This window comes from Trichomycterus rosablanca, chromosome 2, assembly GCF_030014385.1.
Source record: "Trichomycterus rosablanca isolate fTriRos1 chromosome 2, fTriRos1.hap1, whole genome shotgun sequence".
Classification (NCBI taxonomy): domain Eukaryota; kingdom Metazoa; phylum Chordata; class Actinopteri; order Siluriformes; family Trichomycteridae; genus Trichomycterus; species Trichomycterus rosablanca.
This window is the reverse complement of record NC_085989.1, coordinates 42,773,789-42,845,877: the sequence shown is the minus strand read 5'-3', so window position 1 is coordinate 42,845,877 and position 72,089 is coordinate 42,773,789. Positions and strand designations below refer to the sequence as shown.

Below are 72,089 nucleotides of genomic sequence, written 5' to 3'. Positions count from 1 at the left end.
TAGCTTCGTTCTCCTCAATCAGAGCAGGGATCGGCATTGGTGGTGAGGAAGCATGACGCAATCGGGCAATTATACACGCTAAAAGGGAGAAAAAGAGAAAAAAAAACAAGTGACTAGCGAGCGATCAAAGTTTGTGTAAAATGAAGGAGAAAAAATAAATGAATCTGAGTGGATTTGGCTACACGAGCAGCAGAGATTGTTTGTTCTATAGTGAGTTGGATGTTAATAAATATTTTTATTTATATACAGTGTATCACAAAAGTGAGTACACCCCTCACATTTCTGCAGATATTTAAGTATATCTTTTCATGGGACAACACTGACAAAATGACACTTTGACACAATGAAAAGTAGTCTGTGTGCAGCTTATATAACAGTGTAAATTTATTCTTCCCTCAAAATAACTCAATATACAGCCATTAATGTCTAATCCACTGGCAACAAAAGTGAGTACACCCCTGAGAGACTACACCCCTAAATGTCCAAATTGAGCACTGCTTGTCATTTTCCCTCCAAAATGTCATGTGATTTGTTAGTGTTACTAGGTCTCAGGTGTGCATAGGGAGCAGGTGTGTTCAATTTAGTAGTACAGCTCTCACACTCTCTCATACTGGTCACTGAAAGTTCCAACATGGCACCTCATGGCAAAGAACTCTCTGAGGATCTTAAAAGACGAATTGTTGCGCTACATGAAGATGGCCAAGGCTACAAGAAGATTGCCAACACCCTGAAACTGAGCTGCAGCACAGTGGCCAAGATCATCCAGCGTTTTAAAAGAGCAGGGTCCACTCAGAAAAGACCTCGCGTTGGTCGTCCAAAGAAGCTGAGTGCACGTGCTCAGCGTCACATCCAACTGCTGTCTTTGAAAAATAGGCGCAGGAGTGCTGTCAGCATTGCTGCAGAGATTGAAAAGGTGGGGGGTCAGCCTGTCAGTGCTCAGACCATACGCCGCACACTACATCAAATTGGTCTGCATGGCTGTCACCCCAGAAGGAAGCCTCTTCTGAAGTCTCTACACAAGAAAGCCCACAAACAGTTTGCTGAAGACATGTCAACAAAGGACATGGATTACTGGAACCATGTCCTATGGTCTGATGAGACCAAGATTAATTTGTTTGGTTCAGATGGTCTCAAGCATGTGTTGCGGCAATCAGGTGAGGAGTACAAAGATAAGTGTGTCATGCCTACAGTCAAGCATGGTGGTGGGAATGCCATGGTCTGGGGCTGCATGAGTGCAGCAGGTGTTGGGGAGTTACATTTCATTGAGGGACACATGAACTCCAATATGTACTGTGAAATACTGAAGCAGAGCATGATCCCCTCCCTCCGGAAACTGGGTCGCAGGGCAGTGTTCCAGCATGATAATGACCCCAAACACACCTCTAAGACGACCACTGCTTTATTGAAGAGGCTGAGGGTAAAGGTGATGGACTGGCCAAGCATGTCTCCAGACCTAAACCCAATAGAACATCTTTGGGGCATCCTCAAGCGGAAGGTGGAGGAGCGCAAAGTCTCGAATATCCGCCAGCTCCGTGATGTCGTCATGGAGGAGTGGAAAAGCATTCCAGTGGCAACCTGTGAAGCTCTGGTAAACTCCATGCCCAGGAGAGTTAAGGCAGTTCTGGGAAATAATGTTGGCCACACAAAATATTGACACTTCAGGAACTTTCACTAAAGGGTGTACTCACTTTTGTTGCCAGTGGTTTAGACATTAATGGCTGTATATTGAGTTATTTTGAGGGAAGAATAAATTTACACTGTTATATAAGCTGCACACAGACTACTTTTCATTGTGTCAAAGTGTCATTTTGTCAGTGTTGTCCCATGAAAAGATATACTTAAATATCTGCAGAAATGTGAGGGGTGTACTCACTTTTGTGATACACTGTATATACGTTGGTGTTTTGTAGAGAACGATCAGGTCAGAAATATTGTAAAATGTGTGTGTGCCAATGTATTCTGATATAAACTATATTACACCCCTGTCCCACCTTTTTACAACTCCTCCCCTGCGTTTCCCCTCGCCCTGTATCTTGTGTTCTCATTGGCTGCTCGACATAGCACTCAATGCCAGTCAGCCAACTCATATCCAGATATTTGACATGCTCGGTGAGCACTCAGCGAGCCGCTCGGATCGAGTTGTTGAGTAGTTCTTATAAGTAATTGAAGGTTAAGGGTCTTGCTCAAGGGCACAACAGTGGACAGTGGTGGGGCTTGAACCAGCAACCTTCTGGTTACTAGTCCAGTACCTGAGCCACTAGGCTATAACTCTCCCAAAATTTGATGATAAACTTAAATGTGATTATGAAAGTAAAGCCGACTTAACTATTAAAAGTTATAACAATATTTAGACAATATTTATTTTTGTGATATTCCGTCTAGATTTGATGGGATGAGGCTTGCTTTAGGGCCCAAATGGACTTTACGTCTAGTCCCGTACCTTAACCCCCAAACCACCACTGCCCACCTAGTTCCACCTTTTCTATAATGGTCTTTATATCAATATAGTTTCATCTTTTATATCATTAGTTCAATGCAACATCTAAAAACGTTATTTCAAATACTGTTCAACCTATAAACTGAATGTCTGCCCATCCTTGTCCATCCAAATGCCTCTTGACAGGTCGATCTGTGCTATAGTAAACCCTGATTGTCATCCTATCGTAGCTTTATGTTTATTTTAATTTGCCATATTCTCCCTTTCTCTCTCTCTTTCTGAATTCTGTTTTTCTCACTCTCTCGTTCTTTGAAGCACGGTGCCTTATTGTCGCTAGGTTGCCTGATCAAATATTTATGGCTGCTGAGGCTGGCGGCACAGCCATTAGATCCCCTCGGCACCGCTGCCTACTAAATTCTGACATTTCTGCTCCACACGTGCTGACAGACTCGCCTCACACGCCCCATTTCACTGGAGAAATGCCAAGCCCATAAAGCTGCACAGAGAGCGCCGGTGCGAGGGGGCCACATGTGTTAATATGTGTTAGGTGGGGCGGTGGTAGCCTGGTGTTTAAGTACTGAACTAGTAACTGTAAGGTTGCTGATTCAAGCCCTACAACCTTCATGTTTCCACTGTTAGACCCATGAGTGAGGCCCTTAACCCCTAATTGTTTGCATTTTTCATTATTCAGTCACAATGGTAAATGTGTCTTTCTGCTGCTTGTGTAGTAACACACTATATTATCAAAAGTATCTGGTCACCTGACTGTTAGCTTGTTGGGCTTCCCATTTCAAAAGCAAACGGTATTAAAATACAGTGACCTTTGTTTGATTTTCCTTTTTCAAAGCCAGTTTGGACTGATTTGCTGCTGCAATAAAGCATTTTTATAATTCTAAATATTTTATGCAATGCAACAGTTTCACTAGCCGCTTCAGAGCTTAATACTACCACCATGCTTTGTAGTAGGTTCAGTGTAGTTGGGTTTAAATTTGCACCTTTTCTTCTCCAAACATACTTATGGTCACTGTGGCTAAGTAACACCACTGGAGCGCCCACATCGCACAACAGGATATTTCGCTAGCACACCAGCGCTGGGATAATTGCTCTGCTACTTGTCAGCTGGGTGCCCTCTCTGCTGTGTGGGAAAAGACTAGACTGGAAAGGAGACTTGGTCTTTGACGCTGTGTAAGGACCCTGGTTAGTAGGAGCCACCTGTACAGAATCTCCAGCAGCAGAAGACAAATTGTCTATGCTAAATTGAAAGAAAAGGGGAGAAAATTCATAAATAAAATAGCAAAATAAAATAAATAACACCACTAGGGGTAACATCTGAGCGTTTAGACAAATTCCCTCCTTGCATGCGTTGAGAGTTTGGATAGTGATCTATCTTGCCTGTGAAGTGGATGCCCAGCGTTTTAAAAATTCTGTGTTTGTGGTGTGTAGGTGGTGGCGTATCACTACTGCCAGGCGGACAATGCCTACACATGCCTGGTCCCGGAGTTTGTGCACAACATCGCTGCGTTACTATGTCGAGCTCCTCAGCTGCAGGCATACAGAGAGCTGCTGCTGCGCCAGCCTCATCTACAGAGCCTCCTCAGCCTGCGCTCCTGTGTTCAGGAACCGATCACAGCCCTCAACCGGGGCATTCTTGAACCCCTTTACCAACTGCAAAGAGGTACGTGTGTATGTATACTGTATCTTGATGCATGCTGAATAATCCAGGTTCACAATCCCTCAGTTGAATCAGTTCATCTGGACACAAAGTCTGGTGTGGAGATCACTCGTTTCGTTACTCATCCAAGTGACTTCTTCAGTCTGAGCTGGTGGTAAATACCCAGACCCTATATGCAGCCAATTTGCATAAAGTCTGAAATCGGCACTATGGCATAACAATGGAACAGATGATCAGGTCCATATGCAAAACACAATGACCATTAACTACAATTACCACGTTTGCCTTTCACATATGATTGGGGTAAAGCTGCAATCACGGCATTGTAAGATGGTAAAAGATGTACTCTCTGCCACCCCCCATCCCTCAGTTTAGAGTTGGCCGTTCCTTTTTCACAAAGATGGCCTGTTTGACTCCCTAATCCATAGTCCTGGTCAGAAGGGGTCAATTAAAGCAGTCTAAGTGCAGCTGCATTTACTTACAGTCACACTTATTACTTATGGAGTGTTTCCATTCATTTGTCCACTACTTGTACCACTACACACACAGCTGCTCTGTCATGCCCGTGTTCTCATTCAGAGTGGGGGCAGCACCGTGGTTTATGGGGTAGCACTGTCGCCTAACAGCAAGAAGGTCCTGGGTTCGATTCCCAGGTGGAGCGGTCCAGGTCCAATCTGTGTGAACGGTTTCCTCCCACAGTCCAAAGACGTGCAAGTGAGGTGAATTGGAGGTCCAAAATTGTCCATGACTGTGTTTGATATTAAAGACTTGAACTAATGAATTTCATGTAATCAGTGATTACCTACAGTAAATGTGTAAAACATGATGTTAAAATCCAAATAAATGTATAATCTTTCAGAGCGGAAGGTAGCATGTGATGAGGATCTGATCATCCTGATTGATGGCCTGAACGAGGCAGAGTTCCACAAGCCTGATTACGGCGACACCATCGTCTCATTCCTGTGTAGGACCATCGAGCGTTTCCCTCCCTGGCTCAAACTGGTGGTCACGGTCAGGACCTCCCTACAGGTACGTCTTACATACATAAACACACACACACACACACAGATATACACACACAGTCCTTCTATAGTCATGTATCCGTCTCTCCTAGGATGTCACTCTTCCACTGCCGTTCCACCGAATCTCTCTGGACCGTTTGGAGGAGAGTGATGCCATTGACTCAGACCTGCAGGGTTACATCCTACACCGGCTTCACTCCAGCCAGGAAATCCAGAACAACGTGGCGCTAAACGGCAAACTGGACAACGCAGCCTTCGCTAAGCTCAGTGCCCACCTGAAGGGCTTGAGTCGGGGCTCCTACCTCTATCTAAAACTCACTCTTGACCTCATTGAGAAGGGCTACCTGGTGCTCAAGAGTTCAAGCTACAAGGTTTGCTTACGTTATTAGATCTTAAAGGGTGTACAGTGTATCACATAAGTGAGTACACCCCTCACATTTCTGCAGATATTTAAGTATATCTTTTCATGGGACAACACTGACAAAATGACACTTTGACACAATGAAAAGTAGTCTGTGTGCAGCTTATATAACAGTGTAAATTTATTCTTCCCTCAAAATAACTCAATATACAGCCATTAATGTCTAAACCACCGGCAACAAAAGTGAGTACACCCCTTAGTGAAAGTTCCTGAAGTGTCAATATTTTGTGTGGCCACCATTATTTCCCAGAACTGCCTTAACTCTCCTGGGCATGGAGTTTACCAGAGCTTCACAGGTTGCCACTGGAATGCTTTTCCACTCCTCCATGACGACATCACGGAGCTGGCGGATATTCGAGACTTTGCGCTCCTCCACCTTCCGCTTGAGGATGCCCCAAAGATGTTCTATTGGGTTTAGGTCTGGAGACATGCTTGGCCAGTCCATCACCTTTACCCTCAGCCTCTTCAATAAAGCAGTGGTCGTCTTAGAGGTGTGTTTGGGGTCATTATCATGCTGGAACACTGCCCTGCGACCCAGTTTCCGGAGGGAGGGGATCATGCTCTGCTTCAGTATTTCACAGTACATATTGGAGTTCATGTGTCCCTCAATGAAATGTAACTCCCCAACACCTGCTGCACTCATGCAGCCCCAGACCATGGCATTCCCACCACCATGCTTGACTGTAGGCATGACACACTTATCTTTGTACTCCTCACCTGATTGCCGCCACACATGCTTGAGACCATCTGAACCAAACTAATTAATCTTGGTCTCATCAGACCATAGGACATGGTTCCAGTAATCCATGTCCTTTGTTGACATGTCTTCAGCAAACTGTTTGTGGGCTTTCTTGTGTAGAGACTTCAGAAGAGGCTTCCTTCTGGGGTGACAGCCATGCAGACCAATTTGATGTAGTGTGCGGCGTATGGTCTGAGCACTGACAGGCTGACCCCCCACCTTTTCAATCTCTGCAGCAATGCTGACAGCACTCCTGCGCCTATCTTTCAAAGACAGCAGTTGGATGTGACGCTGAGCACGTGCACTCAGCTTCTTTGGACGACCAACGCGAGGTCTGTTCTGAGTGGACCCTGTTCTTTTAAAACACTGGATGATCTTGGCCACTGTGCTGCAGCTCAGTTTCAGGGTGTTGGCAATCTTCTTGTAGCCTTGGCCATCTTCATGTAGCGCAACAATTCGTCTTTTAAGATCCTCAGAGAGTTCTTTGCCATGAGGTTCCATGTTGGAACTTTCAGTGACCAGTATGAGAGAGTGTGAGAGCTGTACTACTAATTTGAACACATCTGCTCCCTATGCACACCTGAGACCTAGTAACACTAACAAGTCACATGACATTTTGGAGGGAAAATGACAAGCAGTGCTCAATTTGGACATTTAGGAGTGTAGTCTCTTAGGGGTGTACTCACTTTTGTTGCCGGTGGTTTAGACATTAATGGCTGTATATTGAGTTATTTTGAGGGAAGAATAAATTTACACTGTTATATAAGCTGCACACAGACTACTTTTCATTGTGTCAAAGTGTCATTTTGTCAGTGTTGTCCCATGAAAAGATATACTTAAATATTTGCAGAAATGTGAGGGGTGTACTCACTTTTGTGATACACTGTAAGTTTAGTTGCTTGTAGATGTTCATGTGCCATTAATATGACCTGGAGGGAGGTCAGCAAGATGTAGGGTCTGTCCGAAAACCTAGTGATCTCTCTACAAGGATGCATTTTATGTCATCCTATGGGCTCACGAGAAGAAGGCTGTGCGAATTCTTTGATACCTTAAAATGCCGCCTACTGAGGTGCCTTATTTCGAAGTGTTGTTACTGTCATGGAAAAATAAGGTCAGATGATAAATGAAAACAAAGATTACAGTTGACTGAATTGGGGAATTTATTGGCACAATCTTGGGTTCTTACAGCAGTGGAACAGCTGAAGAACAAGGAACAGAACTCTGGTCCTCCCTTAATACTGCTTTAGTCAAATCACATTGGGTGTTGGACTTTGAAACTTCCATTCTGTGCTAACTGTTCTTATCTGCGTACAACAGACATGTTGCTTATCTCTGTATTTTAGACTCCCAGCCACATCTCAAGCACAATATAACTAAAGATTTAGACAAAATGGCATAAAACTAATATTCAAGTAGCCGTAGCCTAGTGGTTAAGGTACTGGACTAGTAATCAGAAGGATACTGGTTCAAGCCCCACTACTGCCAGGTTGCTGCTGTTGGGCCCTTGAGCAAGGCCCTTAACCCTCAATTGCTCAGACTGTATACTGTAACTGTAATGTAAGTCGCTTTGGATAAAAGCGTCTGAAAAATGTAAATGTAATATCAAAGATAATATCTTATTTTTCCATAAAATACAATCATCTTTACTTAAGCAGCTGCCTAGGTAGGCAGCAGACAGCAAGGCAGCTCACTAGATTTTCAACCAGACCCGTTGTGTGAGGTTAATACAGCCAGGCTTGAGGTTGGACGGCCAATGCATGTTATAAAGCTAGTGTAGTAGTGCAGGGATGTTAGGGCATAGGGCAGTTGTAGCCTAGCAGTTAAGGTACTGGACTAGTAATCAAAAGGTTGCTGGTTCAAGGCCCACCACTGTCAAGCTGCCACTGTTGGGCCCTTGAGCAATAATATATTGTCATAGCTCTATAAGTCGCATTTGGATTATGATTGACAGAATGTCAGCATAGTGTAAATCATTTTTACAAACGGCACAAAGTTTAACATGTTATTATTTTTGTTTGATTTTGTCTGTATCAGGTGGTGCCAGTGAGCCTAGCCGAGGTTTACCTGCTGCAGCTGAATATGCGTTTCCCCACGCAGTCATCATTTGAGCGCGTGCTGCCCTTGCTCAACGTGGCCGTAGCTTCTCTGCACCCGCTGTCGGACGAGCAGTTGTTCGGGGCGGTGAACGCCGGGGCCATCAGGGGGGCTGTGCTACACTGGGACGATTTCCTGCAGCGTGCCGAGCTCCTCACACCCTTCCTGATAAAGAGGAGGGACGGCACTCGCACGTTCGTACACTCCTCCTTTAGAGAATGGCTCATCTGGAGAGAGGACGGAGAGACCCGATTTCTCTGTGATCCCAGGTAGGGCAGCGAGGTCACTGGGGGACGATTACAGTTGTATAGTCTCACCAGCGCTCTTCACCTTTCCATTGTTTGTTGACTTTCAGTTGTCCCATACACACAATTACAGACAATTACACACAATGATCAGGACAGATTAAAAAGCTAGCAAACATTCTCTGTGTCCACTCTAGTGTGCGAAAACCATAGAAGACTATTTAAATTTACATCTACATTTTCTGCATTTAGCAGATGCTCTTATCCAGAGCGACTTACAGAAGTGCTTCCATAGTAGACTGTTAGAACCAAAGTGTTTTTTTCCTTGCAATAAATGAATAAGAGCGTTAGTAAGTACATGTCAGCTTAAGTGCTTAGTAAAGAGGTGATGATGGTTTTTAATTGTCTTTTGAAGACAGCGAGAGACTCAGATGTTCGGACAGAAAAGGGAAGCTTGAGTGCAAGTAGAAAAGAGCCTTGGTGCTGGTCTTCCTGGAGTTCTGGGTGGAGGAGGGTGCGTGGTACAGAGCGGGGTTTTATTAGACCTCACATGTAGTTTGGAGCTGGTCCATTGCATGGGTCCACCTCTGCCTCAGCTTCAGCTTTTGGACAGATGGTCTTACATTTTCCTCAAGCACACTTTGATACAGTAAAAAATTCATAGTGAATTTTATTATGTAGCATAGCAGCCCCAGATCTAAAGCAGCATTTCAACATAGGTATGGGACACTATGGCCTGTAGGTCATAGCTGGTCTTTTCTTCCCCCAGCATCTTCATAGATCACAAAGGCCGGGTACTTTCTGTGTGGAGTTTGTATGTTCTCCCCGTGGCTGTGTGGGTTTTCTCCAGGAGTTCCGGTTTCCTCCCACAGTCAAAGGACATGCAGTCAGGTTAATTGGAGATACAAAATTGTCCATGACTGAGTTTGACATTAACCTTGTGAACAACTTGTGAGCAACTACTGTTTCTGTCATAAATGTAACCAAAGTGTAAAACATGACGTTAAAATCTTAATAAATTAATAAATTCTTCCTCCCAGCATCTTCTTAGATTGGTAACAATCACTACTCAACAGTGATTGATTGCGTAATATGCATTACCTTGTAATCATAATAAAATTAATTGCAAGCGGTTTAGCTGTGTAGTATGCACGGTACAGTGCAATAAGCATTAAGTGTAAGTGTTTTTGTTGTGTTTGATTTCAGGAGTGGCCACACACTTCTGGCCTTTTGGTTCTCCAGACAGGAGGGCAAACTCAACCGGCAGCAAACCATCGAACTCGGCCACCACATTCTCAAAGCACACATCTTCAAGGTACACGTACACACACCATTATAAACTGAAGCACAGGTGATCATTCCCAGCGCTGGAAACCAACATTTTCACACCTTGCTGTTTTTCTTTAACAGGGGCTGAGTAAGAAGGTCAGGGTTTCCTCGTCTGTGCTGCAGGGACTGTGGGTGTCTTACAGTACAGAGGGTCTGTCTGCTGCCCTAGCATCTTTGAGAAACCTCTACACTCCTAACATCAAGGTAACACTTTACCTGTCCCATCAAATGGACACTTTTACAGTTTTTTTATATTAACACATTATATACACACATACATGCAGCTGGAGAAAATTGTGCTAGCCTACAGCCACTGGTATCCAGGGTTTGATTTTACAGCAGTGCTATCAGCTGGTCGGGCATCTACATACAGACATGATTACTGCATTCAGCCCAGTGATTTCTGGACTATACATATATATATATCGATCACGGAGTCTGACACCTCTCTATCAGAACCAGCACTAACCACTTCAGCAATTTGAGCTACAGTAGCTCGTCTGTTGGATCGGACCACACGGGCCAGCCTTCGCTCCCCATGTGCATTAATGAGCCTTGGCCGACCATGACCCTGTCACCGGTTTACCACTGTTCCTTTCTTAGACCACGTTTGATAGATACTGACCACTGCAGACCGGGAACACCACACAAGAGCTGCAATTTTGGAGATGCTCTGACCCAGTCGTCTAGCCATCACAATTTGGCCTTTGTCAAACACGCTCAAATCCTTACGCAGCAGTGAAACACGCTCTGAACACCAGAGCTGGGATCTCGAATACATCGTATCGAATCTCAGCTCTGCCTGACGGCTGGGCTGAGTGGCCACATGAACAGCGATTGGCCTGTTGTTCAGATAGGGGTGGTATATTAAAGCCGGATGGGGTCTTTTTCATAATTAATGCGATTACGACCTCTGCTGGCTGATTGATGGCGCCTGCACAGAGATGGGAAAAGAGTGCTGTCAGGGTGTGTCTCTCCATACACAGCGCTGATCTGCACTGCACTCATCAAAGTGTAGGTGACAAGGTGCATACGGCTGCTGCTCACATGTCGGAGGGGTCGTGGGTTAGCTTTGTTCTCCTCAATCAGAGTGGGGATCAGCATTGGTGGAGAGAAAGCATGACGCAATCAGGCAATTGGACGCGCTAAAAAGGGAGACAAAGGGGAGAAAATGCATAAATAAAATATAATAAAAATCCCCCACCCACTAACAGGTGCCGTGATGAAGAGATAATCAGTGTTAATCACTTCACCTGTCAGTGGTCATTATGTTATGCCTGATCGGTGTATATATTTATATATATGGCTGTTCAAACAGACAGGGGAAGTTCCAGAGTCTTGAGCCTTGATCAGAATGCCATTGTGTTCACCAGTACACCAGGATTAGTTCCAATATAAATGTGGCTTGTTTGTGGCTGGTTAATTAAACCCAGTCTACAGATATGTGGTTTACTGGGGCTAAAAGGCAGCGGTGTACGTGTTCATTTTTAAAATCATGTCTCTGTCCTGTGCAGGTGTCTCGCCTGCTGATTCTAGGTGGTGCTAATGTGAACTACCGTACGGAGGTCTTAAACAACGCCCCGGTGCTGTGTGTGTATGCTCACATGGGTTACATGGAGACGGTGAACCTGCTGCTGGAGTTCGGTGCGGACGTGAACGGGGCCTCTGAGAGTGGCCTCAGTCCTTTGGGCTACGCCGCTGCTGCTGGCCACCTGACCATCATTACCGCCCTCTGTGCCAAGAAAGCAAAGGTCAGCACTTCCGTTAGCCAATCGCTCTGAGCTGTCTATTTTAAATGCACTATAATGCTGGTATCAGACTAAAAATGTGCTTTATTTTCTTTTGGTCTTTGTGTGGCAGGTGGATCATGTGGACAGGAACGGGCAGTGTGCGCTGGTGCATGCAGCACTGCGGGGCCACCTGGAGGTGGTGCAGTACCTGGTACAGTGTGACTGGAGCTCAGAGGAGATGCAGCAGTCCAGCCTCAGCAAGGGTCACGCCATCCAGCAGGCTCTGGTTGCAGCTTCCAGCATGGGTTTTACTGAGGTATACACACACTCTTTCTCTCTCACACACAGCTCGACTAAAGGGTTTACCATTATTTAATTAGCTTTTCAGTATTTAACTTTTATTCATCTGTTAAAAGCTGCCATGTTTAATTGCTAAGTAATTCTCTGTAGTGTAACATACCAGAGTCATCGTTTAAACTATGGATTTAAGCTGAACATTAATTGCTCAATTTACACCAAACCTAGATTATAGAATACACCTGCTGATAATGTTTTTTTCTCCACATTTACAGCACGTTTTAACATTTACATTTTCAGCATTTAGCAGACGCTTTTATCCAAAGCGACTTACACAATGAGCAATTGAGGGTTAAGGGCCTTGCTCAGGGACCCAACAGTGGCAACTTGGTGGTGGCGGGGCTTAAATCGGCAACCTTCTGTTTACTAGTCCAGTACCTTAACCACTGAGCTATCACTGGCCCGTTTTTAAACACAACCCATCTCATATAACCACAATCTGATTAGCTAGCAAATATGATGGGTTCTGTTAAAGTACTGTGAAAACAACTGGGCAAGTTTAATCATGTTTTAACCTGAACTGACTGATTCTGCAACTCTAAACGCTGCTCTCTAGTGGTGTGCGCCAATACCGATACGATACATTTTAAAAATTAGGGTAGATGCATTGTCAAATTGCTCAATCTGAATAAATTTTCATTACATTTAAGTGTATTATCGTAATACATACATTTTTTAGCTGCAGCTGCTCTCAGTAGGGTTATAAATAAATTCAGTTGTTTAAAGCGGTCGATTTCTTGTTTCTGGGTGCTCTACTTTCTCACAACGTTACCATCATGGTGTATCACCACAAATCGGCTAACTCATACCACATAGTTGTGTTTGCTGGGTGAATACATTTGTACATTTCTTTTTTTTTTTCTTTTTTTTTTATGATTTATCTCACTTTTTCCCCCCAATTTTCTCCCCTAATCTAGTCGTGTCCAATTACCCTGAATGCGTCCTCTATACTGATTCGACCCTTCACCGCTGACCGAGGACACCTCTCAACTAACATACGCCCCCTCCGGCACGTACAGTCAGTACAGACTGCATTTTTCACCTGCACGAGTCGAGTTCATACACCGACGGGCACTGTGTACGGAGGGCCACACCCCCATCAGCATTATTCCTCAGCCCTGTGCAGGCGCCATCAGTCAGCCAGCAGGGGCCGCAGTCGCACCAGCTATGAGAACCTATGATCTGACATTTTACCCCTAACCCTGAACAACAGCCAATCGTTGTTCATGCTGCCACCCAGCCCAGTCGGAAGGCAGAGCTGAGATTCGATACGATGTATTCGAAAGCGCGGCAATTTGTACATTTTTAATAGTGAACGAATATATGTGTCCTTGTTCATTTAAAATAAAAAATCGATTCTGTTCTGTTTACATTTATAAGCACAAAGTCAAAAGAAAAGAACTCACATTCACCAAAACACAAACACGGAATAAGAGCCTCACTACATGCTCCGATTCATTTGCATAGGGTGCACAAAGTGTGTAAGGTGCGTCCGTACTTTACGTACGTATAGTTTACACTATTATTTCCATAAAATTGACCCTATTTCTGCATCTGCAAAGCAAAGTATTCAAAAACTTCTTTCAATACCTACCAAACTACTGATGTCTGTTAGGATTTTACAAAACGAAACACAGCAGAGCAGGAGGGGAGGAGCGAGGTGTGCATGTAAGATGTGAGAGGAGCGGCGTCTGTACAGACATGGTCTTTACTTTCTGATGAAACGGGAGAAACGTGCTGAATGTAGCGGAGAAAAAGTAAAACTAAAGTATCGATCCCATCACACTAGTATCAATCCGATATCAATACCAACGTTGGTATTAATAATATCGATATTTGGATCAATCCGCCCACCACTACTGCTCACTAAAAGAGATTCGGGTGGCCCATTGGTCTAATTCGCTAGCCCTCCGCCTCTGACATCTCAGACTCTCGGGTAGGAATCTTAACTGTGCTTTCGACCAGCCAGACGCCCACACAGACACGATTGGCTGTCCAAAGGAGAGATGGTCGAATGGGTTCCTCATTGACGCTGCAGTTGCAGTTGCTGGCTGATAAGTTTGTGAGAGAGCTCCCAGCTAAACGTTCAAGCAATGAATTATATTACACAGTAACAATGTAAGATACATAATGCATGTCACTTATAATGATTCAACTGTAAAGGTTAATTATCACTTTATTTTGCTTTGTTCAAAAAGTACTTGCAGTTTTGTATAAACTACAATGTTTAAAATAAATTCTAGTGCAGTTTGGAAGCAAAATACACCGATCAGCCATAACATTAAAACCACCTCCTTGTTTGTACACTCACTGTTCATTTTATCAGCTCCACTAACCATATTGAAGCACTTTGTAGTTCTACAATTACTGACTGTAGTCCATCTGTTTCTCTGCATGCTTTGTTAGCCACCTTTCATGCTGTTCTTCAATGGTCAGGACTCTCCCAGGACCACCACAGAGCAGGTATTATTTAGGTGGTGGATCATTCTCAGCACTGCAGTGACACTGACATGGTGGTGGTGTGTTAGTGTGTGTTGTGCTGGTATGAGTGGATCAGACACAGCAGCACTGATGGAGTTTTTAAACACCTCACTGTCACTGCTGGACTGAGAATAGTCCACCAACCAAAAATATCCAGCCAACAGCACCCCATGGGCAGCGTCCTGTGACCACTAATGAAGGTCTAGAAGATGACCAACTAAAACAGCAGCAATAGATGAGCAATCGACTTTAAATCTACAAGGTGGACCAACTAGGCAGGAGTGTCTAATAGAGTGGACAGTGAGTGGACACGGTATTTAAAAACTCCATTAGTGCTGCTGTGTCTGATCCACTCATACCAGCACAACACACACTAACACACCACCACCATGTGAGTGTCACTACAGTGCTGAGAATAATACTTAATACCCAAATAATACTTGCTATGTGGTGGTCCTGTGGGGTCCTGACCATTGAAGAACAGAATGAAAGGGGGCTAACAAAGCATGCAGAGAAACAGATGGACTACAGTCAGTAATTGTAGAACTACAAAGTGCTTCTATGTGGTAAGTGAAGCTGATAAAATGGACAGTGAGTGTAGAAACAAGGAGGTGGTTTTAATGTTATGGCTGATCGGTGTACATGTACATGTGTCGAGGGGGACTTTAAATTATTCTTATCTGCAAATGTGAGGCGCTGGAGAAAAAGTTCGGGAGCCAACTAGCATTAGACTTAAGCAATAACCCTTTAGCTTTCATCGTTTTGGATAGAAGCATCATGTTCATGTTAATGTTCTCAGTCTGTAACAGACATTTGGGGACAGTAATAGCCTAGTGGGTAGAGGTTTTGGCTATTCACTGAAAAAAGTTAAAAGTTTGAATCCCAGCTCTACCATTCAGCGACTGTAGGCCCTTAAACCTCTCAACTCCAGAGGTGCCGTACGATGGCTGCATTCTGTCCCTAGCTTCTAAACAAGGGGGAAAAGCAGGACAAAAAAAATAATTGCACTGTACACGTGTATCTGTATATAAGACAAATAAACACATTTTATTTATTCTGTTAACGTTTTGTGTACTCATGCAGATTGCTGCATACCTGCTGGACCTTCCCGAGAAAGATGAGGACGACGAGGAGCGTGCTCACGTTAACAGTTTTGACACCCTGTGGGGTGAAACAGGTGAGTGTGGATTGAGGGTGGCATGCAGTCTGTGGTTTAGAACAGACCTGTGATATAACAGTGTTTATAACCGGCTTTGTGTTTCTCTCAGCTCTGACTGCAGCAGCTGGTAGAGGGAAGCTGGATGTGTGTGAGTTGTTGTTGGAGCAGGGAGCTGAGGTGTCACAGCCCAACCGGCGTGGCATCGTGCCACTCTTCAGCGCTGTACGCCAGGGCCACTGGCAGGTGAGGCAATAATCTTATTTGCATGGAAATGACCTGGTCTTAGTCCAATATGAACGTTTTATGTTCTTTATGTAAAATATGGATGGCATTAAGACTGCAGTGCAGAACACAATCAAAAGATAATGTAAATGTGCAGGTGAAGGTGTTCTGTTGTGAGTCCTGATTGGAAAAGCCAGCCATAAGATTTTATAATTGAAAGACAGTTGTAGCCTAGCGGTTTCCTCCAACAGTCCAAAGACATTCAGGTGAGGTGAATTGGAGAGACAAAACTGTCCATGACTGTGTTTGATATTGCAGACTTGAACTGATGAATCTTATGTAACCAGTAATTACCTGTTCTTTCATGAATGTAATCAAAGTGTGTAAAACATGGTTAAAATCCTAATAAATAAATAAATAAAACATCTTGGCCAGAGCGGTCGCCACTTTAAACAAACCTTAAACTATAAAGTCAAACCAGAAAATCTTAGTCTACTACCTCACCTTTGTATGTGTTATTTTGTATAATTATAGATCGTAGAGCTGCTGCAGAACCACAGTGCAGATGTAAACATGGTGGATAAGCAGGGCCGGACTCCTCTGATGGTGGCTTCATCCGAGGGCCATTTAGCCACAGCCGAGTTTCTGCTAGAACAAGGTGAGCGCATCCTAACGAGCACTGAGTCGCTGCCTATAGTAACCGGCATTATGGCCGCCCTCTTTCCTATATCTTTGCACATTGACTTTGCCCACAGGTGCATCCTTGGCTCTGACGGATAAAGAGGGGCTCACTGCTTTGAGCTGGGCATGTCTCAAAGGTCACCTCCCGATCGTCCATCTGCTGGTGGAGAGAGGAGCGACTACAGCTCACGCCGACAAGAGCGGCCGCACACCGCTGGACCTTGCATCTTTCTACGGAGACTCAGAGATTGTATGTATATTCTCAATGCTGTTTTTACCAAGCATAACAATGTATGAGGGTTCTTTAAAAAGTTTCTGCACTTTTTTAAACCTGTTTATTAAGAATTTAAAAAACAAATGACATCACTTTTCTACGTAGTCACTTTCCGATGCATTTTTCCCAGCGTCGTACCAACTTTTTAATGCCATCAGCAAAAAATATTTTGGTTGAGCGTGTAGCCACTGATGCAGCTCTGCTTTCACATCATGATCACATGAAAATCTTCCTCCCCTTAAAGCTTCTTTCTCTCTCTTAGTCTCTCAGACACGACCAATTACTACTCCTCCCACTCTCACCGTTTCCAACCAAAATATAAAAGTGCGGAGACTTTTTGAAGATCCCTCATATTAGATGCTTTTTCACATGGTTGGTGGATTCATTGGTTGACCTGATAATCAAAAATTTTCCACATAAGTAGTCATCTGTACTAACTCGAAATATGATGCTAAGCAAAAAATCTAAGCCTTCAGGCGCTCATGTAGCGCAGCGGTAAAACACGCCAGCACACCAGAGCTGACATTTCGAACTTGTCAGTTTGAAAATCAACTCTGCCATCCGTCAGGCTGGGTGCCTACACGAACAACGATTGGCTCGTTGTTCAAGGGGGGTGCCGGACGGGACCTCATAACTGATGTAATTCCGACCTCTGCTGGCTGATTGATGGCGCCTGCACAGAGACAAAGAGTAATGAGGATCGGGGTGTGGCTCTCCGTACACAAGGCTGATCCACACATGAACTCGCCTTGTGCAGGTGAAATGATGCAGTCGGCTACTGCACACGTGTCGGAGGGGGCGTGTGTCAGTCATGACCCTCCTTAACCAGGGTGGAGATCAACATCAGTAGAGAGGAAGCTAAGTCTTTGTCTGTCTGTCTTGGTTTGTAGGTGCAGTTCCTGGTGGATCACGGTGCGATGATCGAGCATGTGGACTACAGTGGGATGAGACCCCTGGACCGAGCCGTGGGCTGCAGGAACACATCAGTGGTGGTAGCGCTGCTGAAAAAGGGTGCAAAGATAGGTGAGAGAACTGAAAGATATACATGGAGCAAAAAATGACAGAACCAAGAGGGAATGGAAAAATTTCTGTATATAATTTCCTGTATATAAGGTACATCACCACTTACTGAGCGATCAATTATTCACACCCTCTACTAAATTAGTGCACTTTGTAGGTTTAGTTACTGACTTCAGCCCAGCTGATGCTTTTTATAATTTATCAGCTTTTCTCCACCCTGTACATCTAAGGTAAAAAAAACACTTAAGTACCACAACTGACCCAGTATTGGTAGGTTCACCCAGTCACCCTGTGCTATTCTACACTGCTGCAGTTGTAGCCTAGTGGTTAAAGTACTGGACTAGTAATTGAAAGGTTGCTGGTTCAAGCCCCACTACTGCCAGGTTGCCACTGTTGGGCTTTTGAGCAAGGGCCTTAACCTTTAATTGCTTAGACAGTATACTAATATACTAATATACAGCATGTAAGTCGCTTTGGATAAAAGCGTCTGCTAAATGCTGAAAATGTCCATGTACACTGGAATACTCCAGTCTGGGTGACTTAAAAACATGAAAAAACTGGCAGATACCAAGTTAAACCCTACTGTCTCTTGTCTGCCAGTGTTGTATAATTAGGGTCGTATTAAATTCACAGGAAAATGTGCTTAATTTCACGGACCTTGTTTTTCAAAAATCGTTACATTTCACTCATGAATTAAATGATAGAATAATTTAAAGCTAAAATACACAGCACAGCTACCTTAATGGTTAAATGTAAACCTAGAGCATCCAGCAAAATGCCTCCATGTTTTGACCCCCCACAGAATTGGTCAGGAGTTTTCCCAACTCAGTTACCTGATTCGTGTTTTTAGCTGCTTTAGACTTTAACATCTTGGACATTTTGTCTAACTGATTGCTGGTTTAACCGAGCGTCTATAAAGTTTACTGAGTTTATAAAGAAAGAAATAATAATAAAAATAATAATACGTTTAATTTATATAGCGCCTTTCTTATACTCAAGGTCGCTTTACAAGAAAACATTATTAGCAGTTTACAGAAGGGAATTCATGAAAATGTTCAGAAAAGAGGTATGTTTTAAGTTGAGTTTTAAAGGATGAAAGTGAAGAGCAGTGACGCAGAGATTGTGGCAAAGAGTTCCAAAGTTTAGGGGCTATGACACTGAACGATCTTCACCCTGCCGAGACCAGTCTGAAGGTAGGGATGGCAAGGAGGCTAGCATCAGTGGCAGGGCAGTATGAGTGTATAAGCTAAATAAGGGGATGCAAGACTTGTAGGTGAGCAGGAGGAGTTTAACTGTACATAGACAAACTATTTGGAGCAGAATACTTTACTAGCTCGTTTGTTTGAGGCTAAGCACAGAGGTGATCACGTGTGTAGAGAAGCACACTTTCCATTGACTATGGAATCCCCAAAGGGACAAAATGCACTCGATACATCAACATCAATCACACTAGACCTCAGGAAATTCTGTTACACTAGGCTAGGACCACCTCATATCACACCTCATGTTTTGACTAAGTGATTGCTAACTGAATTGCTGTAGGATTGCTAGGACCGCCTCATAGTGCAGATTAACCAGTAAACGTGAGGCACTCAAACGCTAACGTTAAATCTCTAAACACGAACCTTATTTTGGATTTCACAGCAAATTGCAGACTACACAGTAAACGGCTTATTTCATGGTCCATGACGCAAGCAATGCCTTCTGGTTAATTTATAATGTGAGGCTCTCCTAGCAATACAACGGCAACTCAGTTAGCAATCGCTTAGTCAAAATGTCCAAGATGTTGAAGAGTCTGGTAACTGACCAGTCGTCTAGCCATCACACACTGGCCCTTGCCAGTCTCTCAGATCCGTTATATATAATCAAACATAATCATAAAAAATATATTATTTTCTAATAATTCTTAACAACAGTAAAGATCTAACAGGTTAAGGGATTTTTGAGACTTGATAACTGGAAGGGTGTCCAAAGTTTACAAATTGTTTTCTTCTGGCCCTGCTTTTACCCCTAATGCAACCCTCCTAGTTGTATCGGGCTTGGGACCTGCACCAAGAGTTCACTGACAGGTGCACCCCCAAATGGCTAGGCTGTATTGATAGGTCTGGTATGTCCAGACTTTTATACACAACTGTATCCTCCTTTCTGTAAACTCCTGCCTAAATGTACATGTATGAAAGACATTGCTGGACATTGTGTTCAAACCATTCCTGACCTATCTCCCCTCTGTGTGTCTAGTTTTTTTCTGTGTATAGCACTGGATAATTAAACACTGACCCTCCCTCCCGTCTGCTGCTAATATCACTAATGCTGCTTTTAACCCTCCTGCCTGGTTTTATGCACCCGTCGTTCATCTCTATCCTCTACTTTTCCCCTTTACCTCTACACACCTTTTAATCCAACCCTCTGCTTCTGCCCCCTTCCCCTAAATCTGTTGCTTTCATCCGTCTGACTATCTCACACACTTTCTCTCTCTCCGGGTTGACATGGACTGCTAACCCCATGGCGACTGTTTCACCTCACTTCCCTGTCTCTTTCCCACATGTGACCTCCCCCTTACCTTCCACCCAGGATGTCAGACCCTTCCCAGCAGGGCTCGAGGTAAAACCATCCCTCACTTGTGTGTGCGCTTGTCCACATTTTCAGCTCCTTCACTTTCTGTCTGTGTGGTCAGTTGGAGTACTGCATCCACGTTTTGTATACTCATTGTGAACAGTAGCTTTGTTGGAACAGTTGACTTTAATCTAGGAAAGCAATGGTCCAGAATGCGATGACAAAAATGAATTCCATCAGCCTGTTCTCATACATGCATGAATGTCTGAAATTGCATGCATGATTCCAATAAATCTTATCATGGGGTCAAGAAATTCCTAACCAAAGGCAGCTACCTGAGTAGTCAGATTTTTGGGCAGTATTTGCAGATTCTCAGGATTAAGGATGTCACCTTTAAATACAGTTTAAGCAATTGAGAGTAAAGAGCCTTGTTCAGGGGCCCAACAGTGACAGCTTGGCAATAGTGGGGCTTGAACTGGCAACCTTCTGCTTACTAACTGTTGATCTAGCACTACCTTGACCTCCATACAGCCAGTTCTAAAAACCTATTCTGTGCTGTTTTTTATTTTTTAAACAAATGTGCTAAATTATTTTCTACCATGTCTTATATTTACAAATGTGAGTTAATCTCTTGTATTTCAGTTCTCTTGAATATTTGGATACCCTAAAGTCACTCCAGGTTTATTCAGCTAACATAATGTAACCTTAAAGGTTGCACAGCTAGCTTATGTGGCAGTTGCCAACTGTTTAGCAAATAGTGCAAATAGTTTTCTTGCCTTCTCAAAATGCTGTTTGAGTTTTGGCGGTATTCTACAGACTCAACAGAGTGAGGTATGCCCTTGGTGCTAGTGCCCCAGTGACATCTACTGTCTGGTCAAGGTGCCTCTATGAGCAGTGGAGTAATACAGAAAATCCACCACTGTCTGGTAAAAAGAAGTGGCAGATGCCAAAGAAGGCTTGTTCGACCTTGCAGCCCTTAGCATTCATTATAGGTGTTTTGCATAAGACATGAGTCACATGTGCAGTATATACCATAGTAGAATAGTGGGCAGAGCTGTGGAATACCAACTAGAACTTTTGGGTTTCGAATACCAGATCTGCCATGCAGCCACTGTTGGGCCCTTGAGCGAAGTCCCCGCTAACCCCCTTTAAGCTTTAAGGGTGTCGTACACTGCCCTAGCTTTCATTGTACTGTACTAAATATGTATATAAATATGTATATATTGCAAAGCACTTCTATCTGCCTCTAGATTATCATTAACAAGATAAATGCATTTGAAGAAAGAGATTACTAAGGCAGCTGCCTCCTGAGTGGAACTGAGACATTTGCTGCATGACACGTGCTTTCTGTCATGCCTGATTTCTTTTTTTTGCCTTTTTCTTTTAAACAAAGACAGACTTAGTACTTTTATATGAGAACAATGTTTTTTTCCTTTCTTCTTAATGTGTGGCGTCTTTTGTGGCCTATTCCAGAAGTTCACTTGGCTCCATATATAAAATTTCTGTCCCCCTACCCAACTTGTCAGTGTGTCAATGACACGGTGGACTTTTACTGTATAGTTTTTGTACTTTTACACTGTGTCCTTGACACAATGATCCCTTGATTTCTAATTAAGGTACATCTAAGGAAGTGTATCAATTTTTTTTCTTTATCAGTTGATTACTGTTACTGTATATGTAAAAGCTTATTGTCTAGGTTGGTGTCAGGTATAGAGATTGTGTATTAGGTGATTAGTCAGCATTGGTTTTCATCTTTAGTCCCAGAGCATCCCTGAATCACCCCTTTACTCCAAACCCTTGAAGAACTGTTGAGCTCATAAGGCTGTGTTCACAAGCACATTTACAGTTTCTCTCAGTACACTGATGCCATTTTATGTGGTAATTAACTGTTCACACTGAACTGACATGGTGATGCATGTAATTTTAGCCCTGTCATCTCTTCAAGAAGTTACCTAGTCTTGAACTTTTTATAAAATCTACCATAATGGGATCATCATCACCAGTAGGAGACAGAAAGAGCTTCAGTCATGTGTCAGTAAAGGAGATGACTAAAAAATGAATCTTAGTTGTGAGCTCTCATTCAAATTGACACAGTTTAGCAATGTAGTTTCCTATATTTTGTAGAATATATATTATTATATAGTTATATGCTAAAGTTTGGATTCCCCTGGTCATTTTCTGGTTTTGTTGATGCGGCGGCCAGGTGGTTCAGCGGGATAATATGCTAGCACATCAGCACTGAGATTCTGAGCAATTCGTAGGCTCTGCTACCGGTCATCTGGGCGCCCTCTAGCAGGCACAATTGGCAAGTGCCTGCAGCAGACAAAAATTGGCCTCTAGTCTGCTGGGTGGGAAAAGACCAGACTAATAACAAGTGGGGTTATCAACGCTGTGTAAGGACCCTGGTTGCCCAGGGCGCCTGTACAGAAGTGGAGAGGCAGCCGCTCAGGTGGCACAGTGGTAAAATACACTAGCACACCAGAGCTGGGATTTCAAATTCATCGTATCGAATCTCAGCTCTGCCATTCGGCTGGGCTGGGCTGGGCGGCTATATAAACAACGTTTGGCTGTTGTTCATACAGGGAGAAATAAGTCGGATAGGGACCTCATAACTGATGCAATTACAACCTCTGCTGGCTGATTGATGGCATCTGCACAGAGTAGAGGAATAATGTGTTGATCAGGGTGTGTCTCTCCATGCACAGGGCTGATTCGCATATGAGCTCTGCTGGTGCAGGTGAAAAAATGCAGTCGGCTACTGCTCACGTATCGGAGTGGACGTGTGTCCGTTCGCTCTCCTCAATCAGGGGCGAGGGTCAGCATCAGTAGAGAGGAAGCATAACGCAATTGGGTAAAAATTGGACGCACTAGGAGAAAAAAAAAGAGAAAATGCATAAAAAAAGAAATGGAGAAGCACAGAGATTGGGGCATGGTTCAATTGGGCAAATACACCGAAGTATGGGAGAATAAGAAGCGATTGGTGGACTGTGCACAATTGGAGGGAGTGTGTGTCAGGCCAATATACACTCTTCTTTGACGCCATCGGGGTCCCTAGCCGCAGATTTGTTACGCTAAATTGGGAGGAAAAGGAGAAAATATGCATAAAATAGAAGCCACATTTTGTTTAATATTTTAGCAAGATGTTAAATCCAGCTAATAAAGGGTGTCCAGTGTCCAAGTCTTTCTATTGAACCAACCTAAACAATGTCTTGTATTCACATTTCATATAAAGTATATTAAAGAAGATTTACAAGCATGTCTATCTGTGTGCCAAATCACGCCATACTATACTAAATATGTGCTACATTTTCACCCCACATCTGGTGCTGTTGCTATTTTAAATAGAGGTGTCAGTTTGAGACCCGAGTTTAACAGTGACGTGATAAACAGCTGCACACACATTAATGCATTTCCTAACTGATGCTGACAATGTTTTTGTGAACACTGCCTAAGGCTCCAGCTGTACACAGAGAAACTAAAATAAAGGATTTTTACACCTCTTGAACACCTCTTAATGTCAAAGAAGATATATTGTTACTGTGAGTGTCATTATGTACCTGGGAAGTTGTGTGAATATGTTAACACTATTTGGGAAAAGTTGATCACTAGTCTTACTTGTTACCATAAAGTAAAGGTTTATAACCACCTTTGTATGCTGACACAGGTCCGGCGACATGGGCGATGGCCACCTCCAAGCCTGACATCATGATCGTCCTCCTGAGCAAGCTGATTGAAGAAGGAGATGGATTCTATAAGGTCAGTCCTGTTTTTCTTTTCACTGTTGCATTGTGGTTTCCCTCCTTTTTTTATAAATACACTTGCTTTATAAGGAACACCTACCATATCATTGTACTTTGTGGTATACAATTCCATTGATTGGCTATGTAATTTCATGTAGTGGCACCATGGCAATGTGTATAAAGTACCTTGATTGACAAATATTTGACAAATGCATCAATAACAATGCAACAGTGTTATTGAACTTTAATAAATAAACAGCTACTCTTTAACAAGTCAACTAACAAATGCATTTATGGTCAGATAATCTTTTAATTCAGCGTTTAGCCCTAAACAATAAAGACACCTAAAGAGAAAGTTAAAATCAGTGCAAATCTTTCTACAAAAGCCCAATCCTGGACATTTTTGGTGATTTAGAAATCCTGTCCAGACAAAGAGGACCTGTCTGGGAAAAAGAGGACGTATGTTCACCCTAGTACAGGAGAAGACAAAGTATACAGAGCAACTAATGATTGTATATCTACAAAGTGCAACTGTACACCGACCAGATATAACATTATGACCATTGAGAGGTGAAGTGAATAACACTGATTATCTCTTCATCACGGCACCTGTTAGTGGGTGGGATATATTAGGCAACAAGTGAACATTTTATCCTCAAAGTTGATGTGTTAGAAGCAGGAAAAATGGGCGAACGTAAGGATTTGAGCGAGTTTGACAAGGGCCAAATTGTGATGGCTAGACGACTGGGTCAGAGCACCTCCAAAACTGCAGCTCTTGTGGGGTGTTTCCGGTCTGCAGTGGTCAGTATCCATCAAAAGTGGTCCAATGAAAGAACAGTGGTACATAGGTGGCCAAGGCTCATTGATTGACGTGGTCCAATCCAACAGACGAGCTACTGTAGCTGGATCGAGATTTCTAGCATGTCAGATATCTCAATCTCTAGTGAGATGGCGGCGCGTGCAGACGCAGCGGCTCGATGCTCTCCGTACCTTTGTAGTTTTTTTTTTCTTGTTTTATGTTTGTCAGTACATGTATCAGTAGCAGGGAGCTGCTCATACACTCGAGCACAACTCATCTGCATCAGTGAACAGTACAGGGAGTACAGTTTTAATTCGGAAAACATTCCACCGGAGATACTTCACTCACCTGAGCCCCTTGGAGCTATCCTCCTGGCAAAGCGACGAAGGCGACGTAGGGACAGAAAGCAGAAATGGGGGAAGCGAGCCGGGCTATGCGCTAGGCTACAGGCTAACCCCTGAAGAAGTTAATGCTGGTTTTAATAGAAAGGTGTCAGAATACACAGTGCATCACAGTTGTAGGGCTGTTTTGGCAGCAAAAGGGGGACCAACACAATATTAGGAAGGTGGTCATAATGTTATGCCTGATCGGTGTATGATGGATGTAGCTCCATGAACTGGTCATGTGTGTTTAAGACTGATGTTTCTGGTACTCTGTCACCGTTCTGTTCCTCTCCCATCCTATTTGATTACACACTACGCTACACACATTTCTTTCTGAATTGAATCCTGTTTTGCTCTGTGTTGGCCTCGAGCAGAAAGGGAAGGTGAAGGAGGCAGCGCAGCGCTATCAGTACGCACTGAAAAAGTTTCCTCGAGAGGGTTTCACTGAGGACCTGAAGAGCTTCCGCGAGCTCAAAGTCTCCCTGTTGCTCAGCCTGTCGCGCTGCAGGAGGAAAATGAACGTGAGTAAACAACGGGTTGAGTCTCTGCTGTTTGCTGGAATTTCTGCCTTTTTTTCCTTTTGTACAAACGTAATTTCCAGAAAAGCTGGGACACTTTGTTAAAATGCCATAAAAAGTAAATAATGTAATTTGTTAAATTGCTTAAACTTTTATTTAACTGATGCAACTAAACAGAAAATATTTTCAGTGTTTTTACTAAGAAAACCTAATTGTATTTTGTATATATAAATAATAAAAACAATAGAATGTGATGCCTGCAACACCCTTAAAAAGTTGTCACAAAAGCAAAGTAAGACGAAGGTTAAGTACAAATCATCATGATTAAGTATTAAAGAAGCATCCAGCAAATCTCACTCTTTACAATAAACGAATATCAGTAAGTTTAAAGACATTGTCAGTGTTTTTAGTGCAACAAATTTAGGTTTTTAACATCTACAATACATAATATTATGAAAAGATCTAGGGAGTCGGGGGGGGGGCAATAGATGAGCGATCGTCTCTAACTTCACATCTACAAGGTGGACCAAGGTAGGAGTGTCTGATAGAGTGGACAGTGAGTGGACACAGTATTTAAAAACTCCAGCAGCACTGCTGTGTCTGATCCACCATCTAAATAATACCAGCCCTAATACCTGCCCTGTGGTGGTCCTGTGGGGGTCCTGACCATTGAAGAACAGGGTGAAAGCAGGTTAACAAAGCATGCAGAAAAAACAGATGGACTACAGTCAGTAATTGTAGAACTACAAAGTGCCTATATATGGTAAGTGGAGCTGATAAAATGGACAGTGTGTGTAGAAACAAGGAGGTGGTTTTAATGTTATGGCTGATCAGTGTATGTGAAGGTACCATTGATGTGAAGGCTTTTATTGGTATTTTAGAGAGACATTTGCTGCCATGGGGGATGATGTCTTCTCCCAGGTACTCAATTATCTATATCAGGCTTCATTCTGTAGTAGGGGCAGTGGTAGCTCAGTGGTTAAGGTACTGGACTAGTAATCAATTGGTTGCTGGTTTAAGCCCCACCACCGTAAAGTTGCCACAGTTGGGCCCCTTAGAAAGGCCTTTAACCCTCAATTGCTGAAATTGTGTTCAGTCATAATTGTAAGTCACTTTGGATAAAAGCGTCTGCTAAAAGCTGCAAATGACTTCGTAGACACAGAGCGTGTGTGCTTGACTGACCTGCCTGCAGTCTAGATCTGTCTCTTATTGAAAATGCATGTCACATCATCAAGAGGAAAATCAAACGATGGTAGCTGTTGAGCAGCTCATATCAAGCAAAAATGGGCAACAATTTATTTTGTAAAACTGCAACAATTAGTGTCCTCAGTTCCCAAAGCATTAAAAAGTCTCACTAACAGGAAAGCTGTTGGGACACAGTGCTAAAATGCCTTTGTCCCAACTTTTTTCAGTGTGTTGCAGGCATCAAAATGAATGTCTTTCCTAACAGGTGCCATCAGAATATTCAATAAATTATAAAGAATACTTATAATTATTGTATGTTATGTGTGCGTCAACTTTTTTATGTTTACATGTATATAGGTGTTATGTAATTTTTAGATTTAGTATTGTTAGAATATATAGCAGTTTTTTTACTCAGTATCTATCTAAATAAACCAACAAGTTACATGTTTCAGTTTGTATTGGATTTTTAGAAAGGTGGCTTGGTGGGTAGCACTGTCACCTCACAGCAAGAAGGTCCTGGGTTTGCATGTTCTCCCCATGTCTGTGTGGGTTTCCTCCGGGAGCTTTGGTTTCCTCCCACAGTCCAAAGACGTGCAAGTGAGGTGAATTGGAGACACAAAATTGTCCATGACTGTGTTTTATATTAAACTTGTGCACTGATGAATCCTGTGTAACCAGTAACTACCATTTCTGTCATGAAAATCCTAATAAATAAAAAAGAGTCCCAACTTTTCTGGAAATGGGGTTTGTAATTATGCCTGTAAATCGTGGAGTCTTATGTAAGACCACATCTGCAAATTGAATATAACATTAGTGGATATAAATACAGGTTGATTCTCCTAATAATTTTGAATATTCCAGAACCACATTAAATCTAATCTAAAGACATTTGTTTTCCACCAAGACGTCTTGTTTAATTTCCAACTACCATCATAACGTTGAAAATACCATTAAATGTTGTATCGCCATGGCAATGCCAGACCCTTCTGTGTTAGTGGCATTAACCCTGACTTCATTCTCATCATCACAGTTTCTAACACCCTGTTACTCTGGTTTTTCGTTCATAGGAGTGGGTTGAGTTTAGTCTGAGATTTAGCTTTGGATAGTAGAGTTTTGAGGTGTGTATGTATGTGTGTGTTTAGTCTGTAATAAAAGAACGTATGAGCTCATTTGTATGATTTATGTGTCGTATTATCATATTTGTATGTTTAGAATGAACGTGTCTGTGTGTCGGTGTCTGACTGGCTCCATATATCTCCACTCGTACGACTCTGTGTATGACTGTTGGCCCTGTTGTTGCTTGCAGGACTTTGGCATGGCGGAGGAGTTTGCCTCCAGAGCTCTAGAGTTGAAACCCAAATCCTATGAGGCCTTTTACGCACGAGCCCGCGCCAAACGCAGCAGCAGGTAACCATAGATTTAAACAGGCAGGGCGCCGGGGCCTAAAACTCCAGCGTAGTGTTAATACTGTTAGAGGTAATTAGTCGTTATAAGAAAACAGCATCTTGGGTTCACTATCATACATCAGTTATTTATTTACATACATTTCATTACATCTTTTCCTTTATTATTTTTTGCAGTCATATATTATTTAAATTACACACAGAGCACTCAAGTAGAGTACTGCAGTAGGATTCAGCTTTTTTAACAGATACATACTTTTAATGTAACTACACTACATGGCCAAAAATATTTGGACACCTGACTATAACAGACCAAGCAGACTGTATTAAAATAGACTGACCTCTATGTGATCTTCAGCTATGTATGAGAATCTGTGCCCATTTAATCAAAAGAGCATTTGTATAGCTAGGCACTGATGTTGGTCAAGAAAGCCTCAAATAGGTGCCTAGGTGGCGCAGCGGGATATTCTGCTAGCACACCAGCGCCAAGATTCTGAACTCCTCTGTTCGGAACTCGGCGTTGCCACCGGTCGGCTGGACACCATCTAGCGGGCATAATTGCCAGTGCCTGCAGCAGACACGGTCGGGATGACTGGACTATGTGGGTGGGGTCTTCAAACACTGTGTAAGGACCCTGATTAGCAGATAGAGAGGCGCCTGTGCAGAATGCATGGGTGAAAAAGGGTTCCCACAATGGGCTGCGCGTGGGTTGGAGGAGGCGTGAGCTGCAATATACCCACCTCGACTGCAATCCGCCCAGCGGCGGAAGACAAATTGACTACGCTAAATTGGGAGAAAATAGGAGAAAATGCATAAATAAAATAGAAAAAAAGAAAGCCTCAAATGATGTTTTGCTTTATTCAAAAGCTGTGCACTGGGGCTGAGGTCAGGGATGTGCAGGTCACTGGTTGTTCACTCAGTAACATAGTTAGATTTCCAGCTAACCAGGGTAAACTTAGTAGCTACTTACATAATCGAGCTAGATAAGCTGTAAGGCTGCAATAGGTTATTTACTTAAGTTACTATAAGTTAGCTAGCTAGAAGTTGTTCCCATAGTTATGTTTGTGAATGATTGAAGCGACACAAGAAGTGCTGCCTTAATATTAGAAGTACTGCCTTAATCTTAGAAGTACTGCCTTAATCTTAGAAGTACTGCCTAAATCTTAGAAGTGCTGCTTTAATCTTAGAAGTACTGCCTTAATCTTAGAAGTACAGCCTTAATCTTAGAAGTGCTGCTTTAATCTTAGAAGTACAGCCTTAATATTAGAAGTACTGCTTTAATCTTAGAAGTACTGTCTTAATCTCAGAAGTACTGCCTTAGTCTTAGAAGTACTGCCTTAGTCTTAGAAGTACTGCCTTAGTCTTAGAAGTACTGCCTTAGTCTTAGAATTACTGCCTTAGTCTTAGAAGTACTGCCTTAGTCTTAGAATTACTGCCTAAATCTTAGAAGTACTGCCTTAGTCTTAGAATTACTGCCTTAGTCTTAGAAGTACTGCCTAAATCTTAGAAGTACTGCCTTAGTCTTAGAATTACTGCCTTAGTCTTAGAAGTACTGCCTAAATCTTAGAAGTACTGCCTTGGTCTTAGAAGTACTGCCTTAATCTCAGAAGTACTGTCTTAATCTTAGAAGTACTGCCTAAATCTTAGAAGTGCTGCTTTAATCTTAGAAGTACTGCCTAAATCTTAGAAGTGCTGCTTTAATCTTAAAAGTACTGCCTTAATATTAGAATTACTGCCTTAGTCTTAGAAGTACTGTCTTAATCTCAGAAGTACTGCCTTAGTCTTAAAAGTACTGCCTTAGTTTTAGACGTACTGCCTTAGTCTTAGAATTACTGCCTGAATCTTAAAAGTACTGCCTTAATATTAGAATTACTGCCTTAGTCTTAGAAGTACTGTCTTAATCTCAGAAGTACTGCCTTAGTCTTAGAATTACTGCCTTAGTCTTAGAATTACTGCCTGAATCTTAGAATTACTGCCTGAATCTTAGAAGTACTGCCTTAGTCTTAGAATTACTGCCTGAATCTTAGAATTACTGCCTGAATCTTAGAAGTACTGCCTGAATCTTAGAAGTACTGCCTTAGTCTTAGAATTACTGCCTGAATCTTAGAAGTACTGCCTGAATCTTAGAAGTACTACCTGAATCTTAGAATTACTGCCTAAATCTCAGAAGTACTGCCTAAGTCTTAGAAGTACTGCCTGAATCTTAGAAGTACTGCCTGAATCTGAGAATTACTGCCTGAATCTTAGAAGTACTGCCTTAGTCTTAGAATTACTGCCTGAATCTTAGAATTACTGCCTGAATCTTAGAATTACTGCCTGAATCTCAGAAGTGCTGCCTTAGTCTTAGAATTACTGCCTGTATCTTAGAAGTACTGCCTGAATCTTAGAAGTACTGCCTTAGTCTTAGAAGTACTGCCTGAATCTTAGAAGTACTGCCTGAATCTTAGAAGTACTGCCTGAATCTTAGAAGTACTACCTTAGTCTTAGAAGTACTGCCTGAATCTTAGAAGTACTGCCTAAATCTTAGAAGTACTGCCTGAATCTTAGAAGTACTGCCTTAAATGCTGACTTCTGATATTGTCTCTGGGTTTGAATAGTCTACGGGAAGACTCAAAACTAATAAACGTATCTTAATAACACATTTCTTTGCTCCTTTGCAGGCAATTCCACGCAGCCCTGGAGGACCTGAATGAAGCCGTGCGACTGTGTCCCAGCAACCGCGAGATCCAGCGGCTGCTGCAGCGAGTGGAGGAGGAATGTTGTCAGGTCGTTCTGCAACAGCAGGTGGATCCGCCCCCCTCACCTCCCCGTGACCCAGCTCCAATAATGTCACCACACCCTCCTCCACTTGAGCCCCGCCTGTCTGACATGGAGCCTGTGCAGGACCTGTTCGAAGAGGGGGACGACTACCTGGAGCGGGATTTGGACGGTCTGCCGCTGGCCGTTACCGCTGAACCCCGCTCCAGTCCCTCAGGGTTGCCCGTCATTCAGAACATGCCACCTTCCCCCAGCCATTTGCCTTACCTTTCCGGGGGGGTCTCCATGGGTCAGGCATATGACCTACGCCCCAGTCCGCCGTCAATGTCCTCCCCAACACGCCAGGGTTACCATTCATCCTCTCCATCACTTTCTCCAACTCATCAAAGCACCCAGTATCGTCCGAGTCCCCCTCACACTTCACCAGCCCACCAAGCATCTTCATCGTCATCCTCTTCCTCATATCACTTCAGCCCTCCGCCTTCACCTTTACGCCGTGGACCCTACGCTCCAGAGAATGCAGGACTTTACCGACCCCAATCCGCCTCGGTCTCCAACAGTCGCTATCAGCAGGAGGTGTTTTCAGGTCGGCCCAAGTCACCGTTGGCTAAAATGAGCAGCCAGCGCTCAATTCAGCAGCAGAGCCAATGGTTGCAGCCAGCCAAGGCTCAAATTGTCCGCACAAACCAGGCCACCGGGCAGGTACACTCTGCTGGATATTCCCACATGGCCCACCCTATAAGAGGATCCCACCCTGGGGACATGGACGAGCTCGGGGAAATGGTCTATTCCACTCCACTGCACTCACAAGGCAGTTTATATATGGAAGAAGAGCTCTCTCAGAGACCCTCGCATGCATACCGACCGAGTACCGCAGGACCCCGCTACGGCCAAGTCCCACCACAGATCAGTCGCAGTCAGTCCGCTGCGTATTACCCCGTCCAGCCTTACGAAACCGAGCGGCAGGTCCAGCTTTCTTCTCCCGAGCACCATCACGGTATGCGCCGCCCACTTAGCGCCACCGGTCCCACACCGCGCCCGCTCATTCACTCGCAAAGCACCGGCCTACGCTTCTCGCCGTCCAGCAGCAGCCTGGCCGTGGGCTCGACTTCAAACCTCGGCCCGGGATTCAGGCCCTCGAGCTCTGCGCAGCAAATGGAGATCCCGCTCAATCTAGCGTACGAAGGAGAATACAGCGATGACCTTTCGCCTGTTTCTCCACCGCAGGGCACTGATATGCGAGTTTTGGGTGGTACGTATCCGGGTGAGGCTTTGAGAGCACGTTCCACGCCCTTTATGGGCATCATCGACAAGACAGCACGGACTCAGCAGTATTTTCAACAGCCTTCCTCTAGCTCTTCCACTTCGTCACGCACTTGGGCTGTGTCGTCCTTGGACACGGTGGTTTCCAGCCCTGCAACATCACCCGGAAACATGACCTACGGGCACCTCGCCTATTACAACCGCACCAACAATGCTCACAATGGGCATTTAGTGGAGGACGAGTACTATCGCGCTGATAGCTCAGGGCGAGTGAGTCAGGTGCCTACTTATCCGGATATCAAGGTGGCACGGACGCTGCCCGTCTCCCAGGCCTACACAGACGCCGACTACAGACAGGCAGGACACGTCGACCGCCAAGGTCCTTCGTCTCCCATTAAACCAAAGAGGCCCTTTGTTGAGTCCAATGTGTGAGAGACCAGACATGTAACCATGTACAACGATTCATGTATATTGTATGCGAAGCTACATATATGGACCTTTGGTGTGTGGGTGGTGAACATATGCAGTGCATTTGTTCTGGACATATAGTGAGGAACCACGACATGCAGGATGCTTGAGATGCATCAATACCAACACTAGTATCTTTGAAATATTAATGACACGCCCTACATATTGATCTCCTGTGGTATTGTAAATAAGGACTTCTGTCAGTTAATGATTCCCAGCAGAAACTACGCTAATGCTAATATTTAAATGCCTCCATAGTTCAGCGAATCACATTTTACACCACGCTGACCCTGCTGACCATGTCTAGTTTGTATTTGTAAAGCAAATATGCTGTCCTGTAGTGCACTACCAACACAAGCGGAATGAAAGACATGGCCAACAGCATTCCAGTTCAGATCTAATCCCTCCGGGTCCTCATGCTCCCCCTAATGAACTCTTTGAGGCAGCGTATGAGTAAGGCAAGGTACACCAATACTACACTGTGTATGATCTGTAAACTGTGCCACTATTGGGGAATAATTTCACAGCGAGTCTTGAGGTTGCCAGGTCCCATCGCTCTAGAGCATTGCTCATAAGTGTGGCCTCATCTGTAGAGTAGATACTGCTACACAATGACTTCCTTAAAGAAAATGTACATAGCTACATGACATATGTAATATTTATCATTTTAAGTTATGTTTGTATAAATTTTTTATATATATACTTTATTTGGCTCTTGACGCCGTTGTGCTTTTTAAGTCTTCGCTCCTGGTAGGCTGGTAATGTGAACTCGCTTTGGGATTTATGTTTTGTGGGAACATATTATAGAAATTACTTGATCATTCACACAATTGCAGCTTTAAACAATACAATAAAGAAACAAATATTTAATTATTTAGGAGAATAGTTAGAGAAAAAAAGCTTTATTTACATTTATCACTATCTTACCCAATTATAGTTGGTCAGCCAGGTCATGTTCAAGGTTTTTGATGTTGAGTTTTTTACTCAGGCTACCAAAGTTAAAGCTAAAAAGAAACAAAAAACACAAAAATTATGACACACCATTGTACAGTTTTTGTGATTTTCCTCCATGAAACTATACAACCTGTGAACAATTACGCAATTGCAACCCAATAGAAAATACACAGTAGTACTATGACACTTGTATGAATGATAATCTCATGAAAAGACCTTTGCTTTGGTCATAAACCCACAAGAAATAAACAAACGAGCAATAGTTCTGCGTAACATGATATTAAAAAAGCTTTATTTACGTTTATCATTATCTTCCCCAATTGTTGTTGTTCAGCCAGGTCATGTTCAAGGTTTTTGATGTTGAGTTTTTTACTCAAGCTATTAAAGTATCAAAAAACACTGACATGAGCATGCCAAGGTGGCTTATTGGGTAGCACTGTCGCCTCACAGCAAGAAGGTCCTGGGTTCGATCCACAGGCGGGGCGGTCCGGGTCCTTTCTGTGCGGAGTTTCCAAGTTCTCCCCGTGTCTGTGTGGGTTTCCTCCGGGAGCTCCGGTTTCCTTCCACAGTCCAAAAACATGCAGTCAGGTGAATTGGAGACACTGAATTGCCCTATAGGTGAATGGGTGTGTGTATGTGTGTCTGCCCCGCAATGGACTGGCGCCCCGTCCAGGGTGTTACTGTGCGCCTTGCGCCCATTGAAAAGCTGGGATAGGCTCCAGTAACCCCCCGTGACCCTGATTGGATAAGCGGTTAAGAAAGTGAGTGAGCATGCCAGTCCAATGGGTGGCGATGACACGTCATTATATTTGATCTCAAATGCCTGAAGAAGAACATTACACGCTCACATACTGTACGTTGAATAAGGAACAGTACTGAGTCCAACACTTGTGCACATCCAGTACTGGACATGAAGCTTCACACACTTGCCTACCATGAAAATAGAACCTGCTGGTCTGCTGATGTGTTCAACTGCATACTCAGCGTTTACAAAACAAGTGAGTTGACGCAGTAACGTCTGGATGAGGTTTCTACAGTGATCTAAGTGTCTGTATTTGTCCAGATGTGACCTCAGAATGTAATTTAGCTAAAGCCCTGTTAGGTGGGTGGGTACAGGCAAGTCCAGGCCTTGACTTGTTAGTCCTTAATTGACCTGTAACTACAAGCTGATGTTTAGTTAGCGCAACCTTTTCTCTTAAAATATATGTGTAGGTAATGCACCGCTCTCCAGAATCAGGCTGGAGCTTTTTTCCTTCTCTCCTGTGTTGCTATTGGACAACACAAAAATATTTTAGTTATGCACTTTATGGACGAAGGTATTGGGATGCCCCTTCTAACAGGAGCTAATGTGTAATAAATCAGTTACATAAAGGAAACTGTATTCTTCCAACTTTGCATCAACAGTTTAGGGAAGGCCCTTTCCTATTCAAGCATGACTGTGTCCCCATTGACAAAGTAAGCTCTACAAAGACATGAAGAAAATCTGGATTTAAAGAAACTCCAGCAGCCTAAACAGAATCCTAACCTCAGTCCTACTGAACAGCTTTGGAATGAACTGGAACATTAAGTGAGGCTTTCTTGTCGCTCAGGTGGCGCAGCGGTAAAACATGCTAGCACACCAGAGCTGACATTTCGAACTTGTCGGTTTGACTCTGCCATCCGGCTGGGCGGCTACATGAACAGCCAGACCTCATAACTGATGCAGTTACGACCTCTGCTGTCTGGTTGATGGCGCCTGCACAGAGTCGAGGGATAATGTGAACAGGGTCTGGCTCTCTGTACACAAAGCTGAGGGCGGCACGCTCTCACGCAACCCTCTGTATTACCGAATTCAGATGTTTTAGCCAAGCCCATATGTTAAAGACATATAATCACATAAACAGACTTATATTATTACAAATTTAATGTGTAATATTGTAAAAACAGGGTTGGGAAGGCCCTTTATTGTTTTAGCTTGATTGTGCCCCTGTGCACAAAGTGAAGCCCATGAAGACTTGGACGAGTTTGGTGTGGAGGAACTAAAACGGCCTGACTTCATCCTTATAGCACTTTTGGGATGGATTGGAATGACAGTCATGGGCCAGGCCTCGTTCAATATTACTGCCTGACCTCACAAATGCTCCTATGGGTGAAACTCTCAATAGTTGTGGAAAGGGATGTCCAGCAAGATATGTGGTCAGGTGTCCGTATGCGTTCAGCTATATATATAGAGTTCAGTTGTGTGGTACTTAAAATAGTACTTAGAGTAACCTTGCAAATCTGATACAAAAAATAAAGGAACTAACATCAGGAGGGCGGAACGGTGGCAAAGTGGGTAGCACTGTCGCCTCACAGCAAGAAGGTCCTGGGTTCGATCCCCAGATGGGGTGGTCCGGGTCCTTTCTGTGTGGAGTTTGCATGTTCTCCCCGTGTCTGCGTGGGTTTACTCCGGGTGCTCCCGTTTCCTTCCACAGTCCAAAGACGTGCAAAGAAGAGAACTGATGAATCGTGTGTAATGAGTAACTACCGTTTCTGTCATGAATGTAACCAAAAGTGTAAAACATGACGTTAAAATCCTAACAAACAAACAAACAAACTAACATCAGGAACCAAACATGTCTGGTCTGATTGACTACATTTGGGGAAAGTGAGAATCTGGGTACAAAGCCTTTTTCTTTTGCTTGCGTCATTATTATTCACAGCATTATAATGAAGGTGACAGATCTATCAATATACATTCATGATTTCTGTAATTCTCACATTTATCATTTATTCAGTTTTCTTCTTGAATCACTAGTGAGCCTTGTCAACGAGCCAGAAAAAACCCACTCAAACTGCTCCTATTTATATTACTTTGCATCGATTTCTTATTTTGCCTACTGCTGTTGGACCAGCCGCTCATTTTAAGCTGTTCACCTGTGGAGCGGTTTCAGTTAAACACCCCAGAATTGACTGGATGTGGGATTAAGTGTTATTTACATTAATTTACTGTGTCTGTTTAATCATCAAGTTAAACTGCTGTGAAAAAAAAAAGACATTTGCAGCGTCCGTCACGTTACTGAGAACACGAACACGACTTACTGTAGGAATCCTGACGTGTAAATGAGTGTACATATTGTGATTAAACGGAATGCATGCTCTTCAATGATGCACACAGCGAAGTGTGCTGGAGGTTTCACTTCTCCGTATGTACATTGTGGAAAGGACTGTGGCACAATTTTTCTTTTTTTCCTCTTTCAAGGAACAGTTTGTTTTGTGTTCTTTTTAATTTTGTATTAATTTCAGCTTGCTTTTAGAAGAAAAAAATAAAACTTGTAAGGTTTGGGAGTGCTAACGTTTTACGCAGAGCAAAGCCAGAAACATGAATGCCTTTTTATCCTGTCAAACGATTGTTAACTGTACAATCAGCTGTGTGTATGGGGAAAATAATGTACTAATTTAAAAATGTAAAGAAACTCCAGATCAAATCATTCAAGGTTGTGAGTCTTGTTTTATTCTGTATTCATGGTTCTTTGAAAGAAAACCCAGGGTAAGTCCAAAAATCCCTTAAAATAACTGATACTAGCCCAGGTGGCGCAACGGGATATTCCGCTAGCACACCAGCACGGCGTTGCCACTGGTCAGCTGGGCTCCATCTGGCGGGCATAATTGGCAGTGCCTGCAGCAGATACTAATTGGCCACCGTATCTGCAGGGTGGGGGCTGGACTATGTGTGGGTGGGTGGGTGGGTCTTCATACGCTGTGTAAGGACCCTGATTGGCGGAAGAGGCGTCTGTGCAGAATGCAGGGGCGAGAAGAGGAGGGCTGTTCACTTGTCGGAAGAGGCACGTATAGTGACGTGCTCTCCTTGGATGCAATCTGGTATCTCTTAGCAGCGGAAGACAAAAATTGAGTGCGCTAAATCGGGAGGAAAATGGGGAGAAAATGCAGTAAAATAAATAACTAAAAAATAACTGATACTAGCCCAGGTGGCACAGCGGGATATTTTGCTAGCTCACCAGCGCTGAGATTCTGAACTCCTCGTTCGAAACTCGGCGTTGCTACCGGTCGGCTGGGTGCCATCTCGCGGGCATAATTGGCAGTGCCTGCAGGGAGGGATGACAGGGTCTTTAAAAGCTGTGTAAGGACCCTGATTGGCAGATAGAGGCGCCTGTGCAGAGTGCAAGGGTTCCGTTAAAGGCTGAGCATGGGTCGGAGGAGGCGTGAGCAGCATTGTACCCACCTCAGCTGCAAAAAATCTGGGATCCCCAGCAGTGGAAGACAAATTGACTACACTAAATTGGGAGAAAATGAGAGAAAAACGCATAAAATATATAAAAAAATAAATAACTGATACTAAATGGCTTACTTATTTGGCTTTCATATACAATTTAACATATAACCTCAATTTAGCGGACTAAAAGGGTGGAGCACTGGGGGGGGGCAACATATGAAAACACATCACTAAGGTCTAAACATGCACATATAAACAGTAAAAACAGTAAAATGAACAATGTATATAGATATTTAAATATGAAATGTCAAATCTGTAAATAAATAATAAAATTGGTGTACTGTACTACTGGGGAGAAATTGCACCATATTCCTTACATCAGCCAGCCACAGAAACACCGCCTTCACTTTCTAAATAAGTTCTTAATAACTTTTCAGCAATACCTAGACGCATCCTGTTTCACTTACCACTTTCATTGTCTTTCGAAGCCATAACTAATCAGTAGAACTTTACTAAGCAAAAATTAAGCATGAAACACCAAGAAAAAGACGAGAACAAAGTGAGCCTTCCGACAAAACAAAGCATATCACTCATGTAAACAGAGAGACGTGCGCCGGCTAGCGGACAATTACTGAACTAATGGTCTTGGTTTATGTTACAGATGAATAAAGAAGAATGTCTTTATTTGTAATATATACATAGACACATGTACAATACAATGAAATTCTCTGCATATCACAGCTTGTTTGGAAGCTGGGATCAGAGTTCAGGGTCAGCCATTGTACGGCACCCCTGGAGCAGACAGGGTTTAGGGCCTTGCTCAAGGACCCAACAGTGGCTGCATAGCAGAGCCCGGGACAGGCTACCACTGTCCCAAATAGCTTCCAGATCTTCACAGCTGGAAGCTACTGTGGGATTCTCTTCCCTACCACTATATAAAGCAGCTCCTAGAGTAAACCAGTAGTAATGAGTACCCTTATTATATGAACTGGTGCACCACTGGTGTCAAAACCAAATGCCAGATGAGGAGTGTTGTCTTTCCCTTTATAAAACCAACTTTTGTTATTTTATAAAAATGTGTTACATCATATTTAATGAAACTTGAACAAAGATCAAAGCAGACAACTGGACTGGCTTAACTTTTGTGTTTCCCAGTAAGATTTAGACCCAGAGTGGCCCTGTCAGAACATACGTGACCGTACAGATCTGAGTTTGTAACAGGTATGAGCTGAAACGAGTTCCTTTAATGGTTCTTAAACACAAAACACATATCAGACAGCATATTCACATGAAGGTAAAAGCTGCAACACATGAAGCCAGGGTAAATGAAACATACACAAGCACGGTTTTAGATTAGCATTAAATTGAAATACTGTACAGTCTTTGTGGGTTTCATCCAGGACTCAAACTAGACAATCTTTGAACAATTACACAATTGCAAACCAACAGAAAGTACACAGTACAGTAGTAGTACTAAGACACTTGTATAAATAATAGTCTCATGAAAAGACCTTTGCTTTAGTTATAAACCCACAAAAAAGAAACAAACGAGCAATAGTTCAACGTAACAACATGATATTAAGTCTAAAACGTATATTTAATAATGTGAAAGTGTTGTGTGTGGCACTTAGGGTTTTGACAGCTTGTTATGATTTTGGCAGATGCAGAAAACATCTGTACAATAAAAGTACTATTTCTGTAGGACTATGCACATCGATTGGCACAGTTTATTTTTATATGTTTATTTTTAGCACCAAGGCACAGAATTATTTAGTAATAATGTAGTTATATGTTCAATTCTTAAAAATAAATGGAAACAGGGAATACACTCTGTGATTAAGTGTATATAGGCACCTGACCATAAGCTTGTTGGACATCCCATTCCAAAATCATGTGCATTAATATAGAATTGCAAAAGATTTTATTTTATAGTACTGATTTTATACACCTGTTAGCATTGAATACTGGGAAATGCATAAAACTTAATAATTAAGTTGAAACAAAGGTGTTTTCTTTACACATATAACAAGAAGACTGTAAGGTATATCTGACTTCTGTCCCTGCTTGAGATGGGAATGGTGGCATCAGTGGTCTAATTTTGTCTGTTTAATAAATGTTTTTGTGGCTTTGAAATAATTCAGCCCTTTTCTCTTATTAAAACAGCAAAATATGACTGACTACTCAGTCTAAATACACTACATGGACAAAAGTACTGGGACACCCCTTCTAATGATTAAAATAATGTGTTTCAGTCGCAACAGTTACTAACAGGTGTAATAAGTCAATAATACAGTGGACCCTTGACTTACGAATTTAATTGGTTCCAAAGGGTTGTTCTTAAGTCAAAATGTTCATTAGTTAAAGCTGTTTTTCCCTTAAGAAATAATGTAAATAGAATTAATCCATGCCAGATCTTCCAAACTTTCTAATGTCTTACATTGTCTATTTTGTTATAAATACAAGTATATTTTCCCTTAATCTTAAATTATAGAATAGACATTCCTGTAATAAACAACAATATACAGTAGTACTGTACTGTACATAAACACACACATCACATTTCAGTACAGTACGTGCTGTACCATACACCATAATACATTTCCGTCTTTTTATATAAAATGTATCTACCAGAAACAACAACTCTCTATTATTTCCTTCTTTATTTCAATAGTGTTGTATTTTGTAGGTGTAATTGCACGAAAGAAAGAATACTTTACTCAGCCGAGTTCCTTCTTCTCTCTCACTCATTGTCCCCTCTGTCTGATACACAGTGACTGCTACTGGCAGAAGTAATTATACAACAACGAATAGTATATATATATATTCATTCCACTGAACAGCTCTGGAATGAACTAGAACATCAACTTTCTTGACCACCGTCAGTGCCTAGCCATATAAATGCTGTCATCTTTTGACTGAATGGGCACAAATTCCTACACACGGACATACTTTAAAGTCTTGTGAGAAGCCTTCTTAGAAGACCGGCTGTTGTTATAGCTGAATCACACAGAGGTCACTATTTTATTACCATTGTTTTTAAAATGGGATGTCCAACAAGCTCATGGTCAGGTGTCCAAATACTTTTAGCCATGTAAATATGTTTTTAAAATACACCTTGTAAGACCCTATTCTTATCGTACAGGATTTGACATTTTATAATCTGCTGACATATTTTAGGATGTATTTGCAAGTGACAATTCCTTGTTCTTACTTTCAATACAAGACCAATATCCTCAAAATGACCTGGTCATCTCTCACCCATTGAGTTACAAATTATGCAAATGATCACAGACACGATTGCATTTAGTGTATTAACACAATTTTGGCTAATGTCAGACATCACATGCAAATACAGTGGACCCTTGAGTAACGAACGATAATTTTCAACTTAACGTACAAACAAATTTCGGATTATGAACAGAAATTCGCGAAACACGTGACGTCACGAACAAGTTGACTCCGACCATCTCTCTCTATATATATATACCGTGAGTGAACATTCGGACAGCGGACGATGTTTTTCTGGTGTTTTCTTTATATTTTGTAAAATTCAATATTAAAATGTCCCCAAAGAAACTGCAGAGGAAGCGCAGTGGTGAGAAAATGAAAAAAAAAAAATCACTATTTGTTGTATAATTACTCCTGCCAGTAGCTGTCACTGTGTATCAGACAGAGGGGACAGTGAGTGAGAGAGAAGAAGAAAATCGGCTGAGTAAAGTATTCTTTTTTTCGTGCAATTACACCTACAAAATACAACACTATTGAAATAAAGAAGCAAATAATAGAGAAATATGAGAGTTGTTGTTTCTGGTAGATACATTTAATTAAAAAAGAAGGACATTTATTATGATGTATGGTACAGCACACGTACTGTACTGAAATGTGATGTGTGTTTTATGTACAGTACAGTACTACTGTGTATTGTTGTTTTTTATTGTTTATTACAGTAATGTCTATTCTATCATTTAAGATTTATGTAAAATATACTTGTATTTATAACAAAAAAGAGCATTTAAGACATTAGAGAGGTTAGGTAAGGGGGTGGTTTGGCACAGATTAATTCTGTTTACATGATTTATTATGAGAAAAATAGGTTTAACTAACGAACATTTTGACTTAAGAACAGCCCTCTGGAAGCAATTAAATTCGTAAGTCAAGGGTCTACTGTACAGCTTAAAATACGTCAGCAGATTATAAAATGTCAAAATCTTTACAATACTGATAAAGGCTAATAATAACTCTTGTGTTGCTCAGTGTTAGATTGCTGTATTTCAAGTACTGAGTACAAGTGCTGAGTACAATCTTGTAGATTTATTTAATCAGAAGTAAATACACTATAATCCTAAGAAAACTGGCAGAAATTGGCCTGAAGCTTTCATACTGTATTTTAAATTATTTTACAGTTCATAGGCGCTCAGGTGGCACATCTGTAAAACACACTAACACACCAGAGATGACATTTCAAACTCGTCGGTTTGAAACTCAGCTCTGCTATCCTGCTGGGTGGCTACATGAACAACAATTGGCTTGTTGTTCATACAGGTTGAAAGCCATGTAGGGCAGTTGTGGCCTAGCGGTTAAGGTACTGGACTGGTAATCAAAAGGTTGCTGATTCAAGCCCCACCACGGCCAGGTTGCCACTGTTGGGCCCTTGAGCAAGGCCCTTAACCCTCAATTAGCCTCAATTGCTTAGTGTCACAGTACTGTGAGTCACTTTGGATAAAAGCATCTGCTAAATGCCCAAAATGTAAATGTGAGCCTTACAACCTCTGCTGGCTGATTGATGGCGCCTGCACAGAGTCAAGGGATAATGCGTTGATCAGGGTGTGGCGCTTCATAAACAAAGCTGATCCACATATGAACTCGCAGGTGAAAAGATGCAGTCGGCTACTGCACACGTGTCGGAGGGGGGCGTGTGACAGCCTCGCTCTCCTCAATCAGGGTGGGGATCAGCATCAGTAGAGAGAAAGCATAATGCAATTGGGTAATTGGATACGCTAAAAAAAGTCGGGAGAAAAGGGGAGAAGGTGCATTAAAAAAAACTACAGTTCATTTTACAGTTCAGGGATCCAGGTTACAATAACTGCTAAGACTTTGAAAACACAGTTTGGTCCAACAACAGACAAGTGAGGAAATAAATATTTCTATAAACATTTTGATAACCTCATTAGGCAATTCTGTGGCAGTACTTGGCATCGTCTCAAATTCACCTTGACTTTCCATAATCAGGCATGGACAGAGGAAGCGTGGAGTGTGGACAGTGGAAGGAGGAGACGGGTGAACCAGGTTAAGGTGAGCTAGGTCGAGAGTCCTCACTGAGAGTGTTAAAGTGCACAGACAGGGCTTCCTCCTCGGGATTCGGGGGACGTCTGAAATCTTCTCTGATCGTCACGTAGCCCACCAGAATCCCAAAACACACCAGCAGCAGGCCAAGGATGTTAGCTAGAACTGACTCGGGAGCAAACGCTGGTCTAAAATGAAAGCAGACACATCATTACAGTCCATGCATTGTGTTTAAGCGCTATTTAAAGTAGCATTGAGCATGTAATTTTAAACCAGACGTGTACAAAGTAATTGTATAGCTACAGATCACACCATCCAGGGAAGAACTGATTAAAGGTAGAATCAGATGTAGCTTGTGGACATAAAATACTTTAAATATGTAAGAAAATGTAAAATGGCTTAGAAATATTGATCTATACATGAGCATGCAATGTCAGGCCAATACAACTACCGCTATTAGTCTGTTAGCATACTTGATTTTATCCAGGTCCTTATTTAGTAGCTGTATGTAAAAGTAAACCATAGTTAGTTTTGCAGGTAATGTTAATACTTGACAAACATTAGCCGGTTAGCTAACAGTGAATAAACTATGGGAGTTTATTCATTGTTGGCTAATTGGCTAATGTTTTTCCAAGTGATTACATTGTTACAGATCGATATGAGTGAAAGTCTTGATTCATGTCTTACTCTTAGCAATTTAGCAATTAAAACAGTAGCCAAATGTTAATGGATCATTCCTGGGATTGGGTGCCTTTTGGACCTTAAAACGTTTTAAAAATGAAACACTTTTAATTTGTTTTTCATGTTTTATTATAAAAAGGACATGTTATACTTTTCCAAACTAATATTGCTCAAGCTGAATTAGCAGGGTGGACATTCTGACATAAAATTAGCCATTAGCTAGCGAGTGAGCAAAACCATGCTAGCATAAAAGTGAATTCAGACAAAGAATTCTCTGCTTTTTAGTGTGCAGTTTTAAAAAGATCAAATCGTATTGCTTTTTCTCATATATCCCATAACAGGGTGGACATGTTATGGTTGACCATATAAGACTTTTAGGATAAAATGTGGAAAAAACAACATTAAAATGAGTTTAATAAGCCGCTCATCTTCCACAGTTATTTTTCCTCTAAAAAGATCATGTGAGCTCCAGGAAATGATGTCAGTATGCAAAACAGCTCTTCGTTTTAAGAGACAGTAGTAAGTAATAACAGGGTGGACAGCAGCTTGAGGGACGTGTGAAAAACCCTTATAATCAGCAATAATAATAAAAATATAAAATTAAAAATATAAAATTAAAAAATAAAAATAAAAATCAAGGTTTAGAGGGACTTAAGCAAAGCTTTTAAAAAGTATTGAAATACTGAGATATTTTCATGATTAAACCTCATATATCCATCACTAAATCAGAATGTACAGCACTGGGGACATGGGAAAACCTCTGGTATCTAAGAGATAAAAACAGTATGTATACAGTCATTTTATTTTATTTTATTTATTTTTTTTTGGGGGGGGGGGGGGGGGTTTAGAAAACATTGTGTTTAGTATTTGAAAGTGTTAATTATTTCAGTAAGATGTTTAGAAATTGTATTGTTTAAAATGTACTTCATAAATACAGTACAATGACCAGTACTGGGGACACAAAAGGCACAGAATTGTAGGAATTACCCTAATATGTATTATTATATCTGTTTTATGTGGGTAATATTACAAATGAACAATTGTTGTTGTTGTTTTTTTATTTTTATTTTTTTTTTATTCATGCATTTTCTCCCTTTCTCTCCCTTCTTAGCACGTCCAATTGCCCCATTGCATCATGCCTCCTCTCCACCAATGCCGGTCTCTGCTCTGATTGAGGAGAACGAAGCTAACACACGCCCCCTCCGACACGTAGACAGCATGCTGTATGCATCTTATCACCTACACTTTGACGAGTGCAGTGCAGCGTAGCTGCATGTACGGAGGGACACACCCTAAGAGCACACTCTTCTCATCTCTGTGCAGGCGCCATCAATCAGCCAGCAGAAGTTGTAATTGCACCAGTCATGAGAGGGAGACCCCATCTGACCCCATATCTGAACAACAGGCCAATCGTTGTTCATGTGGCCGCTCAGCCTTAGCTGGCAGGCAGAGCTGAGATTCGATACGATGTATTCGAGATCCCAGCTCTGGTTCCAGCATGTGTTTTTACCGCTGCGCCACCTGAGTGGCCCAAATGAACAAATGTTAGTATGATAAGTATGCCTAAATTAACACAAGTGAGATGTCAGTATTAGTATGCAATTACATAATTGTATTCTCAGTGGTTTATTTACCATCAAAACTAGGTGAGAAAACAGATGTGACCATTATATTTGCTTTAATTTCCTAACAATTACATAAAAAATCATTTAAACTGAACTTTTTGTTTCTCTACCCAATTACCTCAACACAATTTAAACAGTCTTTCTATTAGTCAGTGGATACTTTGATCTAGAGTAAGGACACTTATTTAAACAATTTTAAAGCTCTTTTTTAAGTTGCACAAGATAAAAATGTTTTTTTAAGCTAAAAAATGAACTTGATTCATCTTATCAGGCTTCTGGTTATTTTAAGCATCAGGCTCAAGTCTTTTCATTGTACAAGAGCAGCTAAATTACGTTTTGTGTCTGTGTGCAGGATTGTACTCACAAAGCACTGAAGAGCAGTTTCTCTGTGATGCCCATGAGTGAGGAGCCCACAGCCATGGCCAGCAGCACCAGGCCAAAGAAAACGTGCAGTGGGAGATACCACCTCCGCAGCACCAGTGATGCCCAGGGGAACAGGAAAATGCCCAGTCCCAATAACCACTAAATAGACAGATAAAATGATTCAAGAAATAATTACACTGAAAAAGGTGTGAATGTGTCCTGAGAGGTGAAATGTGGGGTTGTAGCATGTGGGATAATAATATAAAGCCAGATGTGAGGTTGTCAGGTTGTGTTGGAGAGAACTGAGCAGTAAGGTGTGGGGTAGGACAGGTGTCAGTGAGAACTAAAAGGCCAGATGTGGGAGAGTACAGATGTCAACAAGAACTGAGCAGTAGTTGTGGGGTAGGACAGGTGTCAGTGAGAACTTAGAGACCAGATGTGGGATTGTACAGGTGTTAAAAGGAACTGAGCAGTATGGTGTGGGGTAGGACAGGTGTCAGTGAGAACTGAGCAGGTGTCAGTGAGAACTAGGAGGCCAGATGTGGGATACTACAGGTATTAACTAGAACTGAGCGGTATGGTGTGGGGTAGGACAGTTGTCAGTGAGAACTAAGAGGCCAGATGTGGGATAGTACAGATGTCAACCAGAACAGAGCAGGTGTCAGTGAGAACTAGGATGGTCAGATGTGGGATAGTACAGATGTCAACCAGAACAGAGCAGGTGTCAGTGAGAACTAGGATGGCCAGATGTGGGACAGTACAGATGTCAACCAGAACAGAGCAGGTGTCAGTGAGAACTAGGATGGCCAGATGTGGGATACTACAGGTATTAACTAGAACTGAGCAGTATGGTGTGGGGTAAGACAGGCATCAGTGATAACTGAGAGGCCAGATGTGGGATAGTACAGATGTCAACCAGAACAGAGCAGGTGTCAGTGAGAACTAGGATGGCCAGATGTGGGATAGTACAGATGTCAACCAGAACAGAGCAGGTGTCAGTGAGAACTAGGATGGCCAGATGTGGAAGAGTACAGATGTCAACAATTAACTAGAACAACAATTAACAACAACAACAATTAACAACAATTAACTAGAACTGAGCAGTATTGTGTGGGCTAAGACAGGCATCACTGATAACTGAGAGGCCAGATGTGGGATAGTACAGATGTCAACAAGAGCTGAGCAGGTGTCAGTGAGAACTAGGATGGCCAGATGTGGAAGAGTACAGATGTCAACAAGAGCTGAGCAGGTGTCAGTGAGAACCTGGAGGCCAGATGTGGAAGAGTGCAGATGTCAACAAGAGCTGAGCAGGTGTCAGTGAGAACTATGGGACCAGATGTGGGATAGTACAGATGTCAACAAGAGCTGAGCAGGTGTCAGTGAGAACTATGGGACCAGATGTGGGATAGTACAGATGTCAACAAGAGCTGAGCAGGTGTCAGTGAGAACTATGGGACCAGATGTGGAAGAGTACAGATGTCAACAAGAGCTGAGCAGGTGTCAGTGAGAACTAGGGGACCAGATGTGGGATAGTACAGATGTCAACAAGAGCTGAGCAGGTGTCAGTGAGAACTATGGGACCAGATGTGGGATAGTACAGATGTCAACAAGAGCTGAGCAGGTGTCAGTGAGAACTATGGGACCAGATGTGGAAGAGTACAGATATCAACAAGAGCTGAGCAGGTGTCAGTGAGAACTAGGGGACCAGATGTGGAAGAGTACAGATGTCAACAAGAGCTGAGCAGGTGTCAGTGAGAACTAGGGGACCAGATGTGGGATAGTACAGATGTCAACAAGAGCTGAGCAGGTGTCAGTGAGAACTATGGGACCAGATGTGGGATAGTACAGATGTCAACAAGAGCTGAGCAGGTGTCAGTGAGAACTATGGGACCAGATGTGGAAGAGTACAGATGTCAACAAGAGCTGAGCAGGTGTCAGTGAGAACTAGGGGACCAGATGTGGGATAGTACAGATATCAACAAGAGCTGAGCAGGTGTCAGTGAGAACCAGGAGACCAGATGTGGGATAGAACAGATGTCAGTGAAAACTGATCACTAAGATGTGGGGTAGGAAAGGTGTCAGTGAGAATTAAGATGCCAAATGTCGGATAGTACAGGTGTTAACTAGAACTGAGCAGTTAGGTGTGGGGTACAACAGGTGTCAGTAGGAATTAAGGTGTACATTAGGATTAAGACTCCTCCTGTGGCAACATTCAGCTGTGAGTACTAAGCGGCAGGTGTACATGAGGACTTAGAGTTCGGGTATCGTAAACATTTTAAGAACTAAGATGCTACTGTTGATAAATTAGGCACTATTTAGGACTAATTAGGCCAGATGTAGATGCAATTAAGCTGTAGGTAAAACACTAGCTATAACAAAAGTCAAGTGTGGGGTCACTCAGGTGTTGACGGTGACCAATTACAGATATGGGGTAGTTTAAGTACAGACAAGGATTAAGACAGGTTTAGGTGAGGACAAAAAGGATCGATGGCTAGTTCAGGTGTAGGTATGAAAGATTCAACATGTAAAAAGTGAAAAGCTAATTCTGACTGGTTTAGGTGTAGGAGAGAAAAGTTCAGGTCTGAACAGCTCACCTGCATGAAGTAAAGCACAAAGGTAAGCATGCCACACCAGCTGTGCAGAGAGTACATGTTAGATATGCCAGCTTTTTTGTGGTAATCAAACACCGCCACCAGACCTGAAATAAGATAAACAATGTCAATACATGATTAACTCTCTCCTGTGAGATAACAGGCTAAATAAAGAAAACAAAGTGTACCAGCTTACACATGATGCCAATTTTTTTGTTCTTGACAAATAGAGAAACACAGAACTTACCCACAATGCTGACACAAAGGGCAAGCATGTGTAGCAGAGCATGGAGGATCTTCACTGAGCGTTTATTCTCGTTTCTGAACAGCCGGTACACCAACACCGCTAAATAATAAAACAACACAGCAAAATGTGGAAGGTTTGACTAGTCACCATATGCACCAAGGTCCTGAATTACAGCTTTATTAAATGTAGTAAAATCCCAGCGTACACAATAATACAATGTTTATATATTTTTCCTGTTGAAATTACACTTTGACCCAAATGAAATATATTACATTTTCTGAAACCTGCATAATTAACAGCCTGGAGTCGTACACCCACAAACCTTACCTAAGAAAAAGTACTTTACTTAGAAATAAAAACAAATAAATAAATAAACATGTTGATAGTGAGCATCTTTAGTAAGACAACTAGATCATTTAGGACAGATCCTACTGATAAGATCAAAAACTCAAATGAATACTGTATATAATGAGTTTTTTTACTCCTATATTAACATGTCGTGGCGCTTGGGTGGTGCGGCAGTATATTATGCTAGCCCAGTACTGCTGGGATCTAAGGATCGAATCCCCAATTGGCCAGTCAGGCATCTACATTATTTGCAGACTTTATTAGCTATGTATAAGAAGGGATTGGATCAGTTTCCTGTCCGGGGTGAATTACTGCACTAAGCCCAGTGATTCCAGGAAAACCAGACCCACCCTGACCAGGATTAAGCAATGGTAAAGCATGCAAATGCAAAGTTTTTTTGGCTGTACAACCCAGATCTGTTAATTATGCAGGTTTCTGGGTTATATGTGTTTTAGCAGGGTTTGGAGTACAGAGGTCATTTTAACAGAAAATAATTGTGTTGTAATTCAGGAACTTGAATATTAACATGTCACACCATACATATTCATTCTGGTTATATTTACAACCCTCAATAATCAAAAATATAGGTGAAATGATAAAAAGATCAAAAAGCTGTGATATCCTCAATTTTCTTTCAAAAAACACACTGGAACTGAAACATGTTTACCTTTTAACATCTATTAATAACAGTTCTGCTATTCTTACGTTATGCAAAACTGTATCTGCACAGTCATTTTATTGTATAATTTGCTCTATACCAGGTTATAGCAGGTTAAAAGTAGGTGCTTTTAAAAGCATTTTCTCCCTTTTGCTCTCAATTTTAGCGTGTCCAATTTATACCCAATTGCGTTATGCTTCCTCTCCTCTGGAGCTGACCCCCACCCTGATTGAGAAGAGAGAGACTGTCACATGCCCCCTCCGACACTTGCACAGTAGCCGAGTGCATCTTTTCACCTGCACGAGGCGAGTTCATATGCCGATCAATGCATTATTCCACGATTCTGTGCAGATGCCATCAATCAGCCAGCAGAGGTCATAATTCACTCAGTTATGAGGAGTCCCCATCCGGCTTGTCCTACCCTATGAACAACAGCCAACCGATGTTCATGCAGCTGCCCAGCCCAGTCGGATGGCAGAGCTGAGATTCGATACGATGTATTCAAAAACCCAGCTCTGTTAAGCTAGCGTGTTTCACCACTGCGCCACCTGAGCAGTGTGTGTAGATATCTTTCAGATATCTCTGTACAATCATGACCAACAATGTGTCTGGTCCAATTCCTCTCTAGCTCTGAGATCTGAAATCTGTGTAAATATAAAAAAATGTCCAACTTATTAATTGCTCATGTGGTTTCTAACACTGATACACTTAACTATAGACATGGATGTATATCGCATTACTTCAGTAGATCTGCTTTCGACCACAATAATTTTTATGAACAATCCTTAATTTCAGTAAAATAAGCGGAGTACATGACATGCAGATAAAAATAGAATCCAACGATTTGTAAATCCACCCTAACACAATTGAATTAGAACAGAACCATGATATTTCATGTTGTAAAAAGAAATTTCTCTTTATGGAGCAAGAATGAAAACCACTACTCTTATAAAAGTGAACACTGGACACCAAGCCTGTCCTGACTGTCTATATTTGCGGTCAAAAATAATGACGCTAACTGAAGTCTAATGTGACCATTCAGCATTAGCAAGCTGGCAACTGATCATCATCTGACCCCGTTGACATTTTGGGTGATCTACTCCTTTAATATCATGATATTCTGCAGGCTGGACCAGGCTCTGGACAAACACAATACACATGTCTCCTGAGTGCAGAGCTCCCCTCAGGCCTGTCCTTACCCATGTCATTGTAAAAACAATTTAAACCATAATAGAACAATGACCTTTCAAACCTGGTGTCCCAATTGAATTGCCATTGTGAAAGCAAAGCAGATTAGCTGAACAAAATGCATCTGTTTCTGTCAGGGCTGCAGTACACTGCCCCATGGCCAAACAATAAATACCCTAATTACAGGTCATGGAGACAAAGACACCGCAGAGTCTGTTCCAAATTACAAACAGACACGGTCAGCTGAAGTTCTGATAATCTGTAGTGAATTCTAGTGTTTTATCTCTCAGTCTCTCAGACACAACCAATTACTACTCCTCCTCACTACACACCATCACTGTTTCCAACCAAAATATAAAAGTGTGGAAACTTTTTGAAGATCCCTCATATAATAATAATAATAATTATTATTATTAACTTTATTTTTGTGATAAAGCAAGAGGCTTTGATATTGTGGTGAGGGGCCAGCTAGGCAAGGGACATTCCCCCTGCTTACGTCATAGGCCTTGAGACCTTGGTATCCCACAATGCAGTGCGCCCAAGGCCGAATCGGGATTAATGGTCGAGTTATGTTGGAAGTATTTGTGTTTATAGTTGCATAAAAATGATGTAGGACATAGCACATTTTGTGTTCACCATTTTCGTTAAGTGTGTTGTGTTTAGTGACCTTTCTGTACTGTTTGCTTGTTGCATAGTGGGAGGGATCTGCCGTATATCAGATATGGCCTCTTTTTCGTGCACCTGAGAGTAATTGCAAATAAATAAGCTTCCTCCTATAGTCAAAGAGCAGAAATGTTTCCTTACATCTTCCCGACGCCACAGTATGTTAAAAAGCTTTCTGGAAGTTCCATGTGTGTTATCTGATTATTATACAGAGACAAGTTTTTTTACCACTTTACTAGTCAAACTCTGCTTTCCAGCACATTAACAACATACAACCTTTGTTCATAATGCATCTCTTTAGTATTTTCTGAAGCTGGATGTCCGTTAGTGGATGTTTTCTTGCTGTTAGGGCTTTGTAAACTTCACAAACTGTGGACCCACACTAACACTAAAACACAATAATAGTCGCACTTGTTTGCAAAGGTAATTTGCCAGCCTTGAGCAACAGGAAGCAGTGTACTGTCATGCAGGATAGCTAATGATAACATTATTATATTATTTCTAGCAAATGTATTTATTCATTATAATTCATAACTCAAGACCATGAGGATAAATCATATTATTAACTATAGTTCAGAGCTGTTTTCAGATTTTACACTACGTTTTAAGGCACATCCACCTAATGACACTAAATTTCAGCATCATTTTAAACCACATACTACAAAGTTGGTACCAACAGCATTCGTAGTGCACTAAATGGTATGATTTAGGACATAGCCTCTTCCTCTGTGTTGGTCTCCTCAGAACTCATTCAGAGTACTGTACTATAGTAATGGATTATTGTTTTGGAATATAGGTTTATTATCCAATGAGTGTGCGTAAGAAAACTGCGCTCCATAATTAGCACCAGTCTCAGTAAATGTAGTAAAGTAGAAGTTAAAGCTGTCAAAAATTTACATATTTTTATATTATTATTATTATAAAGCTGAAACACCCAAATTTAATCATTGAAAGGGAATCTACATATTTTTGACATTATGATGTACGCTTCCCCAGATAAGGTAGAGTGTAGAGAAAATTCTGACTTCAGCTGTATCTGTTCCGTATACACTCACCTTGGTTGCAGTAGGTTAATAAATAACAGACAAAGTACACCAGTATGTTTCCATGTTTTTCCATGTGCTCTGTTGACATTAAGTGTCCTACACTCTTACAGGGAAGTATAGTTGGGACACAGGCATTTAAAGACCTGTTTAAAAGCCATATTTTGTTGTTGTTAATTATAAGTAAACACATAAACATAACATGAAGATTGATGCCCTTGAGTGGCCTAGTCAGACTCATGATACCTCCCCTATAAAACTTAATATTTTTTCATTGCCAAAATGGTTCCAGCTAGTGATATTTATTTTGAAATGTAATAAAAAATTTAAAATAAAAAATGTAATAAAATGTAATATAATCACAACATTGTAGCAGCCTTAAATCTCCAATGCAAATTTAAAGAAGAAAGCATCTAGTTATCTAGGCTGAACTACTACTATTAAGTTAATGAGTTACACACTCCATTAACTCCATTACACACTGTCTGCATTTTGTAAACAGCAATAAAAAAATAATCTGTGATCTGATCATTAGATTCAACATATATTTAACCAACAAAAGTACAAAAACGAATGTTATCACTATCCGACTTTATTGTTTTTTGTAAATCTTTAGCACTATGTTCCATCACATTTCCTATCAAGTACACTTTTTTTTGCATTTTCCCATTTTTCTCCCCCTTTAGTGCATCCAATTGTCCAATTTGCATTGTGCTTCCTCTCTGCCTATGCCGAACCCCGCCCCGACCAAGGAGATCGAAGCCAACCCACATCCCCTCCGACATATGAGCAGAAAGCCATATGCATCTTGCCACCTACACATTGATGAGTGTTGTGCCACCTAGCGTTGCATTGCACCCTAAGAGCACTCCTTCCTCATCTCTGTGTAGGCTCCTCTAATCAGCCAGCAGAGGTCGTAATTGCACCATTCTGACAGAGAGAGACCCACATCCGGCTTTTTGTCCCGCCCCCCAACTGAACAACAGGCCAATCGTTGTTCATATTGCCACTCAGCCTCAAGCTGGTAAGGCAGAGCTTGCATGTGCTTTTTACCGCTGCGCCACCTGAGTGGCATATACCAGTGGCATGAGTGGCAGTACACTTTTAATCATTTGGGAACTGAAGACATTACTAGTTGCAGTTTGTGGAATTATTCTCAATTTTTGCTTGATATAAGACTTCAGCTGCTCAACAGTCTGTGCTCACCGTTGTCTGATGTCTGATTCTTCTCTTCATTATATGACATACATTTTCAATACTAGACAGATCTGGACTGCAGGCAGGCCAGTCAAGTAAACACACTCTGTGTCTATGAAGCCATGCTAAATGCCTGGCTAGATACCACCTTAATGGCAGCATGTTTCTCTAATATGTCACTATATGGCTCTACATCAGTAGTGGGCGGCACGGTGGCTAAGTGGGTAGTACTGTCTCCTCACAGCAAAAAGGTCCTGGATTCGATCCCCGGGTGGGGCGGTCCGGGTCCTTTCTGTAGTAGAAAGTAGTAGAAACTTTATTGTCACTATAAATTGCAACAGGTACAATTACAGCAAAATTAGCCATCAACCCGTCCAGAACATTCAATATGACAAGTGGGGCGGGGGAGACAGAACGGGAAGACAGGATAAGAAACAAGAAATAATAAACACATTGGGAGAGTAGGAGAGAAAAAAAAAACCAGCAACCAGATTGTGCTCCCTGAGGAGCACACTATGGTAACACGAAAAAAAGCCCCTTACAGCACACAAGCACATGTAAACATAAGAACATAACATAGTCACACAACCAGCCACGGGTTAGGGATGTGGGGATAGGAAAAGTAACCAACTACGACAAGCAGCCATCCGGCGATTCGCAGCCATAACCAGCGCACGCTGCAGACCCGTCCTGCCGTATTGGTGGAATTAAGCTAAGAGTGGAGACGTTGGGTTGGGGGTTGGGAAAATGTTCTGTCAGCCCTTCATTCCTGTAAGCAAAAAGTCTGTACAAAGTTCGCGATAAGATGGCGTTTACAGCAGTTGCTACCCAGAATGAAAAACAGTCAGAGAGCAGGGGAGGGTAGGTACGAGATGACCCGTAGCAACAGGTCCTCTGGAGGAAATTGTTAAAATTTCTTTAACACATGCTCTCAGATTGAGTCAGTCTCTGGTTCAACCCGTTCTGCAAAGCCGTTAGTTTCTCCAAGATGGAATCCATATTGCGATTTATAGTCACAGTCTGAGTTCCAACGGCTCTGCCCATCATATCAATCAAATTGGGCAGTTTCTGGGGACCTTTGACAACTGACCCAACTCTTTTAATTTCCCGATACAGCAGGGTAAAGCCTAATCCAATCAGCAAAAACCCCACAATCAAAGTTCCGAATAGGTAAACATCCTCTATGTCCTCTACCGAAAGAGGTGCCAGGCACACGACCCTCCACTTCTCCCACGAGTCCATCGCGTATCCCGCCATCTGCGTTCCGCCGGGGCATGTGGGTTCCCCCGAACCCGAACTTCTCGATGAGAAGATGGTGTCAATAGCATTTAGAGACCATTTAACCAATTCCATAATTTGTTCTTTGAAGAGCAGTGCTAAGAGAATCCCTGTAGAGTAGAGTAGACGAGACAAGACGATACAGGAGAAGCCAAGCAGGAAAGATAAGGGAGGAGAGAGAAGTGCGACCGCCTTCCACTAGAGCAAGAGCAAGAAGAGCAAGAACTTCTGTGTGGAGTTTGCATGTTCTCCCCATGTCTGCGTGGCTTTCCTCCGGGTCCTCTGGTTTCCTCCAACAGTCCAAAGACATGCAAGTGAGATGAATTGGAGACACTGAATTGTCCAAGACTGTGTTCTATATAACCTTGTGAACTGATGAACCCTGTGTAATGAGTAACTACCGTTCCTGTCATGAATGTAACCAAAGTGTAAAACATGACGTTAAAATCCTAATAATCAAACAAACGAACATCAGTGGTACCATTACACACATATGCACTCCCTATGTCGTGACAGTGGTTGACATCTGCACCCTTTGCTGATAGCAGTCTGGATTTGACCTTGTCCCAACTTTTTTGAGTCTGGTGCAGGCAATTACAAAACAGAATAAAGTATATGATTTGAACTCACTGACCAGCACTATAAGCCTGCTTCTGCTGTCAGACTCAGACAGGTGTATTAACAATCCTGATAAGCTTTGTGAAAGCCAATACTGGCCTTACTGCTTTGCCAAGTACCTTAACATGCTTAATGAACCAATCAGACGTAAAAGCTGTGTGAGAACTGGCTGTGTTTTTATTTTTCCCTATTTCATGTATGTGAATGACTGCAGAGTTATTTATTTATCCAAATCCCATGCCCATGTGATTTTGCTGACATATTTAGTAATTAGGCCATGTCTAATAACTAAATCAGCCATGCACTCCCTTCATCTTTTTGCTAAGAAAACGTAATCCACACTTGATTTACAGACCAGAAATTGTATTCTTTGTAACCATTTTAGACTAGTAAATCTCAGTGACGTTGTTTTGCATCTGTATTTGTATCTCTTTAGAATGTGGCATCATGAGCTGGTTTTATTTAGATTCAACTGGTCTCACAGTAATCATGCCTGGGTGTGGCTAATGAAATTAAACCCAATTGTCTATTGAATTTGGTTAACTGTTTGATTCATTAGCTAAGGGGACAATCACTGTGGTATTGCCCAGTCACTTGTAATCTCAAGCTGGACTACTGCAACTCCCTCTCGGCAGGTGCTCCTTTGTCCACTATTAAACCCTTGCAACTCATCCAAAATGCAGCCGCTCGCCTGGTTTTTAACCAACCTAAACACTACCACATCACCTCACTGCTGCGTCCTCTTCACTGGCTTCCTGCAGCTGCTCGCATTGAGTTTAAAACACTGATGCTTGTCTACAAAGCCAAAAATTGACCAGCTCCAAGTTACCTTCGAGGTCTAACTAAACCCAGTCTGTACCTCCGAGCGAGTAGTCTCGCTCGACTTGATCCTCCACCCAGAACTTGAGGAAGACCAGCATTAAGGCTCTTCTCTGTACTCTCACCCAAGTGGTGGAACGAACTTTCCTTGTCAATCCAAACATCTGAGTCTCTCTCTGTCTTCAAAAATGATTAACCATCATCACCTCTTTACTAAGCACCTCACTTGCACGTCTTTGGACTGTGGAATGAAACCGGAGCTCCCAGAGGAAACCCACACAGACACGGAGAGAACATGCAAACTTCACACCGCCCCACCTGGGAATCGAACCTGGGACATTCTTGCTGTGAGGCGACAGTGCTACCCATCGAGCCACCATGCTGTTCTTAGTGTAAGTTGCAATGACTTTCTCTAAATGGGCTTAGAATATTTTGGAGTGTGCATGTGGGAATTTGTGCCTATTCAGTCAAAAGTGCTTTTGTGATATTAGGGACTGATGTCGGCTGAGAAGGCCTTGCTCCCAATGAACATTATATTTCCCTCCAAAGGTGTTAAAGAGCTCTGTGCAGGCCACTGGAGTTCCTCCACACAAAATGCATCCGAAAGAAGAAAAAATAGATTTATTGAAGCATTTAAGTACTTAAACACGTTATTAGAAAATGCCAATGATTCCACAAACTAAAAGTATATAAAATCCTATTACGCAAACAGGACAAACAATTATGCATATAGGTTTTAGCTGTTTAAGTATTTTTACATGATTTTTCCACCTACCATCTCCATAGAGGAACACGAGGCCCATGATCATGCAGAGCGGGTGTACGTTGAACTGTCGCTCCGAGCTGTCCCACGCGTAGCCCCCGTAGTAGTGACCCATCCACACACCTGTTATCACCACACAGGCCACGCCCAGAACCTGGGAACCGGCCACGTACCACGGCAGGGTCCGCACTCCAGCCCAACCATGCGAGACACCCTCCATCACTCCTACAGAACAAGGGGGAGGTTTAGAAAATGAACAAATTGTGGATTTATGTGGAATTGTGGAACTATTGTTGCAGTGTGTTATAGCCTGAGGAACTCAAATATGCTCATTAGTACAAGGACACTACATTTTATATATGATTCTAAATCAGAAAATGACTTGTATTTGATTGCAGACAGGATGAACCTGAGATGTTTTATGTTTTATCTGGTCAACTTCATTTCATTTATTAATAAACTTCCATTCCTGCATTTCAGGCCTGCAACACATTCCAAAAAGTTGGGACAGGAAAGCATTTACCACTTTGTCATGTTGCCATTCCTTCTCACAACACAGAAGATCCACAGAGAATACCGAGTGATTTAGTGTTTCAGCTTTTATTTTGTCTCATTCTTCCTGTAAACACGTCTTAAGATGTGCAACAGTATGGGGTCGTCGTTGTCACGTTTATTGTTTATAAATTCTCCACACATTCTCTATTGGGGACAGGGCAGGACTGCAGGCAGGTCAGTCCAGTACCCATACCATCTTCTTCCGCAGCCATGCCTTTGTAATGTGTGCAGCATGTGGTTTTGCATAGTCTGCATTAATGCTGCCATCACCGAAGTGTAAATGACCTTTGCCAAGGACACTGACACAGCCCTATATCATGACAGACCCTGGCTTTTGGACTTGTTGCTGATAGCAGTCTGGATGGTCCTTTTCATCTTTGGTCCAGAACACACGACGTCCATTTTTTCCAAAAAAAAACTGGAATGCTGATTCATCTGACCACAATACACGTTTCCACTGTGTGATGGTCCATCCTAGATGCCTCCGAGCCCAGAGAAGTCGACGCCGCTTCTGGACATGGTTAACATAAGGCTTCTTTTTTGCACAGTAAAGTTTTAAGTGGCATTTGTGTATGTAACTCTGTATTGTAGTGCCTGACAAAGGTTTGCCAAACTAATCCCTCACCCATGTGGTTATATCAGCTATTGTTGAGTGGTGGTTCTTGATGCAGTGCCGTCTGAGGGATTGAAGATCACAGGTGTTCAGTTTAGGCTTGTGAAATTGCCCTTTATAAACTGTAATTCCTCCAAACTCATTAAATGGTTTAATGATATTATGCACCGTAGAGGGAGAAATGTGCAAATCCATTCCAATCTTTCTTTGAGGTTCATTGTTTTTAAACAGTTCAATAATTTTCTCACACATTTGTTTATAAACTGGAGATCCTCTGATCATCTTTGCTCATCAAAGACTCAACCTTTTCTGGATGCTGCTTTTGTACCAAACCATGATTACAATCACCTGTTGACATCACCTGTTTGGAATCACATCATTATTTCGTTTTTTCATTCATTATAAGCTCTAAATTGCCTCTGTCCCAACTTTTTTTGGAATGTGTGGCAGGCCTGAAATGCAGGAATGGAGGTATATTTACAAATGAAATGAAGTTGAGGAGACAAAACATGAAATATCTTGGATTCATACTTTCTGCAATGAATAAAAGTCAAAGTAAATGTAAGAAACATTTTTTAATTAGCATTTTCCATACCGTCCCATCTTTTTCTGATTTGGGGTTTTAGTATTATTCTGTAAATGTTATATATAAATGATAGAATTGTTAAATACAGTGATGTGTGTAAAAACCACTGCAATTGTGTTACTTTGGTAAAGAAAAGGGAATGAAAATGTTACTCAGCCTGCATTAAAGTTTCTTATTAGTGAAACACTGCTTAAAGGAAAATATTAAAACCAGATAAAATGCTTTCCATTCTACTCCAGGAGAAACAGACAGTGAGAGAGAGAGTAAATGAAAGGTCAAAGCAGGGCACGAGATCAGCGTGTGACCTGCAGCATAATCAAAAGTTTAAAGGAACTGTTCACCCAAATTAAAATGAACCCAGTCGTCTACTTCAGTCACATTTGCTTCTTGATTCTAAAATGGAGTTATAAATCTCATGAAATGTACATGTACAGGAATAAAATGAAGACTGATTGTGAAGAGTTTGGGACTTTAAAACAGTCAGTCAGAAGTCACAGGGTCGGATATCTAGTCTTCTTCTTCTTTCAACTTATCTAGTATAGGGTCGCTACAGTGGATCATCTTCATCTTGCCCTGTCCAAAACATCCTCCTGTCACTACAATCACTGCTCACTGCATCCATAAACCTCCTCTCTGTGCTGGCAACTCCATTCTCAGCATCCTTCTACAAACTCGTCCTCTACACATGCCCAAACTATCTCAATCTCACGGCCTAACTTTGTCTTCAAAGCATCCTACGTGCACTGCCTCTAGTTACATAGAACATGGGAACATAGAATTATTTTTTACTAGTTATAACTTTTAGTTTTATTTAATTTTATGTATGTTTGATTTGTGTAAATCCTATTTATTCAAATTATCCTCCAGGCCACCCAAGGATGATGGGTCCCTGCTGAGTCTGGTTCCTCTCAAGGTTTCTTCCTGTAATTTTAAGGGAGTTTTTACCTTGCCACTGTCGCCCTCGGCTTGCTCAACAGGGGTTTTTGGTCTGTTGGTCCTGGATTCTGTAAAGTTGCTTTGAGACAATGTTCATTGTAAAATACGCTATACAAATAAATCTGAGGGCACAGGGCACCTCATAGCCCTTTTATGAAATGGAGGTCTCATCTTTCAAAACTTCTTTGACCCATCCATCATATGTAGGTGTTTCCATTTGAGCAGAACGGTGCATCTAGCCAACAATGTGGTAAAAGCAAGAACCTTTTGTTAAGCAACTGATATTGACGCCCCTGGATGGGAACCAAAAAGGGCTGTTAAAGGATTGGGATCAATATCCAGGTTTAGTGCCTGTTTGAACCAAAAATCCACCAGTCCAAAACATGTGCAAATGATCCACAGGAGATTGTTTGCACCGCAAACACGCATCACTCCTGTCCGGGAAGATACGTGCTAGTCTCTTATTTGTATGGTGTACATTGTGAATCACCTTACATTGCAATAGACCTTGTCTTGCACAGATAGAGGACGAGTGAACTAATTGACTACTTCCTAGTCTTATCCATCTTTGTCACTCCCATCACCTCCAAGCCATACAACATAGCAGCTCTTGTAATGTTTCTCTTTCACCCTGGCAAATACTCATCTATCACAAATCACTCCTGTCACTCTACACCCCACCCTGCAGGAACTCTCCACCCCACATCTCTACCACTCTATCCATTACTCTGAATGCTCCATTCAAAGTATTTTAACTCATCCACTTTCACCACCTCAACTCCTTGCAACTTAACCTTTTTTGTTGCCCTGCCTCTTATTCACACACATGTATTCTGTTTTACTTCTGCTAACTTCTGCTAAGTCATTCCCCTTCTCTCCAGTGCGTACCACCATCTCTCCAGGCCTTAATGGACTCTGGATATGTTGCTAAGTAAATGCCCCTTTTTAATTGAATTGTTCAAATGAATGATTTCAGCTCACTGAACACAATAATACACTATTTCCAAACACAACACAATTTATTAAACATTTATTCATATAAGTTATTAAATATCAAGCCTTGGAGAGTCACGCTATGCTCTCTGTGATTCATCCACCCATCCTCAACTACAAAGCAGATCTCACATTTGTGAATGAAAAAAGAACACTGTTCTTTAGTATATAAAAAAGAACACTATTTCTATAGTATATACGGACATTTTTAACAGTTCTAACCCTGAAAACTTGTTTCAGATGGGCATTGAAGAGGTGGTAGACTTATTTTACTCTTCATGTACTAAAATTTGTGATGTTATTGCCCCTTATAAAGTTAAACATCTTAGATCTAGCACGCAACCTTGGGTAAATGACGAGATTAGAGCATGTAGGAAAGAATCTAGGAAGGCAGAACGCAGATGGAAAAAAGATAAGTTGCAAATATCTTTTGACATTCTGAAAACTACCTTGTTTAAGTTTCAAGAGGCATTAAAATCTGCTAGGACAGCTTATTTCTCCAAACTTATATCAAGAAATGCCCATAGACCAAAGATCTTGTTTAGTACAATAAACTCTGTACTCAGCCCTTCTACCTTGGATGGCCTTGAAGCCTCCCCAAAATTATGTGAAGATTTTTTACAGTTTTTTATAGATAAAATTAAGAATATTAGATCGCATATTATACCTCAGGTCAGTGAGTCTGTTATATACAAGCCATGTACGTCAATGTTTAAGAGCTTTAAACCAGTGTCCCTTTCACAGTTAAGAGATATAGTCTTTAACATGAAGGCGACTACCTCGCCGCTAGACGTTATTCCATCATGGCTGCTTAAAGAAGCTTTTGGTGTTTTAGGACAAGACATTGTAATGATTATAAATACAAGTCTCATCACAGCTACTGTTCCAGATTGTTTCAAGCATGCTGTTGTTCAGCCCCTCTTAAAGCATCATAATCTTGATTCTGAAGCCTTGTGTAATTATAGACCTATATCCAAGTTATCATTTTTGTCTAAGATTTTAGAAAAGGTTGTTTTTAAGCAACTTACAGATTTTTTAAATTTGAACAATATTTATGAAGTTTTTCAATCTGGTTTTAGATCAATACATAGCACAGAAACTGCACTTTTAAAAGTGACCAATGATTTGTTACTTGCCAGTGATTGTGGCGATTGCTGTATCCTGGTTTTATTGGATTTAAGCTCTGCATTTGATACAGTGGACCATACTATACTTATTGAGCGTTTGGAGAACTGTGTTGGTATAAGTGGTATGGCTCTTGATTGGTTTACTTCGTATATCAGAAATAGGACTTTCTCAGTTAACATCGCTGATCAATTTTCTCGTTCTGTAACTATGGCTTCCGGAGTCCCCCAGGGGTCTATTTTGGGGCCTGTACTATTCTCTATATACATGTTACCACTGGGGCAAATAATACGGAAATATGACATTTCTTTTCACTGTTATGCTGACGATGTACAGTTGTATCTTCCACTGAGATTAAATAACCAAAGCTCCATAAAAAGGCTGAATGATTGCATTCTGGACATTAAAACATGGATGAATAATAATTTTCTCCAACTTAATGACAGTAAAACTGAGGTTGTTCTGTGTGGTTCAACCAAATTAGCACAGACCAGTATAATGAATTTAGGTTTTTTGAACCCTTATGTTCGATGTCACGTAAGGAATCTAGGAGTAATTTTTGATACAGAGTTGAAATTTGACAAACAAATTGGTATGGTTGTTAGAAATAGTTTTTTTCAATTGAGAAGCATAGCCAAAATTAAATCATTTGTTACTTTGCATGACTTAGAAATAATTATTCATGCTTTTATTACCTCCCGCCTGGATTATTGTAATTCCTTATATTTTGGGATAAGCCAATCCTCTGTAAACCGCTTGCAGCTTGTCCAGAATGCAGCAGCTCGCCTTCTTCTAGGTATAAAGAAAAGAGAACATATTACCCCAATTTTAGCTTCTCTCCACTGGCTTCCTGTGAAATTCAGGATAGAGTACAAAGTTTTATTGTTTGTTTTTAAAGCTTTAAATGGGATGGCTCCCTTTTATATTTCAGATATGCTTGTACCATATACTGCCCCAAGATCATTAAGGTCTTCTTCCCAGTCATTTTTGACAGTCCCTCGAGTCCGGTTAAAACAAAAAGGAGATCGTGCATTTTCAGTTGCAGCACCAAGACTTTGGAACAGTTTACCCCTGGAATTGAGACAAACATCGTCTTTAACTGCTTTTAAATCTAAGCTTAAAACATATTTTTATTCTCTTGCCTTTGAAAACAGTTAGAGTTGCGGTAGGATTGTGATGATTTGTGTAATGTAAAGCTTTTTGGTTTGTATTGGACACATTTTAGAAGTGGAGATGTATGAGCAGGATGTATACATTATGAACTATGTAAAGCACTTTGGTTAACACCCTGTGTTTTTAAATGTGCTATATAAATAAAGTGAACTTGAACTTGAACTGTTAACGTTCCAATTTTGTGTTGGGCACACGGCCAGGTAAACAGCACCACTGAAAACAAGCTTGGGCTCTTTTTGTTGTGGTGGGCTAGTGCATGAGACACGTGTGTACTGCACAATAAGTTATTAAAGGACTCAGTCTGAGCTGGTATGTAACACTTCCTGAATAATTTTAGAAACACTTATAGAGGAATTTTGAATATACAGTTGTAATATAGGCTTTGCAATGAGCACAAGTTCTCGGTACTTCCCCGATCTACATTGGGGTACCTGCTGTATTGGGGAGAACATGCTTTTGTACTTAGACCTTAGACTGACTCTGAATCTAGAAAATCAAGAAATCCTCAAAGTTTAAGTACGGTTCTTCAAAATTAGCTTTTTAATTGGCTAGAAATTGGCCTTTTCCTGGATGCATGTTGTTTTGTTTTAATGTACTTTTATATAGCCAAAATGAGAATAAAGTCTCTTCAACTTGAAATCTTTAGTAATATTATTCTCTGGACAATGCAATTAACTTTTACACAACTGTGGTATCATTATGTATGTGTATGTGTACAAAAATCTCTTAACAGTTGAATGTCTGTATACACATTTGCATAAAAGTGCAAGCTCTGGTGTGTTAGTTAAGCTGTAAGGATTATTAAGACCAATCCTTGGATAGGAAAACTGCAATTCCGTTAATCTTGCTGCTTAAAGGATAAACATTGTGTTTCATTGTTTTGTGCTTGGGTCTCTTGCTGATGGACAGTTTTAAGGTCCCTAAAACAGTATTTTTATTGATTACAATAACTGGTGCTTCAAGTGTTGATTGCTAAACATAATGTTTGCTACTATTTTTGACATCTATGTTTACAAAATTCTTTTTAACTGAAAAAAACAATCCTGTTTGCAGTTATTGCTTCTTAAGGTTGTGCAACAGGTCATTAAGATGAAGATGCAGTTGTAGCCAGTTGTAGCCTAGTGGTTAAGGTACTGGACTAGTAAGCAGAAGGTTGCTGGTTCGAACCCCACCACTGCCAGGTTGCCACTGTTGGGCCCTTGAGCAAGGCCCTTAACCCATAATTGCTTAGACTGTATAATGTAAGTCGCTTTGGATAAAAGCGTCTGCTAAATGCTGAAAACGTAAAGGGGCACTTACCTTTTCACAAGGGTGACATACTGTACATGTTTTATAACTTACTTCCTTAAATAAATAAAGTGCACTCAAAGAGTATCGAAGACCACCCCACCACCACATAAACTGCACATGGCACCAGCACAAGCAATATTTTATATATTGTATATATCTGCTATCTGCTATACTTATATGTCTGCTGTACTTACATACTCTACTTTATTTATTCTCATTCATTACCCATTAATTTAGCCACTTTAATTCATCTTTCATCACTCTGTAATTATATACTAGTCTATACACTACAATCAGCATAACCTGTGTAATATTCTTTAATTTGTGTCTCCTCAGTTCACTTATCTGGTCACTTCTGCACTTCAACTGTATTATTTGTAAATAATCTCTATCTTGCACTTCTGGTTAGATGCTACTGCATGACAATAAAGTTGAATCTAATGTAATGTAATCTAATCTAATATTCATTTTAGGTCTTGTGCCTCAGAAACAATGTATATTGAGACATCTGGGGTCCAAGACATCTAAATTTCCATTGTTGGATTAACAGTAGGGTTTGTGTCTGCTCTGTGATGGACCTGGTGACCTGCCTTGGAAGTTTTCTGCCCAGTCACCCAGTCACCCAGTGACTATTGGGCCCAGTGAATTATGAAGCAATAATAAACCTGACAATGAATGACTGAATGAGGATTAACAACAGTGTTCATATAAAAACAGGTGGATTCAGATGCATCTTCACGCCTTCACAGTGCTCCCTGGTTAAATCCCAAGAGAACAGACACACAAAAGGTGATAATAAAAGTGCAGATAATAATGTACTGCTGAACTAAAAGTAAGATCATATAAACATGTAGGTGCTGTTTATTCAGTGCATAGTAAAATAACAGTAAATTATTAGTATATTTACCTGTGCAGTGTTAAACTGGAGCTCTGATCACACCTCTCTGCTTATTTCTTCTGATTCCAGCTGTTGAACGAGAACTGCTCTCACAACAGAAACAAAATCTAGATATATCTTTATATAATTTCACTTTAAACAAGTTCTATATAAGCATTAATAAGACAGCAGGTCTGAATGAGGTGAAATCCTCCTGTTGAACGATCTCTTCTCTCTGGCAGCAGCAATCACGAACTCGCTCCTCTCTTTTTACAGATGAGGCGGCTGAAGCTGGGGTGGTGAAAGCCACGCCCCTGCGCGCCTGGGATTGGCTGGAGTGTAGAAGTCGGGCGGGACATACGGTAATGGGTTGCCATGGCTACCAGATTAGCAACGATGAGCTCAACTGAAGGTAAGGACATAATAACGTGGAGCTTAGCCACACCGCTAAACAAATGATATGTTAGCACCTCAGAAACACCTTAAACAGAAGCAAAAGTACTCGTGTTCTGCTATCAGAATAACATTATTCCACTCAAAACTGTATTGTACTTATTTCTAGACATCTTACTAAGTGATCACAATAAGTACAAGTCAAACAACATTAGCAATAAATATCCACCACCCTGCACACACCAGAGGGGATACGTCAGAGCCCCCCCAGACCCTCAAAAGGGCCTAAAATATTATATATACAGCATATATATATTTACATTTTCAGCATTTAGCAGGCGCTTTTGTCCAAAGTGACTTACAGTACTGTGACATTATACAGTCTAAGCAATTGAGGGTTAAGGGCCTTGCTCAAGGGTCCAACAGTGACAACCTGGCAGTGATGGGGCTTGAACCAGTGACCTTTCGATTACTAGTCCAGTACCTTACCCACTATGCTACAACTTATGCCTTATATACTGTATCTATCATATACACCGATCAGCCATAGCATTAAAACCACCTCCTTGTTTCTACACTCACTGTCCATTTGATCAGCTCCACTTACAATATAGAAGCACTTTGTAGTTCTACAATTACTGAATGTAGTCCATCTGTTTCTCTGCATGCTTTTTTAGACTGCTTACCCTGTTCTTCAATGGTCAGGGCCCCCACAGGACCACTACAGAGCAGGTATTATTTAGGTGGTGGATGATTCTCAGCACTGCAGTGACACATGACATAAGTGGATAAGACACAGCAGCGCTGCTGGAGTTTTTAAACACATCACTGTCACTGCTGGACTGAGAATAGTCCACCAACCAAAAATACATCCAACCAACAGCGCCCCGTGGGCAGCGTCCTGTGACCACTGATGAAGGTCTAGAAGATGACCAACTCAAACAGCAGCAATAGATGAGCGATCGTCTCTGACTTTACATCTACAAGATGGACCAACTCCAGCAGCGCTGCTGTGTCTGATCCACTCATACCAGCATAACACACACTAACACACCACCACCATGTCAGTGTCACTGCAGTGCGGAGAATGATCCGCCACCTAAATAATACCTGCTCTGTGGTGGTCCTGTGGGGGTCCTGACCATTGAAGAACAGGGTGAAAGCAGGTTAAAAAAGTATGTAGAGAAATAGATAGACTACAGTCAGTAATTGTAGAGCTACAAAGTGCTTCTATATGGTAAGTGGAGATGATAAAATGGACAGTGAGTGTAGAAACAAAGAAATGGAATTCCAAGCAGTTGGAAATTCATGAAAGACCAGTTTCAAATTGCAGTAATACTGACCAATGATATCATCCCTCGAAATGGGTGGGCTTTGTTATGGATGACTTTATTTACCTTATTTACAATGACAGCCTGTCAAGTGCCATGGAGCACCTGTGGAAATGAGAAAACAAGAATAAACATGACAAATACATTTTTCAAGCAATTAAAACAACATATTTACACCTGAACATCACATTAAATTAACTACATTCTTTACACCAAGAAATGGACAAGGCCTGGAGCTGATTGTGGAACAAATCATGAATTGGTAATGTACAAGATCAGATTGAAGCTTAGAAAAACGGCCACCAGGCTTGCAAAACATGACCTGAATAACATACCACCGATATTTAAAGGCTTATGGAAGAATCAGAGAATAGCCGGGAAGAAATGAAAAGGAGAAAAAAGTCAAATTACATTATCAAAACTACACAATGCAAAAAAGAGAAGAAATGCCAAAATCAAGAAGGACACTAAACTGAATTCCAGAGAACCACAAGGAAGAACAAGAAGTATTGTAACAACATCTGTAAAGGCAATGAAAATGTATGTGGAAAAACAAGAATTGTTTTCCAGAGGGAATGTGAGATCATGGACAACAAAATTCAAGTAAGTATTCTAAGGGATGACCATGGGTAGGTCACAACTGTCCAAACAATGATTAAACAAAGGTTAAAAGAGAACTGCCAGACGTGCAAGCAGGATTTAAAAAAGGCAAAGAACCAGAGATATACACCAATCAACCATAACATTAAAACCACCTCCTTGTTTCTACACTCACTGTCCATTTTATCAGCTTCACTTACCATGTAGAAGCACTTTGTAGTTCTACAATTACTGAAGGAATATGTGAACACTGGGGCATTTCATTGTTCTAGAGAACACTCTAACCTTAACAAGCCTTTTTGTGCCTTTGATCCCTTTATTACATTACTTACCAGGGATACATAATATTATTAAATGTTTCATTAATATTATGGTGTACAAATTAGTTTTTAACATTGTGAGAGCAATTCAATAATATTAGTTTAACCTTATTATAACAAGATAAAGCAATTGCATTGTAGTAATTAGATTTTTGGACACACTATTTCTTCAACATTTCTGTTCTTGGGTTATATTCTCAACTGTAGGTGCATGAAATGATTTATTAACTGAATAGTACACAGGTAATGATCAGCCACAAGATGGAGACAAAAAATCAACAATATTATTATTATTATTATTATTTTATTATTATTATTATTTTTTAATTATTATTATTATTAGTTGTCGTATTACTTCTCTCATTATTCTCATACCACTACAGGTCAGTTTTAATTCATGGCTTTTACATTCAGTCCTTTATATTCTGTAACTGCTTGTTCCAATAAGTGCAGGGCAGAAATACACTTGTGGCCTGTACGTAGGTACATGTGTATTCCCATAATCCTGAAGACATCCAATAATTTTCTGTGCTCAACACAGTCAAAAGCTTTGCTGTAATCAATGAATTATATGTTGACTTTTTTTCTTGAATTCCTTGTTTTATAAACCACCATATATTTGTGATGGTATACATGGTTTCTCTGACTTTTCTTGAGTGCCGCTTGTACACATGTCACTTCTCTTTTAATGTAAAGCTGTAGTCTGCATTGAATAATCTTAAGTATAATGTTACTGTATGTAAGCCCCTATTATTCCTGTGCATGGGAATAATAGGGGCTTATAGAATAGAATGTGGGTGACATCCTGAGACCTCCAGCCTATTAATCAAGGTATTACAGTACAACCCCAAATCAGAAAAAGTTGGGGCACTATGGAAAATGCAAATAAAATATGCATTTGACTTTTATTTTAATGCAGACAGTATGAACCCAAGATATTTCATGTTTTGTCTGGTCAGTTTAATTCCATTTGTTAACATACATCCATTCCTGCATTCCAGGTCTTCAGCACATTCCAAACAAAGTTGGGACAGTAAAGCATTTACCACTTTGTGATGCTGCCATTCCTTCTCACAACCCTTAGCATTTGTTGACAAGCTGAAGATCCTCTGCCCATCTTTGTTCTGCTTTTTGTACCAAATTATGATTACAATCACCTGTCGACAACACATCGTTAATTAATTTTTACCTCATTACTAGCCCTAAATAGAGGTATACACCAATCAGGCATAACATTATGACCACTTTCCTAATATTGTGTTGGTCCCCTGTTGTTGCCAAAACAGCCCTGACCAGCATTAACTTCTTCAGCAATTTGAGCTACAGTAGCTCGTCCGTTGGACTGGACCACACAGGCCAGCCTTCGCCCCCCACGTGCATCAATGAGCCTTGGCAGCCCATGACCCTGTCGCCGGTTTGCCACTGTTCCTTCTTTGGAACACTTTTGATAGATACTGACTGAGACACTCTGACGCAGTCATCTAGCCATCACAATTTGGCCCTTGTCAAACTCGCTCAAATCCTTACACTCGTCCATTTTTCCTGCTTCTAACATCAACTTTGAGGATAAAATGTTCACTTGCTGCCTAATATATCCCACCCACTAACAGGTGCCTGAAATGAAATATCTTGGGTTCAAACTGTCTGCAGTATATGTAAAAAAAAAAAACCTGCATTTTTATTTGCATTTACCATACTGCCTCAGCTTTTTCTGATTTGGGGTTGTAATTATTATAAAATCAAAATTTAATAGTAACTTTATTTTAAAGGTCATCATGTGCATTTGTCATCATGTAAACAGGTTTAATGTACAGCACTGTTTTAATCATTTCTACTTTAATAATACCTTTTTAAAAAGTACTTTCTATCTTTAAGTGGTTGCATTTAATGTGGTATATAGATCCCCTCCTCATTAATAACACATTTCATGTTCCCCCGGCCTGTTCTCATCCTTTTCATTTCCTGTAGCTGGGCTGGGGGCGGCAGGGAGTGATTGGAGATGACATTTACAGCCAGTCTCCAAATCTCTGTGACTCACTACTGACACACCGTTTAGTGCTTTGAATACTAATTTTAAAAACACACTCATTCTGTTTTTCTTTCTTTCTTAAATCATGTATTTGTCTTTAGTGACCGCTTCATCCTGATCAGGGTCATGGTGGTTTCTGAAGCCTACCCTGAAACACTGGGCACAAGGGAGAAATATTTATTTATTAGGATTTTAACGTCATGTTAGGTTACATTCATGACAGGACATTTACATTTTCGGCACTTAGCAGACACGACTTACAATTATTACTGAACACAATTTTAAGCAATTGAGGGTTAAGGGCCTTGCTCAGGGGCCCAACAGTGGCAACCTGGTGGTGGTGGGGCTTGAACTAGAACAAGTCCAGTACCTTCACTGCCCACAGGTAGTTACTTGAACTAGTCCAGTACCTTTACTGCCCACAGGTAGTTACTCACCCACAGGTAGTTACCTGAACTAGTCCAGTACCTTCACTGCCCACAGGTAGTTACCTGAACTAGTCCAGTACCTTAACTGCCCACAGGTAGTTACTCGCCCACAGGTAGTTACTTGAACTAGTCCAGTACCTTAACTGCCCACAGGTAGTTACTCACCCACAGGTAGTTACTTGAACTAGTCCAGTACCTTCACTGCCCACAGGTAGTTACTCGCCCACAGGTAGTTATTTGAACTAGTCCAGTACCTTCACTGCCCACAGGTAGTTACTCACCCACAGGTAGTTACTTGAACTAGTCCAGTACCTTAACTGCCCACAGGTAGTTACTTGAACTAGTCCAGTACCCTCACTGCCCACAGGTAGTTACTCACCCACAGGTAGTTACTTGAACTAGTCCAGTACCTTAACTGCCCACAGGTAGTTACTTGAACTAGTCCAGTACCTTCACTGCCTACAGGTAGTTACTCGTTACACAAGATTCATCAGTTCACAAGTTTAACCGCTCATCTGAGGATCAAACCCAGCACCTTCTTGCTGTGAGGCAACAATTCTACCCACCGAGCCATCGCATCGCCCGTCTAAGGGAGGAATAAACACTGGATAGGGCACCAGTCCTTTAAAGGACGTTTACTAATCCTTCTCTAACCTAGAGGCACTTTAGAATGGTCAGTTTATTTACGTTTATGTTTGGAATGAGGCAGGACACTGGAGTACCCAGAGGAACCACACACAGACATCGGGAAGAATAATCTAATAACACTAAAACACTAATAATCTAATGAAGCTCAGATTCTGGCTGTATTCTGACTGTTGGAATGGTCATGTAGATAGCACGTTCCTAATCTGATTAAGGCTATATTCTGATTGTCACTAATCCAATTAAAATAGCTGGACTCATGCCCAGTAATTAGCTTTTTAGGCAAATGAATTTGTGAACAAGTGATCTGATTACTATTGGTTTCTGCATCTGTACACGTGTGAGGAAGCACTGCTGCTTTGCATCAGGCTGCATGTAAACAAAATGTAATAAAGTTCTTATCATACTGCATAGTGTATTACTCTGTTATTCAGAACATTAGAACATGGTTCAGTTCAATTCCCTGTTGTTATATGTGTAACTAATGTTAGTGCTGTTTAAGGCAGTTATTCATGAGTGACTGCTGACATTTTTACATTTTTATCACTAGACTAAGAGTACATTGTGGAGTCTTGTGTGGCATACTTGTTCAGGTGTGGCTCAGTGGGTAGAACTGTCGCCTCACTCAACTCAAACTCAAACTCAAACTTAAAAGAAGCTTTATTGGCATGACAAATAAAGACATTCGTATTGCCAAACAAGTTACAGGGAAATGTTAAAAATAAAAATAAG

At 41.5% G+C, this 72,089-nt stretch overlaps 2 protein-coding genes across 2 annotated transcripts in view; one reads left to right on the top strand and one right to left on the bottom strand.

The window, feature by feature from the left end:
• tanc2a (tetratricopeptide repeat, ankyrin repeat and coiled-coil containing 2a) overlaps positions 1 to 33,594 on the top strand; it is a 299,606-nt gene extending 266,012 nt beyond the window's left edge. The window contains exons 11-28 of the mRNA XM_063016038.1: positions 3,881 to 4,112; positions 4,969 to 5,138; positions 5,224 to 5,502; positions 8,326 to 8,654; positions 9,837 to 9,945; positions 10,041 to 10,163; positions 11,474 to 11,710; positions 11,820 to 12,005; positions 15,611 to 15,704; positions 15,796 to 15,929; positions 16,443 to 16,566; positions 16,664 to 16,839; positions 17,754 to 17,886; positions 20,455 to 20,484; positions 24,101 to 24,192; positions 25,733 to 25,879; positions 28,368 to 28,468; positions 31,125 to 33,594. Of these exons, the coding sequence (XP_062872108.1) occupies positions 3,881 to 4,112; positions 4,969 to 5,138; positions 5,224 to 5,502; positions 8,326 to 8,654; positions 9,837 to 9,945; positions 10,041 to 10,163; positions 11,474 to 11,710; positions 11,820 to 12,005; positions 15,611 to 15,704; positions 15,796 to 15,929; positions 16,443 to 16,566; positions 16,664 to 16,839; positions 17,754 to 17,886; positions 20,455 to 20,484; positions 24,101 to 24,192; positions 25,733 to 25,879; positions 28,368 to 28,468; positions 31,125 to 32,916 (4,488 nt within the window). The 3' untranslated portion in view covers positions 32,917 to 33,594. The remainder of the gene's footprint in view (positions 1 to 3,880; positions 4,113 to 4,968; positions 5,139 to 5,223; positions 5,503 to 8,325; positions 8,655 to 9,836; positions 9,946 to 10,040; positions 10,164 to 11,473; positions 11,711 to 11,819; positions 12,006 to 15,610; positions 15,705 to 15,795; positions 15,930 to 16,442; positions 16,567 to 16,663; positions 16,840 to 17,753; positions 17,887 to 20,454; positions 20,485 to 24,100; positions 24,193 to 25,732; positions 25,880 to 28,367; positions 28,469 to 31,124) is intronic.
• A 9,691-nt stretch (positions 33,595 to 43,285) lies between these two features.
• On the bottom strand, positions 43,286 to 65,716 carry LOC134309218 (transmembrane ascorbate-dependent reductase CYB561). The gene is made up of 7 exons (XM_062990856.1): positions 65,642 to 65,716; positions 62,967 to 63,063; positions 57,476 to 57,688; positions 48,889 to 48,987; positions 48,645 to 48,748; positions 46,052 to 46,209; positions 43,286 to 43,569 (listed from the first exon to the last, which is right to left on the bottom strand). The coding sequence occupies exons 3-7, from the start codon at positions 57,681 to 57,683 to the stop codon at positions 43,386 to 43,388; spliced, it is 753 nt and encodes a 250-aa protein (XP_062846926.1). The 5' UTR covers positions 57,684 to 57,688; positions 62,967 to 63,063; positions 65,642 to 65,716; the 3' UTR covers positions 43,286 to 43,385.
• Between the last annotated feature and the right edge of the window lie 6,373 nt (positions 65,717 to 72,089).

Excerpts from the sequence above, each read along its gene's own strand:
- LOC134309218 (XM_062990856.1), bottom strand. The coding sequence starts at position 57,683 with ATGGAGGGTGTCTCGCATGGTTGGGCTGGAGTGCGGACCCTGCCGTGG. Across the intron at positions 46,210-48,644 it reads TTGTGCTTTACTTCATGCAG|TGGTTATTGGGACTGGGCAT; the intron begins GTGAGCTGTTCA and ends CTGTCTATTTAG. Across the intron at positions 43,570-46,051 it reads AAACTGCTCTTCAGTGCTTT|ACCAGCGTTTGCTCCCGAGT; the intron begins GTGAGTACAATC and ends CTTTCATTTTAG.